Source organism: Lycium barbarum, chromosome 2 (assembly GCF_019175385.1).
Source record: "Lycium barbarum isolate Lr01 chromosome 2, ASM1917538v2, whole genome shotgun sequence".
NCBI lineage: Eukaryota > Viridiplantae > Streptophyta > Magnoliopsida > Solanales > Solanaceae > Lycium > Lycium barbarum.
In genome coordinates this window covers 8,290,663-8,345,620 of record NC_083338.1, presented here as the reverse complement: position 1 = coordinate 8,345,620, position 54,958 = coordinate 8,290,663, and the positions used below count along the sequence as shown (strand labels likewise).

Below are 54,958 nucleotides of genomic sequence, written 5' to 3'. Positions count from 1 at the left end.
AATAAGTGAATATTATAAATAGGTATATGCGAGTAATTTTCTTACCTCACCTGAATAGTCATGTAAAAGTCCCAAATCCTAATAATAGCTTAGCTCAATTAGCCAGGACCCCACTTACTACCAATTAGGTAGAATTAGGTTCCAATCCCAGGCACACCCTCAACCAAAAAAAAAATGATCACATTAATTTTTTTATTAATAATTCTACAGTAATGTAATAAAAGAAACTTTCAGCAGTAAATATTTATTCGCACCTTGGGTTAACAGCAAATAATATTAGCTCACCATGGTTATCATTTAATGACAGAAATCAACGTGCAAATATATATGATGCATCTATTAATTCGATGCAAACATCAAATATGAGTATTTTTTACTAATACCAAACAAGTGAATAGTATTAAGTTTGACAGTTAATATGTCTTAAACTGGCAATCTCATGTATCCTTCTCATACATCTATCCTAGATATACAGAGAGTATCATAAAAGATATTTTTTCATTAACTACTTGAAAAGTAAAAGAACAATGTCCTGATTAAGGAAGCAAAGTTCCAAACATAATATAAAAATTATATTTACAAGAACCTTCTTCAGATCAAAATAAATCTGTAGAGGGGAAAAAGACGATTTTTATTTCATATTCCTAATACCTAATTCAAGGAGGATCCAAAGGACTCACAAACAACTTCTGAATTCGCCTCTGATTATTCATCAGCTGACACTTCATAAAACTTGAACCACTTCTTTTTCTTGCAAAAGTTCATCAAAAAGTACCATCCAATACCTCCAATAGTCATCAATCCACTAATCAAGAACACGATCTTTGTTGCAATAACCATGATGAAAACCAAAAATCCACATGGAATCAAGCTCATAATCACTAATCCGGGCAAATTAATAGGCACTTTATATGGCCTAGTTAACTTAGGAAACTTGTACCTTAACCAAATAAATGATGCAAATTCCAAAAGCATGCCTAAACTATACAAGAAATTCGCGGAAGCAACAATGTCGGTGAAATCCAGGCAAGAAATCGCCAACATAATAGCAGTAGACACTAAAATCCCGATCCATGGTGTGTGAAACTTTTTAGACCTTTTCGCGAAACACTTAGGTAAGAAGCCTAATTCGGACATGCCCAAAACCTGAAAGGTCGCGCTACTCAATTGGGCTTCAAAAAGACCAATTGCTGATAAAACAGCACCGATTTCGATCCAGATTTTTAACCATTTTCCTGAAATCATCTCTGCAGCATTTGCCATAAACCCCGTGTCCCAATCATTTTGATTAAGTGAAATAGCGCCAGTTACTGCCAGAAGCGGAATAATATATCCCAAGCAAGTGAAAATCACAGCTGAAAAAAGTGCTAAAGGGAAGGTTTTTTTGGGATTCTCAACTTCACCTGCCATAGTACTAACATTGTCCCAAAAATTCAAATTCCAAAACAAGGTATTAAAGAACAAATTCCAATCTTTTTTCACGCCCTTTTGGCCTAAACTTAACCATCTATTTGGATGAATCTTTGGAATAGCTATAATTGACATTATAAGAAAAGGTGCTAGTGAAATAACCCCAAGTGCAACAGCTACATACCCCACAATTGTTAAACCAAAATAGTTAATAATTGATAGTAACAATGTTGATCCAAGAATTGCTAATTTTCTTGGTACCCCAGATGAGAAAATTGGGAAAATTTTCTCTAGGTAACCAACACAAAGAGGTGGAAAAGAGGCTACATTTATAACTCCACCAAGAAATTTCCAAGAGCCCATTAAAGAACCCCAAAAGGGCCCAAAAGCCCTTTCAGCCCAAATAACAAATCCACCATTACCAGGAAAAGTTGTTGAAAGTTCAGATGTGATTAGGGCCTCTGGTATACTCCAAACAAATGGGAAAATTAAAAAACCAAGAATTGCTAGTAATGGGCCTGCTGATTTTACTGCTGGTTCTTCACCATATGGGCCACCAGCAACTTCAAAGTATATTAGGAAAATTAATGGGATGAGGGTCAATTTTTTTTTCACCTTCGAGGCTCCGGCGGTCGTGGCGGTTATCGGCAGCTCTAGGTCGGTTTCCAAGGGTTCCGTGGAAGTCTGTCTGGTCGTGGTGACGGTTGGTGGTGATTGTTCTATATGGATCATCATTAGATTGACCGGTCAAAGGGACACTTCGATATAACTTTTTTGAATATTATCTTAGAAACACATGAAGGATCAAAAATATCAAAGAGTTATTTAGTATAAAAAAACAAAAGGCAATAAATCTCAACGGATGAGAAAAATAGGTAGTCGTAGCACCCCTACTTATAGTAGTGCAAACTATTCCAATAATTGTTGACTACGAACCCTATTTAGATATGAATTAATATCAAGTCCTAAGCAATTCAAAATAATGGAGTAGAAAATACGATTGAATCTTGATATTGTTTGAAGGGATAATAAATTATACTCTATAACTGAAAGAACCAAGACTAATAATGAAACAGAAGGAACAAAAGAAAGAAGACTAATTACAGATGAGATTTATAGAACGTCTAATTTATTCTACATGGATTCGATTTAGGAGTTTGGTTCAATATTAACTTGTTTACAATTTGGTTTCCTAGTTCAATTTAAGTTCTTTTAGTTTCTTCTGGCCCTATTTTGTTTTGGATTTAACTTAATATGAAGTGGATAAGTGTAAAATATAGTTATTGGATAAGTGCAAAAAGATTATTTAATAGTATGAGATTTATAAACTGTAATTTATTCTACATGGATTTGATTTAGTAGTTTGGTTCAGTCTCAACTCTATTAAAATTCGGTCTCCTAGTTTATTAATGTTTCTATTTAAGTTTTTTTAATTTATTCATTTCCTTTTTTTTTTTTTTTGGATTTAACTTAATCCGAACTGGATTAATTGTTTTGAAAGACCAAAAAAAAAAAAAAAACGTTTTTCCGCTGCCAGGGTTCGAACCTGGATTCCTTTAATATTCTGATTGATTTAACCAATGCTAGAGCAGATTCAATTGTTATAATGACTCAATGTGTAAATAATATCTCGATTCAATCCACCACTCACATTTGTATAGGATAACTACACTGTATGATGTCTCACTAATTATGTTACTCTATCTAAACTTATATGTATCAATATTACACATATACAGATAAAAAGTATTGTCAGTTTTATATATTTTCTAAACGTATTAATCTTTAAAATGGCTAAGGCCACATTTGTTTTTATTAAAATTAAGACTTCTGAATCTTAATACACGTCTGAATATTAAGATGTGTATTAAGATTTAAATATCTGAATCTAAATACATATTTGAATATTAAGATTTGAATACTAAATAATCAATTAAGATTGTCATTTTTTTGGTATCTAGATGTAATAAAATTTATCTTTGTCAAATATAAAATTCAATAAAATACAAAATTAATTTAATATTATATATCAACAAGTAATGCCTAGCGATGGTGGTTGTGGATGCCGATTGGGGATAGTGTTGGATAATGGTGGGGTGTGGTTAATAGCTAGCAGTGATGTTAGTTGGTAGTAGATGTTGATAGTGGTAGTTGGTGGTGGCGTAGTAATAACTAATGGTGGTGGTGGATAGTGACGATGGTAGACGATATATAACGTGGTGACTGATGGTGGTGATTGGTGGTTGTTGTGGTAATGGTGGTCGGTGATGATGATGTAAATGGTGGCTAGTGGTAGTGACAGTTGACTGTGGTGATTGATAGTAATGGTGGTTAAGTGACTGATGATGGTGTTTGCCAGTAGTAGGTGGTGGTACGTAGTTGATAGTGGTAGGCGGCAATGGCAGTAGTGGATAATGGTGGGCAATAGTAATAGAGGTGCATAGACGAAATTGATGAATCATTTTAATGACATTAAGACTTTGTTACAGATTTTAATCATTCAGATCTATTAAGTGGCTGAAACACAAAAAGAATAAACGTACTTAATGATTAAGATTTAGACCTAATAAATAAACTGACTTAATGACTGAGATCTGAACAATTAAAGTTAAGACCTTCAATAAGTGCAAACAAAATGAAATATATAAGTCATTCTTAGAAAGCACAAGACCTAAAATAAAAGCGCTGGTGTCTAATTAAGAGTGTCACTTATTCGGTTCAATTCTACCTGTTATTTCAAGATATCTATACCATACAATTTTTCGATTATTCAATCGTGTATGACTAGAATTCGTCTCAATCATCTCCATTTTTTTGGTATCGATACAGTTCAATTAATTAGGTATCGGTATGGTTCAATTAACATTTTTTACTACATTATATCTCAAATATTACGCAGTCGACTATTATTAGAATGTTTTCATTTGTTATGTAAAAAATAACAAATTTTAATATTATACAAAAAAGTATAATATTAAGATAGTATTTGAATCGTAATGTATGTGATATGTCTGATATCCTCCGATCCGTCCAATACCTAATAGTTATCACTATTTGTCAAAAAGTTGTTGCGCTGTGTCTTATTTTTATTGTTTTTTCCAAAAAGTAAAATAAAACTTAAATATAAAACTGTCCATCATAATAACGAAGAGTACTATATATTTATTTTAGTCGAGCTCTGGGAATGAATTAGCCTTTGGCATGGAACGTTTTATCCTCAAAAATGGAATATCCAACTTGAATTTGAATTAGAAAAAGTTACGACCACTAAATTATTAATTAAAACCACTAGCTATATACACAGAAAAATTATACACTAGTTCTGCAATAGAAAATAACTATATTATATGTGTATATACATTAAAATACAAAAAGTATATATTAGTCGACTATTATTTTGGTGGACGGTTATATAATGCAAAAATCTCTTTGAATTAATCGAATTTGTCTACTACTCCTTCCGCCCCAATTTATGTGACACTTTTCGAACTTGGAGAATCAAACAAGAATTTTTTACCGCAATTTTTTCATATGCATTTTTAGATGTTTAAAATGTTAATAATTGTGTCTTTTAAAATATTAGTTATTGTGTCTTATTGTACTTCTTATGTCGTTTTTAAATATACAAATTCGAATTAGATACCGAACACGAGATGAGAAATTAAAAGAAAAGTTCAAAATAAATATCCACCCACTAACAATAGCCAGCAAATATATATTTTTTGTATATGAATGTATATTATACATAAAATATACATTTATGAAACGCAATAGTGTATATTTTTTAATGTAATTAGCTAGTGAATATAATTATTTTTGGGGAAAAGACAACGGATCTTTGAATGATCTCCACACAAAAAATAGCAGTAGTAGCACCCCTATTGATTTAGGTGGTTCAGTATTAACTTGTTTATAATTTGGTTCCCTAGTTCAATTTAAGTTCTGTTAGTTTCTTCTAATCCTATTTTGTTCTGGAGTTAACTTAATATGAAATGGATAAGTGTAAAAGGAACAAAGGAAAGATGACAATTTACAAGTGAAATATAGTTGTTGGATAAGTGAAAAATTAATTAAGATGAGATTTATAACGTGTAATTTTAGTCTACATTGATTTGATTTAGGAGTTTGGTTCAATCTCAACTCTATTAAAATTCGGTTTCCTAGTTTATTAATGTTTTGGATTAATTTTTTTGAAAGACACAATAACAAACAAAAACAAAAAATTAACGCTAAAAGTGTTTTTCCGCTGCCAGGGTTCGAACCTGGATTTCCTTCAATAATTTGATTGATTTAGCCATTGCTACAGCGAATTCAGTTGTTATAACGGCTCAACGTTTAATATTAATAACTTGAATTCAATCCACCACTTACATTTAACTACACTTCCAAACAAGTCAGGGTCAGTCGTATGATATCTCACTAATCATGTTACCCTATTTAAACTAATCTCATGTCAATATTATACAAATTAGAAAAATTACAAGCTTTATATATTTCTAAACATATTATTTTTAAAATGGCTAAGACCTCATTTGTTTTCATTAAGATTAAGACGTCTTAATATTAAGATGTATATTATGATTGAAGTCCAGGATCGTAGATAACATGTCTTAACATATTTTACTTTTCTTTTTTTGTTATTCTTAAACCTGGATGAAATGTTTGTTTAAATCAAACGTTTAACTTAAAGGGAAAAAGAACAGGAATAATTCAAATTAATATAAGATCGTTACATGAGAATTTTTATATCTTCTTTTCTCAAAAAATAATAATCAAAGGTCTTATTTTGTAAATTCAATGTCTTTCGCGTCTGAGCGAAGTGCGGACAATTTCACTAATAAATTATACATAACAGAAAGAATCAACACTAATAAGGAAACAGAAGGAACAAAAGAAAGAATAATTAAGACAAGATTTATTTAAAGTCTAATTTATTCTACATGGATTTGAATTAGGAGTTTGGTTCAATCTCAACTCTATTAAAATTCTTATTAATGTTTCTGTTTAAGTTCTTTTAATTATTATTTTTTCTTATTATGTTTTGGATTTAACTTAATCCGAACTAGGTTAATTTTTTTGAAAGACAGAAAAAAGACGAGAAAAATATATTAACGCCAAAATTATTTTTCCGCTGCCAGGGTTCGAACCTGGATTTTCTTTCAATATTTGATTGATTTAGCCATTGCTACATCGGACCCTATTGTTATACCGACTCAATATCTTCAGTTCAGTCCACCACTTACATTAGTATATGATAACTACACTTCCAAACTAGTTAGGGTCGGTCGTATGATATCTCACTAATCATGTTACTCTATTTAAACTTACCTCGTGTCAATATTATACATATACAAATAATGTGTGTTAGGGTTTAGATGTCTGAATCTGAATACATGTCTGAATATTAAGATTGGATACTAAATAATTAATACTGTTGTTTTTTCAATACCTGGATGTAATAAACTTGTCTTTATTTAAATAAATATAGAATATTATAAAATACTAAATTAATTTAATATTATGTATAGCATATTTTTAAAAAGTATATGGTGATTGTTGGTGGTAATGGCTAGCGACGGTGGTTGTGGATACCAATTTGAGATAGTGTTGGCTAATTTGGGGAGGGGGTTGGGGGTGTTGTGGCTAGGAGCTAGTAGTGATGGTAGTTGGTAGTAGAGGTTAATGGTGGTAGTTGGTGGTGGTGGTTGATACTTGAGGTGGATGATAGTGATAAGTACTAATGGTGGTGGTGGATAGTGACGATGGTTGACGATATATAATGTAGTGGCTGATGATGTTGATTGTGGTGATTGATATTTGATAGTAATGGTGGTTAAGTGATTGAGGATGGTGGTTGAGTGGTAGGTGGTGGTACGCACCTGATAGTGGTGGGCGGCAATGGCGGTAGTAGATAATGGTGGGCAATAGTGGTAGAGCTGCATAAACGAAATTGGTGAAACAATTTAATGGCATTAAGACTTTATTAGAGATCTTAATCATTCAAATATATTCTGACCTATTGAGTGGTTGAAACATAAAAAAATAAACGCACTTAATGATTAAGATTCAGACCTAAAAAACAGATACTTAATGATCGAGATCTGAATGATTAAAATTAAGACTTTCATTAAGTGCAAACAAAATGAAACATATAAGTCATTCTTAGAAAGCAGAAGGCCTACAATAAAAGTGCTAGTGTCTAATTAAGGGTGTCAATTGTTCGGTTCGGTTCTACCAGTTATTTCAAGAAATCTAAGTCATAAAAAAAATTCGATTATTCAATTGTGTATGACCAGAATTATACATTTCAAAATTATCTTAATCATCTCGATTTCTCTTAGATATCGATACGATTCAATTAACTAGGTATCAATACAGTTCAATTAAAAAATTTTACTACCTCATATCTCAAATATTACACAGTCGACTGTTATTAGAATGTTATCATTTGTTACGTAAGAAATAACAAATTTTAATATAATACAAAAAAATATAAAATTAAGGTCGTATTTGAATCACAATGTATGTGGTGTGTCTTATATCCTCCTCCAATACTCCTAATAACTATCACTATTTATCCGGAAGTAGTTGCTCTATGTCTTCTTTATATTGCTTTTTCCGGACTTTCAAAAAAGTAAAATAAAACTTAAATATAAAATTGTCCATCATAATTACGAAGAGTGCTATATATTTTTTTATTCGAGCTCTGGGAATGAATTAGCCTTTGGCATGGAAGATTTTATTCTCAAAAATGAAATATCCAACTTGAATTTGAATTAGGGAAAGTTAAACCACTAGTCATATACACAAAAACATTATACACTAGTTATGCAGTATAAAATAAGTATATTATATGTGTATATATACATTAAAATACATAAAATATATATTAGTTAGCTAATATTTTGATGGACGGTTATATAATGTAAAAATCTATTTGAATTAATCGAATTTGTCTACTACTCCTTCCGTCCTAATTTATGTGATATTTTTCGAACTTGGAGAGTCAAACATGAATTGTTTTACGCAATTTTTTCATATGCTTTTTAGAGTTTTAAAATGCTCATTATTTTATTATACTTCTTACGTAGTTTTTAAATATATAAATTTGAAACAGATATCAAACACGAGATGAGAAACCAAAAGAAAAATTGATATAACCGCAATTTTTTTCATATGCCTTTTAGATGTTTTAAAATGTTAATTATTGTGTCTTAATGTACTTCTTACGTAGTTTTCAAATACATAATTCGAAGCAGAAATCGAACACTAGATGAGAAACCAAAAGAAAATTTGAGATAATCGCAATTTTTTCATATGCCTTTTAGATGTTTCAAAATGTTAATTAATGTGTCTTATTGTACTTCTTACAGAGTTTTCAAATATATAAATTTGAAGCAGATAACGAACACAAGATGAGAAACCAAGAGAAAAATAACATAAATAGAGGCCCTCCAAAATAATAGCCAGCAAACGTATATTTTTGTATATAAATATATATTATACATAATATATATTATACATAAAACATATATTTCTGATACTCAGTAATGTATATTTTTCTTATATATTTAGCTAGCAAAATATAATTATTTTTTACCGACCAGCCAAAGTCATAGATAGCCCCCTAAACTTTGTCACATTTTCCTCTGAGGTACCTAAACCGACGGTTGTACCTATTGGGTACCTAAACCCCTCTAAATTTGAACCCATTGGGTACCTTTTTCACAATAATCCGTAAAATTAAGAGAGTGTATTACACTCTCCATGACGTGGCAACTTTGTCCAATAAAAACGTGACACGTGACACTTTAGTTGAATAAATCAAAAATATATTTTAAAACTTTTTTTTAATTAACCCAAGCACCCCCCCCCCCCCCCCAAATGCACTTCTTCTTTCCCACCGAACCCCATTCCCCCCTCCACCGGCTGCCACCCTCCATTTCACCTTCTTCCCAACTAGTAACCATTTTCCCCATCCCATTTCCCACCATTATGAGGAGCAAGAACGGACTTTCACCTGAAAAAATTAATTTATGTCAGTCTTGCCGGAAAAAATGGAGCTTCGCCAGAATTTTTTTGAGACCTAAATCTGATACATATTCCTAATGAACAAAATACAAAGAAACTAAAAAAACAAAAACAAAAAAAAGATAGAAGAAGTCGAATCGAGAGAGATAACGGGAATGGAGGGGTGGGAAAATAGTTGGATGGAAGAATTGAGGAGGAAGACCGGTCCAGTTGTCCTCCTCCTTTTTTTAAGTTAATTTTTATGAACAGAATATAAAGAAACTAAAAAAAAAAAAAAAGACAGAAGTGGAGAAGACGCAGAGGGAAGGAGGGGAGGTGACTGAAGAGTGGCCAATGTTTTTTTTTTTTTCTTCTAAAATTTAATTAAAGTCAAAAGGTGAGTTTTTAATCAAAAAAGAAAAAGAAAATTAACATTTAAGAGTGGGTCACGCGCCCAAGGAAAGTGTGCTTCACTTTTTTTGCCACATAGCAAAAAGTACCTAATGGGTACAAATTCAAAAGAGTTTAGGTACCCAATAGGTACAACCCATTTAGGTGCCCCATAGAAAAATATAGTAAAGTTTAAGAGACTATCTATGACTTTTGCCTTAAATTAATTACAAACCAACTTTAAGAAAAGTTCCATTTTCTGAAGAGAAATTAGCTAAAAATGGAGTCTTTAACTATGAAAAAATTGATCTTTGCAACTCAATTTTCAGTTCCAATGAGGAATTCAATAAACCCAATTGGTATAAGAAGGATTTGCAGCTCTTCTTGGAAAATTCACTTCAAAAAATTAGACTTTAAAGGTACCCTTTTGGAAATAGTAAATTGGCTGTTTTATATTATACTTATACAAATAAAAAGTATTACAAGTTTTATATATTTTCTAAACGTATTAATCTTTGAAATGGATGAGGCCTCATTTTTTTCATTAAGATTAAGACGTCTGAATCTCAATACACGTCTGAATATTAAGATGTGTATTAAGATTTAGAGGTCTGAATCTGAATACACGTCTAAATATTAAGATTTGAATACTAAATAATTAATACTATCGTTATTCAATAGATGTAATAAAAAAATTATTTAAATAAATATAAAATTTAATAAAATAATATTTAATTTAATATTAAATATCAATAAAATATTTTTTAAAAATTTATCTGGTGGTTGGTAGTGGCAATGACTAGCGATTAAGGCTATGGATGCCGATTGGAGATAGTGTTGGCTAATGGTGGGGTGCGGCTAGGAGCAAGTAGTGATAGTGGTCGGAAGTAGAGGTTGGTGGTAGTTGGTGGTGACAGTCTATATTTGTGGTGAATGATAGTGATAACTAATGGTGGTGGTGGATAGTAACGTCGTTGGTGATATATTACGTGGTGACTCATGATAGTGATCGGTGGTTGTTGTGATAATGATGATTGGTGATAATGATGTAAATGGTGGCTAGTGATAGTGACAATTGATTGTTGTGATTGACAACAATAGTGGTCGTTGTTGAGGATGGTGGTTGTGGTTGGTTGGTGGTAGTAAGTAGTTGATAATGTTGAGCGGCAATGGCGGTAGATGATAATGGTGAACTATAGCGGTGGATGTGCATAGATGGAATTGGTGAATTACCATTTTGTGGAAATCTTTAGATAGACATCTTAATAGTATTAAGACTTAAACATAAATAAATTTAAATGATTCAATGATTAAAAGCTGAATGACCTTTGTTAAGTGCAAACAAATAAAACCTAACTCATTCTTGAAAGCACAGACCTGTAATAAAAATGTTAATCTCTAATTAAAGGTGTCATTTGTTCGGTTCAGTTATTCAAGAAATCTATATCATACGAATTTTTCGATTATTCAATTGTGTACGACTAGAATTATACTTTTCAGAATCCTCTCAATCATTTCGATTCTCTTAGATATTGCAACAGTTTAATTAATCTTTTTACCTTATATCTCAAATATCACGCAATCGACTTGAATCACAATGTACGTGATGTGTTTGATATCCTCCGTCCAATACTCCAAATACCTATCACTATTTATCCAAAATGTAGTTGCGTTAACACGTCTATTTTTATTGCTTTTCTCCTGACTTTCCAAAAATAAAAATAAAATATAAATATCCATCATATTCACGACGAGTATTATATATTTTTTGGTTCGATCTCTGAGAATGAACTATGAAGTAGCTTTTAATAAGAAGTATTTGTTTTCATCAATAGTGGAATATTCAATGCCAATCAAAATTAATCGAACCTCGAAGCAGGTAACAAACACGAAATGAGAAACCAAAATAGGGAAGAAATTGCATGTTTTGCCCTTCAAATGACCAGTCTGCTTAGCGGGTCATATGTTCTTTAAAGGCAAAAGTTATACAAGACATAATTTATGAAATATTATGATGCAAAAATATAAATTTATGTCTCGCAAAAAAAAAAATAGGAAAGAAACACAAATGCCCACTGTAGACAAATAATTGCCTGAAAATGACCCCTTACTTTCATGTCCCCAGAATTATTTACTCGGATAAGCAGCCATCACAGAAATTGAGATGGTATCATGAAAGATTGTTTCAGTCCTTCAATGAGACATTCTCTAATAAGAGTTTTGGGCAAGGGATATTCAGGTAAATATTTTCGGAAGATTAGGTAAGAACGAAATTAGTTTATGAGGGGCATGACTGGGCATAAGTGCCAATGACCCCAAAATAGGGCCAAACCTTAGTTTATTGGGCTTTTTCCATTGCTATTTCAAACACCATTTACATTGGACCTCAAAAGATATTTTAAGTTGTCCCATTTCCATACGTTTCTTTCACTTTAAATTAATTAAAAACCAACTTCAAGAAAAGTTCCACTTTTTGAAGAGAGATTAACCAAAAATGGAGTCTTTAACTATGAAAAATTTGATCTTTGCAACTCAATTTTCAATTCCAATGAGGAATTCAACAAACCCATTTCATATAAGAAGGATTTGCAGCTCTTCTTGGAAAATTCACTTCAAAAAATCAGACTTTCAAGGTACCCTTTTGAAAACAGTAAATTAGAAAGTTTTAAAGAACTTTTTTTTTTTTTGGTAACTTTCACGATTTATATAGTTTTGTAAATCTACTTGGTGATTTGTTCTTTGCAACTGCTTGTTACTTGCTGGTCCACTTTACTTGTCGTCCTTACTAAGCATAGACAGTTCAATAGTTGTCATTTTAGAAAACTAAAATATAATTAATGATTAGTTTTCACCTTTACCCTTTTTCAATAAATGTGAAGAGAGATTAATGTGGTGAAAAGACTGTAGTATTAAATAATAAATAAGAATAATTTAGTAAAATTATCTTTTTAGTTAATATTTTCTTAAGAGGCATAAAAGAAAAATATAATAAGTAAAATGGACCGGAGGGAATACTTTTAGTATGAGGTGTTATGAGCTAACTTGTAAAGAGTTGATTGATTTTAGGGAAAAGGACACTGTGTGTCCAATGGCCCAAAGTAATGCCACATTTGGTCAATGTTTGGGCCTAATACCCTTAGGAGTCCGGTCGGCCCAAAATAATGCCAAGGCTGGCCGGCCCAACCGCCTAGGCGCTAAAAAAAAAACTTTTTGTGGTGACTAAGTCGCCACTAAAGGGCTGCTACAGCATATATATATATGTTGGAATTATATATATACTTTATATACAAAAATTATACAGTTTATATACATATGCGGGAATTAATCATACATTTATTATACATAAATTATACGTTAATTATACATTTATTATACACATATTATACAATAATGATATGATATTTATTTTTAACATATACAATAGTGATACATATTATATACCACAATGATACGGTTTCTATAATACATTTTTTATATGTATGGTACACTTTCTATACAAGACTGATACTGTTTATATACACATGCTGGAATTATATATAAACTTTCTACACAAAAATGATACATATTATATACAAAAATGATATAATTTTATAATCTATATAGGGCAGTTGCATTGTGCTGATACACATTATATACACAACTAATACATATTATATACAAAAATGATACATAACTTAGTGATTCAAATTTAATACAGTTTCTATACATTACAGATAGGTACTGATACATATTTTATACACAAATGACACATATTATATATAAAAATCGCCTCAAACATTTTTGTGTTTGGGTTTATATTTGAGAATTGTCTTATTTAAGTTTTAGCTAATGGATGAGATTAGTTTAGTGGATATAATTTGAGTTTAGAAAAACTTTGGCCACCAGGTGGAATTAGTTTCACCCCACCGGCCCATTATGTCCTTTCCCCTTGATTTTACTGCCAACTTTTTGCCTCTTTGCTATGGAAAAAAAAAAAAGTACAGAGGAGTTTTGAGTTATTTTCACTTGGGTGTAGTGTGTGATTCAGTAGGCATTTGGACATAGATTTATTCATTTCCTATTTTGTTTTGGATTTTACTTAATCCGAACTGAATTAATTTTTTTGAAAGACAACACATAAAAAAAAAAAAAAATCAACACCAAAAGTATTTTTCGGCTGCCAGAGTTTGAACCTGGATTTCCTTCAATATTTTGATTGATTTAGCCATTGCTACAGCGGATTTAGTTGCTATAACGACTCAATGTTTAAATAATTAATATCTTCAATTCAATCCACCACTCACATTTGTACATGGTAACTACACAAGTTATGGTCGGTTGTATGATATCTCGCTAATCACGATACTCTATTTAAACTTATCTCGTGCCAATATTACACATATACAAATAAAAAGTATTACAAGTTTTATATATTTTTTAAACGTATTAATCATTAAAATTAAGACGAATGAATCAGAATACAAGTCTGAATATTAAGATGTGCATTATTATTGGAGTCCAAGATCCTAGATAACATTTTTTAACATATTTTGCTTTTCCTTTTTTGTTATTCCTAAACCTGGTTGAAATGTTTGTTTAAATCAAACGTTTAACTTAAAGGGAAAAAGATCAGGAATACTTCAAATTAATATAAGATCGTTCCATGAGAATTTTTAAATCTTCTTTTCTCAAAAAATAATAATCAAAGGTTTCAATTTGTAAATTCAATGTTTTTCGTGTCTTTTCGAAGTGTAGACAATTTCACTCGTAAATTATATCACAGAAAGAATGAACACTAATAAGGAAACAGAAGGAACAAAAGAAAGAAGATTAATTAAGACAAGATTTGTATAATGTCTAAATTATTCTACACTGATTTGATTTAGGAGTTTGGTCCAATCTCAACTCTATTAAAATTCGGTTTCCCAGTTTATTAATGTTTCTATTTTAAGTTCTTTAAATTTATTCTTTTCCTATTTTGTTTTGGATTTAACTTAATCAGAACCGGATTAGTTTTTTTGAAATACACAACCACAAAAAAAAAAAAAGAAAAAAAAAAGAAGGGTTAACACCAAAAGTGTTTTTCCGCTGCCAGGGTTCGAACCTGGATTTCCTTCAATATTTCGATTGATTTAGTCAGTGCTACAGCGGATTCAATTGTTATAATGACTCAATGTTTAATAATAATATGTTCAATTCAATCCACCACTCACATTATATATGATAATTACGGGTGTGTTCGGTATGGAGGAAAACATTTTCTGAAAAATGTTTTTCAATTTTCTCATGTTCGTTTTGTAAAACATTTTGGAAAACGTTTTCCTCAAAATTGGGGAAAATGTTTTCCCAAATAAAAGTAGGGAAAAACAATTTCAACAGTTCATTCCACCAATCACCCTACCACCACCAAACCCCAACCACTCCCAACCCCCACCCACCCCACCCCCTCCCCCGCTGCCAAAAATAATTTTTTTTTGAAAAAAAAGTTTTGACATTATTTTTTATTTTTTGCACCCCCCACGCAAAACCCGTACCCTACCCCCCTCCCCCCACCCCCCCAAAAATAATTTTTTTTTTTGAAAAAAAAAATTGACTTTTTTTTTCACTCCACCCCACCCTGCACCCTACCCCTCCCCCACGCCCGCACCCTTACCCCTACCCCCTGGCAATTGTTTTTTTGAAAAAAACAGTTTTGACTTTTTTTTGCACCCTACCCCCTAGCAATTTTTTTTTTTTTTATTTCCACTTCCCCCTCCCTAATCAAAGTAGGGGAAAACAAGTTCACGATTAACATTTCATCAACTAACCTATCACCACCCAACGCACCCCCCAAGCAATCACCAAACCGCCAATTAATTTTAAAAGCACTTTTGATCAACAATTAGTGTTAGGTCAAACTTTTAAAAAGTGCTTCTAAGCCTATTTTCTCAAAAGTACTTTTTTAAAAAGCACTTTTGGCCAAAAGCTATTTTTTTAGGTTGAAAGCACTTTTGGCCAAAAACTATTTTTTTTAGCTTATGAAAAACTGCTTCTGCTACTCCCCAGAAACACTTATTTTCTCTCAAAAGCTTGGCCAAATACCTCACTTTTTTTAAAATAAGCATTTGTTGAAAAAAAAAGTACTTTTGAGAAAAAATAAGCTTGGCCAAACAGGCTATTAGTCAACTATTATTTTGATGGACTGTTATATAATGGAAAAATTCCTTTGAATTAATTGAATTTTTTTTACTACTTCCGTCCCAATTTAGGTGGCACTTTTCGAACTTGGAGAGTCAAACAACAATTTTTTCATATGCCTTTTAAATGTTTTAGAATGTGAATTATTGTGTCTTATTTTACTTCTTACGTAATTTTCAAATATATAAATTCGAAGCAGATATCAAACACGAGATGAGAAACAAAAAAAAAAGGTTGACATAGCCGCAATTTTTTCATATGTCGTTTAGATGTTTTAAAATGTTCATTATTGTATCTTATTTATATCTTACATAGTTTTCAAATATATAAATTCAAAGCAGATACTTATCACGAGATGAGCAACCAAAAGAAAAATTGACATAAATAGCTGCCCACCAAAATAATAGTTAACAAATATTTATTTTTTGTATATAAAAATATATTATACATACAACATACATTTCTGATACTCAATAATATATATATATATATATATATATATATATATATATATATATATATATATATATATATATATATATTTAGCTAGTAAAATATACTTGTTTTTTACTGATCAGCCAAATGCGTACCTTTCCCAAACTTTTTTTTTTTGCGCGGATTGCCCTTCATTTGGGGTGGTATTTAATTTTTGCCCTTCAAATTGGTGGTCTTTAAGCTTTGCCTCTCGCCTAACACCCTGAGGTTGTGGGTTCGAACTCCAGCTCAGTAAAAAAAAAAATCGCAAGGCAGAATTTTCGCGAGGCAGAAGTTGCAAAGGTAGAATTTTGCAAATCTGCCATACAAATTCTGCCTATTTGGGCCTTAAGGCAGAATTTCTGCCCATGCAAATTCTACCTTGCACAGGCAAAAATTCTGCCTGAAAAGCAGAATTTAAAGACCATCATTTTGAGGGATAAAAATTAAAGACCACCTCCAGCGAAGGGCAGTCCTGCAAATTGCCATTTCCCAAACCAAAATAGGCCAAAAGCCCAAAACCTTGTTTATTGGGCCTCAAAGATATTTAAGTTGTCCCATTTCCATACGTTTCTTTTCACTTTAAATTAATTAAAAACCAACTTCAAGAAAAGTTCCATTTTTTCTAAAGAGAAATTAGCTAAAAATGGAGACTTTAACTATGAAAAATTTGATCTTTGCAACTCAATTTTCAGTTCCAATGAGGAATTCAAGAAACCCAATTCATATACGAAGGATTTGCAGCACTTCTTGGAAAATTCGCTTCAAAAAATCAGACTTTCAAGGTACCCTTTTTGGAAACAGAAAATTGGAATTTTTTTTACTTTTTTTTTTATTTATATTATAATTTTTGTAACTTCTAATGGTGATTTTTTTTTTTTGTAACTTTGTTTTGGTGATAATGTTACTGTGTGTGCTAATGTTTATGTGTGTATATTTGATGTTTCAACAAGTATAAACTTTACTTTTTGTCATAATTATTAGAGGAAGCTTTTTTTTTCCCTTTTTTTTCCCTTTTTAGTATGAGGTTATGAGCTAACTTGGAAAGAGATGATGTTTTTTAGCTTGGAGAAATTTTTGATTTGGGATTATGATGTTGAGGAAAGAGTGTGTAAATACCTATAGTGCTCGGACTCTTAAAAAATGTTGCAGCACCAGCGGCGGATCTAGGATTTTCACTCAGGGGTTCGAAGAAAATAACGAAAGCTAAATATAAAAAACTAGGTTGTCCCTGGGATCGAACCTAGGATGCTAGAGATAATTTTGAACACCCTCGACCGCTTGAGCTAACCTTTTGCATTTGTTCAGGGTGTTCAAAAGTCAATATATGTACATAAACACGAAAAATTTACCCTATATATATACTGTAATTTTTTGCCGAGGGTGAACACCCTCACTTCCATGTAAATCCGACCCTGGCAGCACCCATGTCGGATATTACTCCAAAATACACTACTTTTGGAGGATCCGACACGCACCCAACAACATTTTCGGAGAGTCCGAGCAACAAGTAAATACAAAGTTTGAAATGTTGATGTAGATATTAAGAGGATCTTGGACTGAGATGCAATGGATTAGAGTGTTGAGTTTAAGAAGATTCTTTGAGCATTGGAGGATCCATAGCTTAACTGTTAAGTGTTATCAAATTTGCATTAAGGGAGACTTAAGAGGTCTTGTGGCCATGAAGCATCTCAGCAGTTTATGAACATAAATGTGTAACTATAAAGTATAAACGGTTGTATGCCAAATATGGTAAGGAAAAAAGAAAAGAAAACATAATTGTGCTCCTCTTTATTTGCTCACAAAGCTCTAGATTCGTGGGCAATTTTTACTTATTTTTTCCTCAAACGGGACTAGAATTTCGGATGAAATGTTGTTAAACATGAACAAAGTTGTAGTATGTGAATCGTAAATACTAGCTTAGGAGACTTACGGGTTTCTCCATAGCGGAAACGGATTTGTAGTCGGAATCCCTCACAAAGCGGATGAATTCCCTTTGTCCACAACCCAGATATCCTCAAAAGATGTAAAACATTTTCTTTGTAAAGCTAACCCAACCGTTATGTTAATGTGGTCCATCTTTTTTGCATCCATAATAGTGTATTTATACATTATAGGTAGAGTTTAGGAGGAAGACAAGCTAATGGTTAACGAGCTAATTAGCACCCCTTATGGGTGGACCCGATCCTATAGCTATTTCCAACAGAAATAAAGTTAATAGAGTTGGGTTGAACTTGGTTGGTCAAAATTCCTTGCTTTTATTACCTCATAAGGTTCTTTGGAGGGATCATTTTCATCTTTAATACCTCGTAATCCAATGAAAACCAGGAGTCACTTTACCTTTGATTCCACAGTTGCATTTGCTTGAAACTGTAGATTAGGATTCATGGTTGAACTTTGATGCCATTTTTTTTAAAGTATGTTTATAACTGTCAGTTTTAACTTTTAAGTGGAACCTTCCCAAGGAAATAATTTACTTTCCTTTTCATATCCCATAAAGAGGGTGAAGTTCATCCATTTCGCATTACATTGAGGCTACTGATATCCATTGATTAGTGAATAGGGAAGAATAAGCGACCGTCATTTCGGAGATGTTGCTGTTCTTTTTCCTGAAAAACATTGAAATTGAATAAAGGTCTGGCATAAGGAATCACGGATAGCAGGATCGTCATAATTTTGCTTTAGTTATATCTGAACTGCATGAATTAGAGGAAGAGAGAAAAATATTTGTAGAGTTCTGACTCTGGATTTTGATAAAATTATAACATTTTTCTTTCCAGCACCGTATATTTCCCTCAGTTTTACCAGCTTCTTGATGATATCAGTAATCCATCAACTAGCAAATTAATGAGTACAAGGGAGATCTTGTTTAAACGTTTCCCATAAAGGTGGAGGTGTTAAAGAGGAGGAATGTTGGGTTGAAGACTTGATGTGTTAAACCTCTATGAATGCGCAATCACTGTTAACTTCTAAATCTATGAAGTTGTTGTCCAGCTTGTAGTGTCTTCTGCTCTGGTTATTCTTTGGCTTCGGTTGAATAGAGAATCAGAGTTCAACAAACTAAGTAGCCCGGACTCGGGTGCGGGTGTCCGACATGGATGCGGATCCGAGGGTCGGATCTGGCAAAATCTGAAGTTTTAAGATTCAGAAATACGGATCCAGGTATGGATACCGGCTAAGTTACTCGGACTCTCCTAAAATGCCATCGGGTGCGTGTCCGATCCTTCAAAAGTAGTGTATTTTTGGAGGATCCGACACGGGTGCGGCAACACTTTCGAAGAGTCCGAGTAACTTAGGATACCGGTGTTGGGATTCGGCTAAAAGAATTCAAAATTATAAAATAGAGCTATAAAGATATTCTAAATTCTGACAGATATTCTGTGGAAAACTTGCTATGTTGTAGAATTCGCTCTTTCATTCTTCAAGATGGGCATTAAAAACATAAATTATTTGTCAAAAAATCAACAGGCTAATAATTAATTTAGAAACTATCCCTCCTTTCTATGAGAAAGAAAAAAAATTATAAATAGCAAATATTGACCAAAAGAGAAGCTAAAAAGGATTGAAGATATGTCATTTCCCATGTATTAAATCTGTTTTATCCTTTATTTTGAGAAATCAAAATCTCAATTTTCCCCTCAAATTTGTCCGTGGAATCTGGTAAAAAAATGAAGAGTCCACGCAACTTGGCGAACAAACCACTGTCTAAACTCATATATGCTTACTAGGCGCAGACAGGGTGTTTCATTCGCTCATTTATGCTAGTGTTTTCTTTTCAGCTGCTCTCTTTAATCGTGCAAATTATTTTTCAGATTTTCGGGACTATGTAAAACCTTCCCGCCTATTACCAACCACTGACGTAAAATTCAGTGGAGATTGGTCGCTGGAAAACATGCTCAATCATTCAAAAGTGGATAAATCCAATTCGATTTACCAAGTCAAGCTGCAAACAAGTAGTGCATATGGGTCAGATTTTACCGACATAAACTCTGAAGTCCTGCTTTGTTTGATAGATGAAAATGGCAACTCAATCTTACAGAGGATATCGGCTGGTTCTGATCGTCTCCACTTCCAAAGAGGTTCCGTAGATGAGTTCATAGTTGAGGGACCTAAACTTGGAAAAATTGCGGCTGTTTGGATCAGCCCAGAATCAGGTCAGTATTTCCAGCTAAGTGATGTACATGTAAGCAATGTTTGTCAAAGTCGTGCTTAAGCCCTGAAGCGAGGCGCAAAACATGTTGAGCACTTTGCCTCGCTTAACGGGCGCTTCAGTGTCGTCATCAAAGCTCTAAGGCGTACTTTTCCTTGCCAATGAGCGTGATCCCAAAGAGGTGACACTAAACAATTGATATTTCACTTAATCATACTCTTTTTTTTTAGTTTCTTTGTCCATATATTTGTTATTCATGCTTATAATTATGAGTCTTGGACTACACATACATATTTGTACTTCTTTCTCCAGTTGCGCCTTTCTTCATTAAAGGCTGTGCTTTATTTGCGCTTTGCGCTTAAAGTCCCAACAGACCTAGAGCTTTATTGCGCTTTTCGCCTTTGATAACATTGCTGTTTAGAGAGTCAAAAGTATATTTCCTTTGCCATGATTTTTCAAATACTTTCTAAATATGTTGAATTGTTGACTATTGTGACTTATAGTACTTTTTTTCTAAATATGTAAATTCACTACGCCGAATTCACACAGTACATTTAGTTTGACCCTTGTACTTTGAATCAAGCCACATAAGCGAAACAGAGGGAGTAGTTGTTTTGATCTATGTTGCTCGGGCTCACCAAAACTGCTGCCACACCCTTGCCGTATCCTCCAAAATGTATTGGTTTTGGAGAATCAGACACGTGCCCGTCAACATTTCTAAAGAGCCTGAGCAACATTTGATCACTAGTTTGCATATGTAAAGCATCAAAAAGGAAATTAATAAACACGGACCCCAATGTTTCTAACTTTTGTTGTTAATTATAAGCAGGTCAGTGGAGACTTGGAGGTATAAGCATAACTGTTATTTCCCTACTAAGTTCTGCGTCAGTAGAAAACGAGAAGAATTTATCCGACTGCACAGCCATCCAATATGACTTTGATATCGAGGATGTCTTGCTCGGTGAGAAAAGCGATAGTTCCATGATGGAGTTTAGACCATGTTCAGTTACCGAGTCTTCCCAGGACAACATCGTATCACTAAGCGAAAAAACTTCGCCATCATCTTCCCTTAACACTCAGAACATATCGAACGAAGACACCATGAAGGAATACGCAGACTTGAAACTATCTTTATTGTTTTACGATGCAATCCTTACCATTGCTGGTTCGTCAATTGCATTCTTAGCTGGGGAAAAGTCTGCAATCGCCTTCTTAACAGGTGGTATCGGAGGATTTTTATATTTATTACTCGTGCAGAGATCTGTTGATGTTATACCATCTTCAGAATTAACTTCAAGTAACAGGACAGAGACACTTGATCGAACCGATAAAGGATTTAAGGGTTCGGTTTTAAACATAGTATTGGCTCTTGCAGTTACTACTGTTGCAGCAAAATATGCTCTCGGGGATGTTGCTAGAGTGCTGACACCGCAAGATCTCATGCTTGGAACGATCGGGTTTCTATTGTCCAAGGTATCCGTGATTTTGGCAGCTTTCCTACCGATAACAGGTTTAAGAGAAAACAAATGATACTATACTCATAATAGTCCTTGTATATTCATTTATAACTAGTATAGAGTTACAGATACATAGATGTATAGAATGGATAAACGTATATTGAACCGTGTGTCACTGGCCCTCCCGGATTTCTCGGTTATAAAAGAAATTGATAAACATTTACCTTAGTTATGATTGGTATCCGTGTACACAAACTCTATTCTAATCATAATACAGCTGTATATGCATCCTAGAACAACAAAGATATGTACTTTGTCAATATTTGGAAAATACTAATGAGCTTTGTTAGTGACCTCATTTTTGTTATTTGTCACTTCTTAAAATGATTTTCATGTTTGGATTTTTATCTCACTCTGAAATAGTACATGGTCCATTTTTGTATATTTCTTTTGTAGAATTCATAGACCATAATAAATCAAAAAGTACTTGTTCCTTGGATTCATTGGAGGAACCGCCCCGATAAAACAACGCAGCTTTTTGACTAATTTGGATTGGCGTCCCGCTAAGTCAATGCCTTTAGGCCACCAATGTTATTGAATTGCCCTTGTCAAACAACTATAGCTTCCTTCTTATTATCCGAGACGATCTAATCAACCTTATTCAAATCAACAAGAATGCAAGTTTGTTGAAACAAATTAATATCGTTGACTCCCACCTTGTTACCTACATCCTATGTATACCGACTCAATAAACACACGACACTTGTCTTTATAACACAAATTGTATATCATTTCACCACAGTTAATTAATTACTTAATACATATTTCAATCTCAAATTTTCACTAACCATAATAAATTAAGAATAATTTTGTGTATACGAAGTAAAAGTTCACCAATCACGATATTTTTTGTAAACATTTATACCAGCTTCTTCATTCCAATGACCCAAATAAAATCCATCATCCTGCACTTTCCAGATGCACAATGAAGCTCTAGTTGAGGAGAATTCGGGGGAAGACTATTGAGAACGTGCACCTCGTAACTTATTGAATTGAAAAATGCAACTATTACCTCCCCGAATTATAAATAACAAAAAGATGATCTTCACTAAGAAGTGAATCATCTTGAGAAATTAATAATTAAGGATGTATACTTCTGAATTATGAAATTATGTTGCTTCCTTCCAATTAATATTATTTTGATGGTATTTAAAACAAGGAAATTTTCATAATCTTAGTACCACAAGAAAACTGATAATTAGGAGGACTTTCAAGTAAGGTAATTGCAAGTTTGACTGTGACATCGTTATAAAATAGTTCCTTTTTAATGAACAATAGACATGTTACTAAATGTGTTCTCCGTAAGATAAGATGATAATAAAATCAACTTGCTAGATTAACATCCTTTTTGGTCAAACTTCTAAAATCAGTTTATTTTGAAAAGTGCTTTTCAAAAATTTATTTTTAGTGACAAGCACTTTGTATTTGGCTAATCAATTTAGGGCAATTTGTGTAGGAATTAAAGGAAGAAGATGATGAAATAATTTCTTGTATCTTTCACTGAATATTCAATGTTGTACAGTATTCCTATATATAGAAAGGAAAGGAATATTTACCTATACACTTGGCACTAAACTATTTGTCCACCTTCTAACAAACTTAATTGCTGTACAAGAAATAGAATATACACGTATTGCTGATGTAGTATATCTTGGATGGAATTGTTTTCTGTCACATGGGCCATTCCACATGTTTTCATTATGGCCCAAACACTTGTATTCAGAAAAGAAAGAAGCCCAATTACTGAAGCCCAATTATTTCACTTATTTGCTTTGTTGACTTTGCTTCTTTGTAACATCCGTCAAATCTTCTTTATCCAACACTTGAACTTTTGTCTTATCCAAATGCTCACCGGAACTGTGATGATCTGAAATAAGTTTTCCATCAACAATTTGCAGGATTACCCTTCGCTGGGGGTGGCCTTTAATTTTTATCCCTCAAAATGGTGGTCTTTAAATTTTGCCCTTCAAGCAGAATTTACATAGCACAGGCAGAATTTCTGCCCATGCAAATTCTGCCTTGAGATTTGTAAAATGCAAAGTCTGCCTTGCGAAATTCTGCCTAGCGAATTTTTTTATTTCTTTTTACTTGAGCTGGGATTCGAACCCGCAACCTCGAAGGGTTAGGCAAGGGGTAAAAATTAAAGATTACCAATTTGAAGGGCAAAAATTAAAGACCACCCCAAATGACCGACAATCCGCGCAAAAAAAAAAAATCAATTTAGAGCCTGTTTGAATGGGCTTATAACTTATGAGAATAAGCCAAAAGCCTTAAGTTAGGATTAACTTGTGACTTTTGGCTTATTTTTGTTATTTTGGCTTGAAAGAAGTGCTTAAAAGCATTTTTTTTTTATCGTTACCCAAAACCTATAAAAGTACTTAAAGCACCTAAAATAAGTCAATCCAAACAGGCAATTAAAAAACACTTTTGAGTAGCAATTAGTGTTTGGTCAAACATCTAGAAAGTGTTTTTAAGTGTATTTTCTCAAAAGTATTTTTCAAAAAAATACTTTGGAGAAAAACTCCTTTTTTTAGCTTCTGAAAAACAGTTTCTGCTATTTCTCAAAAACACTTATTTTCTCTTAAAAACACTTATTTTCTCTCAAAAGCTTAGCTAAACAGCTCACTTTCTTTAAATATAAGCACTTTTCGCCTACCAAAAGTTTGGCCAAACGGGCAATAAGTAAAACACCATTAATTAAACCAAACTGAACTATTTTAGATATATTATTCTTTATAACGATTAGAATCTTGAACCCATAAACTTCAAATTCTCTGCCGCCAAGAGGTAACAAGTTTTATTAATAAACCTATAAACTAAGAAATCTGTAAAGCAGAAGGGGATTATTCAAACCTTCGACAAAAACATTATATGGGTGAAAGAGTGCATACCTTTATTTTTCGCCTCATGCAGATTTTAAAAGTCACAGCATAATCAAGAGTCGAATCAGGGTAAAAGTGCGTCTGCCGGGAGTCGAACCCGGGTCTATTGCTTGGAAGGCAATTATCCTAACCGTTGGACTACAAACGCTTGGTTGTGCTTCAAATTTTCATTATTAATACTCATACTAATAAGTGAAATGTGCTTCTGAAGTGTGAGAAACAATGAAACTATGTCACGAGTAGAAGTCATAATAGCTCTAGATGGATAATTTGGTAAGACCCCATGCTTTAGTCTAATCCTCTAGTTACACTTGGTTGTGGGCGGTTGCAGGACAGCCGCCTATAGGTGGAAGGGTAGGATGAGTGGTACTGCTCAGATTGTGGCCAATCCTAATCGTGCGAGGGTCAAGCTTTGGGTGAATGAAATTCATCAATACCTCAAAAAAGGCGTTGAGATCATATAGCATGTCACATGAAAGTGTCACTCTCTCTGTAGTGTTGTCACACAGATGCCCGCCTAGAAGAACAAGTAGTATTGTAATACACGATAAGCACATTGTCTGACTACCAGCAAGGCTTATCGAAGTGATTTTCTGATCAACTGTTCATCTAGAGTGCAAAAAATGTAGTAGAATCACGTTGCGCACAATGCTGGTGAGCTTCCCTGCTCGCGAGGAAAGAAGAGCAACAAGGTTCAGTTACGTCTAATATTTTCTAAAATTACGACAACACTTCTTAAGCAGAGAGTGAAGGTATGCATGAGCGCTTAGCTACTTTTTTGGTTTCTCACCCGGTGTCTAATATCGGTACTGAGCTCAATTAAATTCGAATTCGCCCCGAGAAGTTCCACACTAGGGGTAAAGCGCTCCCTAATAAATGTGATTCCATAACCAGACCCGAAAACCTCTGATTAAGAATGAAAGAATATATTTATCACTCTACCACAACCGAGCCTAGCTAGTATAAAAACTAAGTAGTAAATCAATAAATTAGTAGTAAACATTATTAATCACGAGCTTATACACCCTAATATGGCCAACATGGAATTTGTTTTCAAACTAAGAATCATAATGTAATCATCATTTATTGGCCCATTATAGGCATCATTTTCCTCTCTCCTTGAGTTATACGTTATCTGACTTAGACATGTAATGCAATTTAACTTGGTATAGTATGTTCTCATCAAACTTGACATGAAAGGTCACATATTCTTATAACTAATTTTACTTGATGATATAAAAATTCTATACGCTATCGCATAATTTAAATTCATTGAAATTAAGTTGATTGATCATTTCATGAAGAGTATCCACACATTCGAGGAAAACACCAATGGAAAAAGTTCTCAATAAGTAGATAAAGACAAAACAATCTATTTATATATATTGATGTCGATCTCTTTCAAATTGATTCTATTTAATATACTCCAAAATCGCATTATTCCAACGTATATACTCTTCTTATTCATACAAAAAGTTCATTCTATTGTTTTTTCATTAATTTTGCCAGAAAGAACCAAAATCTAAAAGCTTCATTTTAGAGGTATCAAATGTAGACAAGATCCTCAATTCTACTTTTGCATGATGGACGATTCTTCCAACAAATTGTTTTAAAATTTTGTGGGTAAAAAGAAAAAATAGCATCTTTGGGAATAAGCATTGTGACTGTAATACCAACAATACTATGTATATCTAACTGAGAACTTATCTTTAAAAAAAAAATAAAAAAAATAGAACAATCAGAAATACTATAACTTTGCAGGCGTTTGAAGTGCATGGATGCATCATCGTAATTTTTACAAGGATTCCACTCTCCTTAATCAAAGTCTCGGGTTCAAAGTCCTTAGAATGAGAAAAATAATTCCGATGAGAAGCGTTTTCCCTTTAATGGTCTTACGCGGCACGCATTCGAATTCGTCGAGGTCCAAAAATGAGTGCCGAACACCGGATAAAAAAACAAAAGAAAAGTCATCATAATATTTTACTTAACTTACCGTAAGTTGCTTTTATTGGGATATAATTTTTACAAACGAAAAAGAAAGTCATCATAATGTTTTATTTAACTTACCATTACTTTTATTGGGATATAATTTTTACCCACTGACAGCGTAATGAACTTTTTTTTTACTATCAATGCAATTTAACTTGTTATAAAAAGATTATTTATCTTGATTTTTAGGTTAGTAATTCCAGTTATTATTGATAGTTATCTATAATTATAATAGAAATGACCTGAACTTTTATACTATATATAGAAGTTAAATCATTTTTTATTGAGTATAACATTTGATTTTATCAACTAGAAGTTCATCTCTAATTACTACAAACAAAAATATTCAGAGTTCCTGCTCATTAGATGAAACAGAAAAAGGAAAATATAAATTTGTCCAATATCTTTTGGGGAAAAAGGCGTTAATTTCTATGTACTAGCGGTAGACGCTAAAAATAATTGCACAATCAGGTTACTTAAAAGATAATTATAACCAATCATTCATAACAAGTGAGATTAGTAACTTAACAAATAAGACAGTTCACTGCCTATAACACTTTAGTGTACAAAAGATTTAGATTGTTAGTGTATATAAATTACAGAAAAATAAACACTATAATAAGCCTTACAAGAAAGGAAGTAGAATTTTTAAAACCAAAGCTTGGTGGTCCAGCTATTTTGTAAATCTCACTGCCAGAGGAAACCATATATAGGAGATTATTTGTGAAGCAAATTATACCCTAACATGCAATTTGTCGGGTAATGAGTGGCATGTCCCTATATAAGATACTTCACATAATAGACTTCCCACACTTTAAACAAATCAAAGGATTAATTATAGTCTGTTTGGCCAAGCTTATTTTTCTCCGAAAGTATTTTTTTTTTTCAATAAGTGCTTTTTTTTAAAAAAAAAAAAAGAAGAAGATGTGTTTGGCTAAGCTTTTCGGAGAAAATAAGTGCTTCTGGAGAGTAGCAGAAGCTGTTCTTCAGAAGCTAAAAGTAATAGATTTTGTCCAAAAGCACTTTTAAGAAAAATACACTTAGAATCACTTTTTAAAAGCTTGGCCAAACACTAATTGATGTTCAAAAGTGCTTTTAAAATTAATTGGTCAAACACAAATTATTTTTTGCCAAAAGTAAAAAAACACTTTTCAAAATAAGCTTATTTTAATAGCTTGGCCAAACAGGCTATTAGACTAAGAGAAAAAGAACAATAATCATGGCCTAAAAGAGGCTAATCTATATGGGAATTTTGAGAAATATATATGGAGTTCTGCAAGAGCATTATCTCATTTTAGTCCAAACACTTGAACTAAAAAAAAAAAAAAATTGCAGCCCAGTACACGAAACATATCGCATCAAGCAGGGTTGGGGAAGTGATGTGGGCCGCCTAGCCTGATGCAAGCTGATTCGACGGCTCGAAACCGTGACTTATAGGTCAGACAGAGGAAATTTTACTGTTGCTTTAAGTTTCCCCTTATAGCTAGTCCAAAGCATACCGAAACATAATATTAAAGAGTATAACCAATATATATTATCAATGCAAATGAATTTTCACGTTATTATCAGGTCACTCAAAAGATAACTACATTTAACCATTCGTAAAAAGGGGGATTAGTAACCTCAAAAATAAAGCAAAGTTACTTGCAACAAGAAATTATATTGTTTACATTGACTAATACTCCCTCCGAATCAAAAAAAGAGTTCACTTAGCCTTTTTTTCTTGGATAAAAAAAAGAGTCCACTTAGCAAATCAAGAAAGAATTAACCTTGTTTTTTCATATTTGCCCCTATTAAGTGTTATATGATCAAATCCCAATGCCTATTTAATTAGGGGTAGTTTAGTCAAATTACCTATTTTTATCTAGGAGTTAGTATTTTCTTAAGGGGTGTGCAAATGGCTAAGTGGACTCTTTTTTTTTATCCGGAGGGAGTAATATATATAAGTTAAATGGAATCAGCATTGAGAAAATGACAAAGGTCTAGCCACCTTTGTGTAAGATAAGCCAAAAATAAGCTGATAAATGGTATCTCGTCATTGTAATTGTCAAGTTGTAGAAACTTTAGTTGTTCTCAAGAACTCTACTTATTATTAAATTCTTAATGAACTAAGAGATTTTTATTAGTTCCTTGTGTATAAGTACTATCTCCATCCATTTTTTAGGCAGGGACTCTGATTTTCAACATCTTTTGTTTATATAAATAAAACAGAAGATGTGTCCAGCAACACTTTCTTGTTCAGGCAATTCTTGCCTTAGTGCAAGAAATGGAAAATTTTCATCTCAAAAATGCAGAGGAAAAGTTATAAGAGCTGAAGTTCTAACACTTTCTCCTAAGAAAAAGGGACAGCACAAGATTCATGAATTATTGTCATCACAAGGAATTGCTCACACTCATCTACGTGTTCGCGAAGTTGTTTGGAAACAAACACATGTTACAAATGATATTTGTAGAAATCCAAGCTTTGATCCTATGTTTCTTGATGAAGCTTATGAATCATGCAGGAAAATTTGTGCAGAATATGCTAAAACTTTCTACTTAGGTTCATTTCTTGATCCCTTCTTTTCAAGATTGACATGTTGCAAGTAGTATAATTTCAATTTTTGCTATAATTGCTAATATGCTAATATTAAAGTTTCTGTTTTCAAAGTTCTCATTTTGATGTTTATAAAATAATATTTTTCTAAGCCTTTCCATCAAGACTCGTGAGTACTCTTTCCCCTTTCCTCTTTAGCTTTTTTCCAGCTCCCTTCATTGTTTATTTCCTAGTTTAATATGACTAATGTTCAATATGATCATTCTGCAGGGACTAAACTGATGACTGCAGAGAGACAAAGAGCAATATGGGCTATCTATGGTAAGCTATATATAGTGACTGAATATTCTCGAACTTTTAAAAATTATCATGCAGTAATATTATAAAATGAAAGAAAGGTCACTCAAGATGGTTTGGTCATGACCTGTGTCGATCTGCAGACGTGTAGGTCCAGAGGTGTGAAACTATGGTAAGTGAAGGTGTTAAAAGGGTAAAAGGCAGACATAAAATCACATGGAAGGAAGTTGTTTTGAAAGACAGACAAATCCTTGGAATAAATGCAGACTTAGCTAGAGATAGGACACAATGGAATATTAAGATCCATATAGGTGATATCTGCTAGTTGTGAATACATTTTAGATTTATCATGGAACTTCTTATTTTTCACTTCCATTTTATTTGTTATAATGATGATATGAGTTGAGCTTAAATGAAGAAGTGACGATTCATATAGCCGATGTCAACTTGTTTGTTACTAAGGCATAGTTGTTGTTGGCGACTTGAAGCGTAGATTGCATGGATTTTGTATTTGATCTGTACTTTGCAAGTAGAACTGAAAATTGTTCTTCTTCTTTTTTTTTCTTTTTTTTTTTTCTAGTATGGTGCAGAAGGACAGATGAACTTGTTGATGGCCCTAATGCTGATTACATGAACAACTCAGTTCTTGATAGATGGGAAGAGAGATTAGAAGATATTTTCAACTATAAACCTTATGACATGCTTGATACTGCATTGGCTGATACAATTTGCAAGTTCCCTTTGGACATCAAGGTACCAAAATTTTCGATATACCCTTCGTCCTATCCAAAAAAAAAAAAAAAAACTAAACATTTTTTAGTATGTTGAAACGAATTTTCGTGTTTTATGATGTATAGCCGTTCAAGGACATGATAGACGGAATGAGAATGGACACGAAGAAAAGCCGGTATGCAAATTTCCAAGAGCTGTACATGTACTGCTACTGTGTGGCTGGAACAGTTGGCCTAATGAGTGTACCAATAATGGGAATTGCACCAGAATCTTCTGTTTCAGCTCAAACTGTATATAATGCAGCACTTCATTTGGGCATAGGGAATCAACTTACTAACATTCTCAGAGATGTTGGAGAAGAGTATGTTAACTTTTAGCCCAACATTCAATATATCGGCCAAGTTTTTTTTTCGGAACCAATTTTTCCTGTTATGTTATATTAGATGTTCTCTATAACAGAATTTCACTATAGCAGCCAAAATATATCTGGACAAATGATGTTGTTATAGAAAGATTTGACTGTACTATAATTCCAACTTCCCTTATTAGATTATCTAACCATTTGGCTACTGATTGTTCTGTTTTTAGTGCGTTGAGAGGAAGAGTTTATTTGCCACAAGATGAACTAGCACTGTTTGGAATACGCGATGAGGATGTGTTGGCGAGGAAAGTGACAGATCAATGGAGAGAATTCATGAAAGAGCAGATCAGAAGGGCAAGATTTTACTTCAATCTTGCTGAGGAGGGAGCTTCTCATCTTAACAAAGCTAGCCGTTGGCCAGTAAGTTCACTTTCAAAAAGTTCTCATGTCAATTCAATTTCATGTACAAACACAGACGGTTCGTTTTGAAAATAAAAGAAAGGGTTCACTAACCTTTTCGTCCTTGAGCGACCAGCCTACTAGGGACACCTTGTAGGCTATGTGCCTCGAAATCTTCAAAACGGCTGACAGGTGTGTGTTGGATCCTCCAAAAGTAGTGCATTTTTGGAGGATCCGACACAAGCACAGCAGCATTTTGGGAGAGTCCGAGCAACATAGCTTGTAGATGTTAGTGTATGAGACTGCTATCCACAAACTGACGCATGGTCTCGCCCTTTACTTGGAAATAGAGAGGGAAAAACATAGTCAGACCTGCGTGCAACGGCGATTTTCAATTATAGAATGTGTACTCTTACTAACTTTTAACATAGTCGGTTGTCCTCGTTCTCATCTTTGAATGCCCTATTGATTATGATCAGTTTTGCAAAAAATGTCAAGCCGACCAGGTCTGGTACCAGTTGTGACAATAGCAAAAGGACACAATTAACCTATTTTTTCTGGTTCATATATCATCCCATATACTCTTACTATATGCACATAACCTTCCTAGACTTGTGGACTAAGTGAAATTATCAGACTTTGCATCCAAATTTTTGTTCAGATTCTGTATATGTATTAAGAAATCAACTAATTTCTAGAAATATGACTATGCACTCAATTATTATTGTACATTAACTTGACATCGCTGCAGGAACTCGTAAACATCAAATCTTGAATTCGCCTCTATTTACACGACATTAATAAGTTTCTTGTATGTGTTGTGATTGTAGGTTTGGTCATCCTTAATATTGTACAGGAAGATTTTGGATGCAATAGAGGAGAATGATTATGATAACTTGACAAAGAGAGCTTATGTTGGAAGGGCTAAGAAGTTGGTCACTTTACCTCTTTCATATGCTAGAGCTCTATCTTTACCAAGTTTGGCCATTCAATAGACAACATACAAGAAAGTTGTCAAGTGTAAAATAGAATTACTGTACTAATATGCAGAAGGAAATGCTATTCTCTATATAACACGGGAAATTGGTTGATCAAATCTAGGCTGAGCTTCTAATGAAAAGCCAATTATATGGTTCAAAACTGCAAGAACGTTACTTTCTTCATTTCAGTTTTGAGATGATTTTAGACTATCGGTGAGACCCTTGGGACGGGGTTTTCCTCGATCGACTAGTGAACTAGATGAAGAAAGAGACTAAACAAAGCGGAGTACTTATTTAGAAGTGGACTCGGAATTTTTGATTGAAAAAATCCATACTGATTAGTTATATATCAAGGTGTATTTTCTTATGTCATTAGGAAAACAAAATTTGGAGATTCAAATCCAAGAATCATTTAGCATTTTAAGTCAATAGTTAAAACCAAGCTAATCTCGAAAAAATGAAGAGAAGTACAAGGACAAAACTCCTAGTTTGTCCTGATTTCTAAGTGTGATAAAATCAAGTTATACACACGTGCAACAAAAGAGTTCATTGTTATTGTGTTTTGGAAGCTTATTAGGAATAAGATTCACATAGACAAAACATGTGAACTTCAAAACATACCTTGTGCAATTATACACTTTCCTCACTAGGTATATCACATGCCAAACTTTTTTAGTCAAGGCTAGGTCATAGAAGGTAGATTACATTCGACAATCTTAACGTGAAACCGGATCTTAGCCGAGATACAATACTGTCAGCTAACCGATAATTGAATCACTTGTGACTTGATAGTTCAATTTTGCATTCGGACAACAATTGAACCATTAATAACTTTCACTAACTAAAATATATTTAGAGATACATATTTGAACCAAGATGCAGGCTTAATCCAACATTACCTTGAAATTTAAAGTTCTTCAGATTTTACACAAAGTTCTTATTTCTCAAGGGGATAGTGCAATGACGAGCCCGGGGCCTAAAGGGTATAAAAATACACGGCTTTTACCAAAAGGGAACGTTAAAAATTTATTATACCAAAACGGGTATATCGTGGGCTGATCCACGATATACCCCAAATTTTTTTTTTTTAAATTATCAGAAAACGAAAAAAAAAAAATCAAGTATAACGTGGACTGATCCACGTTATACAATATAAATTGTATAACGTGGATCAGTCCACGTTATACAAGTTATATTGTATATTTGGACTGATCCTTTTGCCCTAAACTATTTCCCTTTCGTTCCCTTCCCTAAAATCTTCCGCCGCTTCTTCATTCCCTTCATTGTCTTCCCTAAAATCTTCCATTCTCCTCCATTGCTTACAGAACCTCTATCTTCTTCTACTTTTCCTTCTCCTCTATTTTTTTTTAAACCCTGCAAAACAATCTAATTTGTGAAGTAGCTTCTTCAGCTTTATCTATTATTGCTATTTAAATTGAGGTATTTTTTCTAACTCATATAATATTGTATATTTATAATAGATATAGATCTGTTTGTCTTATATATCTTAATTGTTATTTTTTATTTGTGTTATTTAATACGTTTCTGTTATTTGTGTTATTTTAATTTGAACTCAAAATATGATTGTTAGAAGCATTATTATATAAAAGGTCCGATTTGTTTAGTAGCACTTTTGAAGAAATTTGTTGTTATGTTGCTGTTATTTTTGTGGATTGTTATATAAAAGATCTGAATAACTAAATAATATATTTTGTTAGGAATTGTTATGTTGTTGTTATTTCTGTTAGTGTTGTGGATGTTTGTAAAACGTGGACTGATCCACGTTATACAAAATATATTGTATAACGTGGAGCAATCCACGTTTTACAAGTTGAAACATTGTGGAACTGGATATTGCCAATAATAGACCGATGATGACATTTTCGGTACAGGAAAAAAGAATTGTGAAATGTGTCATAAACAATCGAATTTTTTTCCTCCCTTTTTGTGAATGTTGCTTTGTTTGATGTATTTATGCATTACCATAGTAATTTATGACTGCAGAACCTGTAATTTCTTCAATATATTTTGTTATGGATTTTTATACAATATATTTTGTTATGGATTGTTATACAATATATTTTGTTATGGATTGTTATACAATATATTTTGTTATGGATTTTTATATAATATATTTTTTTTAATAGTGAGTTACTCCAAATAACTTGATCTGGACTTCATTTTTTTTTTTTTTGTATAAGGTATGGAGTTTCCACGGGTACGCGTACATCCGGGGCCAGAAGTGTACGATGTGTTAACACTCCAGGAGAAGCATCGATCAGAGGCTGTGTGGGATGGTTCCTTGAGAGGACCGACCGGATGCTTGTTTCCTCGCCGCGCGGATACTGAATTTTGGAAGCATGTGAGGCGTCATCCTTTTCATCCTCGCATCCTTGACTACTTTGGCCTGTGTGGATTTAGGGGAGTAATAGAGGTAGGATGTGTATCATATGATTGGGCAGTCATCACTGCACTTATAGAGAGATGGCGTCCTGAGACGCACACCTTTCATCTGCGTACAGGTGAGGCGACCATCACATTACAAGATATCGAGGTCATGTTTGGCTTGGTTGTTGATGGTTATCCCTTGAATAATCTTAATGCTAGATATATCGATATTGGTGGGTGGCAACAATTGATCCATGAGCTTACTGGTTGGGCACCCGGTCTGGATTGTTTTAATGGTGTTAGTAGGTTAGAAGTACATAAATTAATTGAATATATTAGAGGCTTAGATGATATTACAGATCAGACCCCAGAAATTGATGTGCAACAGCGGGTTAGGTTGTACTTGCTATGGCTTTGTGGCGGCACGATATTTTCGGATAAGTCCGGTGACTTACTGAATTTAGATTATTTGCTTGACATGCGTGACCTTAGAGCAATGAATGAACAAGCTTGGGGAGCGGCTGCATTGTCATATTTGTATACTTGTTTATGCTGTGCTTCGTTGAGGAAAGCGAAGGATGTGTGTGGATTCATTTCCTTATTGCAGGTACGTGACCTTTAAAATTATATAATTTTATTTGGTTTTCCTATTTGATAGTTATAAGGTTTTTATGTATTTATTTTTATTTTTTAATATAGGTTTGGGCTTGGGAGCGCATTATACCGATGCAGCCACCATGCAGGGCTCTTCCGCCACACACGGCTCTTGCACGAAGGTGGACTCATCGTAAATCCCACGAAAATGAGGCACGTGATGTTTTACCCATATGTAGGGATGTATTGGACAACCTAATAGATGGCCAGGTATTTTATCATAATTATGGTTGTTAATGGCGTTTTGATAGAATAGTTATGCTTATGTGTAATTTATGTTCTTTCTATCGTAGTTTGTGTGGCAGCCTTATTCAGAGGCCATCATCAACAGACTCCCTGAGTGGTGTCTGCGTGGCCGAGATATTTGGATGGCGAAGGTTCCCCTTATTTGTGGGATCTATCGAGAGTGGCACATGGTAGACCGCGTTCTCAGACAGTTTGGTAGGAAGCAACATATTCCGGGTCCATGTGCAGAGATTGATCCTTTTCATTACAAACGTGACAAGCGGTATGCTATAAAAGTGGAGGATCAAGAATATTTTACCGAAACAGACTTTTTGTGGGGAAATCGTCGAGATAGTTTAATTCTGGCCGAGTATGAAACTCAAGATCCAGAGTCACTATCAGAGTATTTTTGTTGGTATCGACGTCACTCGCGCACTTTCATAGGAAATCGTGCGCATAAAGTGGATAGAGGATACCAACACATGGCAGGCAGGCATGAGGCACTGGTACGTACATTACATTCCATTAGATGTTTGATGTCTTTATATGTGTCTTAGACCACTATCAAATATCGATTTTTTTTTTAGGCTTTAGGACATCAAGAATCATACAGGTTGGCTCAGCAGACTATCCAAGATCCAACCAAGTCTAATGAAGTGAAGGAAATAGCAAAGATGTTTAGCCACATTAATACAGAGTCCATGGCTGCTGCCTCTCTGGGGACGATGTTGAGTTTCGCTCCATATTATACACCACCGGCAGAGTATGTTGAGCCGCCTACTATGCAAGTGCCTCGTCATCAACGTCCTAATGTACCAAGACCTGCGGCGCGTGGTAGAGGACGCCAATCAGGTAACAGACGGGGTCGAACTCCCGTGGATCACCAGTTGGTTGATGAGGAAGAGGTTCGTTTTGATCAAGATATGCCCAGCTCAACGATGCATGCAGATGATGATGCATATCACCCAATAATAGATTTTATGTCCAGCTCATCGACGTCAGCTCCCGAGGTTCAATCACCAGCGGTAATCAGAAATGAGGGGCCTTTTCAGGCATTCGCATCGTCTGGGCCTATTAGCCTGGCAGTTATGGCCCAACAGTTTAGTGGTCAGACAAGCAGCTCTTATGGGATGACTGAGGGGCATTTACCTGCATTCACTGGACAGAGCTCTTCAATTGGGAGGAGACTGAGTTTTACCGATGTGAGTATTCTAACCACTCAAATAGCTTGTATCTTGTTTAAAGTAATGGCTACTTTATGTGTCTATATTATTTATTTTGCATAGTCTCCCATGGCATTTGATGTTGGATCCTCACACATTCCTGTGCCGGATGTACAGACTTTAGAGCCACAGGTTAGCTTTTAATTCAAATTTTTTTGAGACTTGTGGTTGTTATGTGGTGTTTTGTCTTGGTTGCTTTGGTTGTTTGTGTTGGTATATGGTATTGGAGGAACTCCTTGTTACAGGGGAGATGCTGCCCGATTTTACGTAGACAATCAATTTTTTTTATGGCATTTACAGGATACAGGTGTGATACAAGAGGAGGTTCACCAACGTAGATCAAAACGAGAACGTCGTCAAACTCGGTGTGGCACGGGGGGGAAAAAGGGACACTGTAAAAATTAAATTTTTATTATATAGTGGCTAACTTCATGTTGGGAAAAATTACTATTTTTATTTGCCAATTTCTGTCTGTTTTTATTCAATTCTGGTTCACCTCGTTTCTGCATATTTAATGTGTGTAAAGTTTGCAACAAAATTGAATTGGAAAACGTTGGAGTGTAATTTTGTTGGCCAAATATGAATTGCAAATCGTTGGCTGACCAACGTTTTGCAATTCACGTTGGATTGCAAATCGTTGGCTGACCAACGTTTTGCAATTCATATTATTGCAAAACGTTGGATTGCAAATCGTTGGCTGACCAACGTTTTGCAACAATGTGAATTGTAAAACGTTGGCCAGCCAACGATTTGCAACAATATGAATTGTTAAACGTTGGCTGCCAACGTTTTTCCTCCAAAATCGCACAATACATGCGGTCGTCGAATCTGCCATGCAATCGTCAAATGAAGCGTGTTTTGCGTAAAATCAAATAGTAAAATCCGTGAATCATTAACGTTTTACAAAATATGAACATATTATTGATTGGTAATTGATTCGAGAAATTGTTTTTACGTCAAATCACGCATGCTGCTGTAAAAGTAAAAACGATCAATAATTTATAAATTTGTTTGTGTAAAATCATCGAATCTGCCATGTAATCGTCAAATCAAGCGTGTTTTGCATAAAATCGAATAGTAAAATCCGTGAATCATTAGTTTTATATAAAATCCGTGAATCATTAGTTTTTCCTCACTAAATTCTACACTTCTCTATTGTAGACTTCATTTTTTAAGAACTCTCAACTTCTCTTTTGCACTCTCCATTAATTTCTACTTCTGTATTCTGTTGAAAAACATATGGCGGAAAATTATGTAAGAGTTAATTTATATTGGGGTGGGGAAGTTGTGTACGAAGAAGGTTCAGTTAGATATAACCGTCGTCCGGAAGCCGTACAGCGCTTTCCAATTTCCCTCAAATACGATCGTCTACAACATGTTTTCATAAGCAAAATGGCCATATCTTATCCAAATCTTTCGGTGGTTATCACTGGACGATATCCAACATCAATTACAGCTAGGGGATTTCCCATTTACGAGGAAACGATGTTTTATGAAAACTTTCTCATTTACGTTCTATTCAATGTCTTTGTGCGTTTAACCATCACAAGAATACAACATATTATTTAGTTCTCATGTACTATTTTATAATATAACTTTCAGGATAACTATGTAAATTATTATACTGCAAATTCTAACTAACCTCTTTCATTGTTCATTCATGGAAAATAAAAAGAATACAACATGTTATTTTGTTCTGATGCACTATTTTTATAATATAACTTTATTTTTATTTTTCATTTTGTAATCGGCATGTTATTTGATTATTTTTTATTTTTTAATTTGTCCTTGGGGTTAATATAATATTTTTAAATTTTAATTTTATTTATTTATGTAGGTGTAACGATTTTGAAGAAAACCACGTGTTGACTCAACTCACACAAATTGTGAGCAATAACGACGTAGCTAATGATCACTCCGATAAGTCAGATAGTGATATCCCATTAGATCAAACAGAAACAGACGATGATCACTCATCTGATGGTGATGGTCATTCTGATGAAGACATTACTACTCCGAGTGATGGTAACGTTAGCTACCATTCTAATGCGATTCCATATTTGGACAACACAGAAGAAGGCCTGGATGATTTTGCCTTCATGAGAGATGACGGTCCAATTCGGTCTGCACTTTGGGATTGTAATAAACCTGAATTTATCAGATCAGGTTAGTATGGTGACAATGAATATTCTTTTTATTTATTGGACCATTTTTAAGGGGTTGATAATTTTTCTTGTACTATGCAATTAGGTATGTTATTTCAGAACAAGCAGGAAATGAAAGGCGCAGTGAGACTATATTGTCTCAAAGAAAAGAAAGAGTTCATTTGTGATCAATCCAAAGGTAAATTTTGGAGGGTTATTTGCAAGCGTCATATGTTGGGGTGTGAGTGGATGATCCGTTTTAGAGAAATTTCAAGTGGTATGTGGAAGGCAGGCAAAGCGGATCTCCACCACAGTTGTCTGACGGATGATTACAGAAAGGATCGTTCCAATTTGAACAGTCACCTAATTGCTACTACGTTGGTACCATACATTATGGTCGATCCATACATCAGTATTAAGTCAGTTCAGCAAAAAATAAAAGGATTGCATTTTTTTACTCCTAGTTATAGAAAAGCACAAAAGGGGCGTAAGAAAGCTATTGAAATGGTATTTGGTGATTTTGAAACCTCTTTCAAGACATTGCCCCGATACATGGCTGCCTTAAAATATTTCAATCTGGGGACCGTTGTTGAGTGGGAGCACCAATCAACTACAATGCAAGGTGAACACATCTTCAAGTTTCTGTTCTGGGCTTATAAACCAAGCATCGATGGATTCAAAAGTTGCAGGCCTGTCATCTCAATAGACGGTACTCATCTGTACGGTAAGTATGAGATGAAACTGCTAATTGTTGTTGGAATTGATGCAAACAATAACATTTTTCCACTTGCATATGCTATTGTTGCACGTGAGAGCTTTGAGTCTTGGACGTGGTTCCTTGTGTTGTTGTGGAGACATATTGTTCGTGAGAGACAAGGAATTGGACTTATTTCTGACCGTCATCAAGGAATCTTGCAATGTGTCCAAACACATGATTGGTTACAACCACCATCCACACACCATAGGTTTTGCGTTCGGCATTTGAAAAGCAACTTCAATAAAAAGTTCCTCAGTAGTGACCTTGAGAAGCTAATGTGGTTGGCGGCTACAGAGCACCAGAAGAAGAAGTATAAAATGAGGATGAAACAAATCAAAACAATGTCATCTCCAGCGTATTTGTGGTTAAAAGCTCTTCCGGAGGAAAAATGGACATTGCATAAGGACAACGGTCATAGGTGGGGGGCTATGACAACGAATGTCTCCGAATCTTATAACGGTTTATTGAAGAAAGCTCGTGGATTGCCAGTTACTGCCATGGTCCGTTATACGTTTAAAAATCTTGTTGATCGGTTTGTTGAGAGAAGCACCCTTGCTGATTTGTTGATTGCGGATAAAAAATTTTGGCCGCGCGCTGTTGAAAAGAAGTTTGATGAATACTGGGAGAGGTCCCTAAAGCATACTGACATGCAACAATACAATGCAACTGAAGGGGTCTTTGAGATTCTAACATTTGCACACGAAGGTAAGGGCGGAAATATACATAAAGTCTCTGCCGAAGGGAAAAAATGTTCGTGTGGAAAGTGGAGAAACTACCATATGCCATGTTCACATGCAATTAAATTTTGTGATATTCGCGGAATTCAACCAAAGACCTATGTTAGCAAATACTACAGTTGCAGGTTTTATAAGCAAACGTACAGTGAAAATTTTTCACCGTTGGGTGATGAGGCATATTGGCCACCTTCTTCCTTCAGTTTAATTGCAAACACTGAATACGAGCGAACTTCAGGAGCGCGGAGTACAACTAGAAGGAGGAATGAAATGGATATAGCTCCTGCTCGCATGGCTAGAAAGTGTAGTACGTGCAAGCAAACAGGTCATAACAAGAATCGCTGCCCCGATAGAAATCAGTAGTTGTTGTTGCTTGTTGGTTTTTATGTTTTTTCTTAACTTGCACAATTGTTGTTTGTTTATGTACTCTTTCAAGAATATATAACATGTCTTGTGCAGTTTAATAGTTAGTATGTAATTTAACATTTACCATTTAGTTAATGTGTGACGTTTATTTAACTTATATTTAATTTTTTATTTCTGTTCGCATATATAACACATTTAATTATTTGCATGTGTTAAAATATTTATTTGAGTTAATCATGCTTTAAAAATTTTAAAAATTAATAAATTTTTTTTATTGATAACATAACCGAATATGATTTAAATTCTAGACAACGTTATTTGGAAAACGAAAAAAAAAAAATATTTACAAGTATAACGTGGATCAGTCCACGTTATACTTGTAATTTTTTTTTATTTTTTTTTCATTTTCTGACAATTTAAAAAAAAAAAATTGGGGTATATCGTGGATCAGCCCACGATATACCCGTTTTGGTATAATAAATTTTTAACGTTCCCTTTTGGTAAAAATCATTTATTTTTATACCCTTTAGGCTCCGGGCTCGTGCAATGACCAAAAAATTACAATTCGTACTGAACTCGAATTCATACGTGTTTCTGCAAATCTTAGAATTATTTGACTGCAATTTGTATACTATTGGTCAGAAATGAGCTATATGGAGTAACATCGTCAGTGAAGATTCATATAGCCAACCCCAACTTGTTCTGCACCGAAGCGTAATGTTGTCGTTGTTTGCAACAAACCCCCATTTAATGATTAAGAAACTAGCAAGTAAAAGTTCAAAATACCAACCAACTTAAATACTTAGCAGAATCAAAAAAAGAGTGCAAACTGAGCAAGGTGAAAGTAAGATAATAAATTACTCAAGCACCCATTATAAGGTTAAAAAATAATGTCTTGCCTCTACAGAGCTCACACGAGAGTATCGTCCTTCTACACCGAACAAAAATAATCGAGGAACGAAATGATGGTCCTTTCTACCAGTAACAAAAAAGAAATACTATAAGAAGAAAGAGAAAAGTTAATCATTCTCGCTCTCTTCACTGCTTTCCGTGAAGTTTCAGAACTGTATGTAAGGAAGAACGCATCACCTGCCCGATTTACATGCTTCATGCAATTTGCAGTATCGCGAAACTATAGCAGTAATAACTATAGAGCTTCCAAGAAAGTCACAGCATATAAACCAGTTTAGCAAGACGTGCTGCAATAAAATCACCAAGTAAGTGCATCTTGATCATAAGAAGTAATCTGGCGTTCTTCGCGTTACATCTGGCTCGCCTCTCCTAGGAGCTGGTTCAAACTGCAAAATAGAAGAAATGAAAAAAAAAAATGTTATTTCAAACATCATGAACAATAGCAGTTTCCAAACTACCATTTGTAATTAGCAATACTCGACAGGTCATACAAAAAATAGGGCACAATGGAAGAAGAAGAAATCTATAGGCGATCGCGATACCAATTAGTTGGAATTAAGTTTTAGTCACGTTAGTACGTTTACCTTAGGTCCAATATTTTCAAGGAATCTTTTAGAGTTGCCAGAGATTTATACACCAATACTGAATATGAAAAATTTCTACCTACTACTAATTTATATTCTGATTTTTATTATTATTTTATACTATGTTGCCCCGACTCTTCAAATATTGTTGCCGCAACCATGTTGGATCTTCCAAAAGTGCATTACTTTTGGAGGATCCGACACGTACTTGGTGGCACTTTTGAAGAGTCTAAGCAACATAGGGGCACTTTTGAAGAGTCTAAGCAACATAGGTTTTACATAATATTGGTCTGAAATGAGCATAAATAGACCGACATGGACAGTGATAATTCATATAGTCGATCACGTTGTTTGGATTTGAGGTATAGTAGTTGTTATCTGCCATCTTGGAAGATAGCAATTTGTAGCAAAATGAGGTGTTGTGGGGAGGGGGTGGGGGGAGAGAGAAACCTGAATGAATGTATGGCCATTGCAATCGTCAACTTCCAATATGGATGCCATATTCCCACAGCGGTAGCAATAATTAGGGGCACTAAATATGGTAACCACCTTTTGATCCTGCAACAAGAAATTGGTTAAATCAGCCTCTCTTGGATCAAACGTACACATAAAGTGTAAAAAGATATATAGGACTAATTACATGAGCCCAATTGAATCCCTCCATAACAAGCTGGTGTGCTCTCGCAATTAGTTTTAAGCTGTTGGTGTGGTTAAACTGCTCGGATATATCCTGTTGAAATGCAAATAACACAATATCACAGCTTCATTAACTAATAAGAACACATAAGACCCAGTAAATCAAAAATATGAAGTGATAAGGAGTAGGCAAGTTACTTGGCCAAATGTATATCCAGCACCCCTGGGTGAAATACCCCATCCGCAACGATCATCAGGATCAGACCACAAAAGATCACACATGGCCCCCTCATGTGGAACTTCTTGGACGCGGTCAAAATTACGTATATTATCAAGAGTTTCAATAGATGGAGACAAACCACCATGGAGGCAAAAAATTTCCGACTCAACCTAGAAAGATTCCAGGAAAACCATCATTACAAATTTCAAAGTATAAAAAACTTCAAGGTATAAACAAGAAATGCACAGGAGGCATACTTTCCCTCCTGAAATAAGTCCCAAGTTTAAATAACAAGAAAAGATTGCAATAACGTCGACCATAGTGATGTTTGGCATGTTGGTAGCAGCGCTAGTCGGTTTTACATCAAGGTCAAAATAATCAGTAAGCTTTGTGGCATGTTGGTAGCAGCGCTAGTCGGTTTTACATCAAGGTCAAAATAATCAGTAAGCTTTGTTCTTCCCATCAGCCTCTTCGAATAGTTAATGACGTGTCAATTAGCAACATGTCTCCATCAAACATGGATTAATGAATCCAATGTCATAAACAAGTGACTAAATGTTATGTATTTAGCAACCAAATGCCTTCATATCTCAAACATTAGAGAGGGCCACAATTAGTATTAGCAAACTATGAAGGTGCTGTAATTTACAAATTTATAGTTTCCAAAATGTAATACCACTTCATCCCACAAAATTCAGGGATATTCAGACATATCAAACCTGTCATTTTTATAACATAAAGCAGCAACTTCGAATTTGGTAATACTAATAGTGCCCCTCTCTCGAGTTAAAAAATATATAAAAGCAAGTTATGGGATGTTTAGTGCAAAATGAATTGGTGTTCAACATCATGGCCATCCCAATACTTTTCCATGCAAGACTAGGTCTTTGCATTTCCATAGCCCAAGATTTAAGCAGCGTCAGCAGCAAAATTATTTTCTAAAAAGAGAGGACTGCGAAGAGACATGTATGTAATAAAATTACTCGCGCACAGTATCCGCAACATAGCTAAACAGAGGAAAGCACACTAACCAAAGCTGTTAGAGGAAAGTAGTCAAACAAATCTGTGAAAGTCTTCCACACATTGGCATTACCATATCTGTAAAGTCCAAACGCAGCCAATCAACACACATTTACAGGTATAATACTCAGATCCAGATGAACCTTACAATCACGTCAGAAGAAAAAAAGGAATATTACAGAACTACCGTCTGACCTAAGTTAAGAAAGACTAAACTGTTAAAAGATTCTAATAACTCATACTTTTAGCATGAAAAAAAGTAAAGGTAGATTTAGGAATTCAGAGAGACACCGAATTAAATGCATCCTTTTGAACTTACTATAAAGGAGTGCGTGAAGATTCTGTCAAAGTTGATAGCGTAATTCTATTTATTTATTTTCAATTTGGTGCCCAGGCCAGCCTGCGCACCTCGACTAATTTCACGGGGTACTTGCTACCTCACCAGCACAGGTACCGGATGACTTTGTCCGCCAAGGCTTGGACATATGGAAAGAAATCGCCTAGTGTTTTTGCCTTCCCTGAGATTTGAACCAGACCTCATGGTTTTCAACCCACTTCATTGACCACTAGGCCACACCCTTGGGTGCTTAGCGGAATTCTAATTTTATCCAAGTAATGGATGTTGATTTAGCACACTAGCTACAAGTTCCTTCCCAAATTTGCTGAACACACTTCCCTTTTGTGTTGTCCCAAATTACGTACCTCTTGAATAGGAAATCTCCTCTCTCCAAGAATTCTACCTAATAAAGCTACTCTTACTTTTTAATATTTTCCATATAGTACTCTAGTGTGAACACATACCGAACTTCGAATTTTACATTTTAAGTAACTGTTTCTGAAGTTTAAAAACCACCGCATGCTGAATACATCTTAAAATCACTACTAAACAATATAGCATGCAGGCATTATGTCTACTATCTGTACATGTTTAAATGGTTTTATCTGCCCATAAATGACTATAAGAATGTAGAGTTAAAGAATTTAGAGAGACATCAAGTCAAACAGTAAAAAAAAATGCTGCTGATAAAGAAAATAAGTATAATATGGGAGGACTCACTTTCGTAAACATTCATCATAAAACCCATAAACCTGAGTTATCTGCAAGATACAAACAGACAATCAGAGCTCAAAATCTAAACCTGAACCAAAACTCAATCCATAATAGAAGCAGAATGAACAAATATTTTTAATGCAACTCGCTGAGAAAAGCATCCATTTGATGCAAGATGTAAAGAATGAAATCTTATCATAATTATATATACCTGACGGCTCTCATGATTTCCCCTCAAAATTGTAATCCGTTGAGAATACCGAACTTTGAGAGCCACCAAAAGCTGGAAGCAAGTTAACAGTCAAATGATGCTATCACTTGGATGCTATTGAGCCAATTGAAGTTAGCTCCCACTAAAGCAATAAAGAGATCTACTTAATATTTGTAACGGTGTGCAATTTAGGTGTAAAGAACTTTCCTTTGGACTAGGTGATGAGTAAGCACGACACTACTTTGCCATAAACAACTGAGATATGCACAATAAAATCCTCCAACCTTGTCCCAAAGAAAAATAACATAAAATAAATCCTTCTAAATCCTTTTGGAGGTATAATACAAAAAAGAACCTCACCGTTACTGTTTCCACAGAATAGTATCCACGATCTACATAATCTCCCATAAATAGATAGTTAGTGTCAGGACACTGCAAGTAAAACAAAAGCAGGACATTTTAGAAAAGGAGATTCGACGCCTTCATTGAAGTAAAAGCGTAAAAGAGAAAAGTTATCAACAAATTCACCACAATAATATGTAAAACCCAATTTGAAACTAGCATTGTATAGCTCATTAGCCACAGATTTCACAAGCCCTAGGAGTTTGTTGAGCAAATGATCGACCATCTCATAAGATTTCTAAGGATTTCACATCACTAAACGTTGCCTTGCATATGGTTTTGTTTAGCCCTCGGCTTATGTGAAGGAGCTATATCAAAGACCTATACTCAGAGGGAGAAAGAAGTTGATTACGGCAACAAGCCTATACTTTTCTTTTCTTTGGGGTTAAACATTGTCTCCATTGATCATTTATGTGCAAAAAGTTACAATATTGAGTTTGGCATCCCAAACTTTGTACATGATCATTGAGATGAGACTATACTACTAGGCCTAACAAAAACCTTAATAAAGGCAAGTAATTCAAGGAGGATCATACTCAATTTGAGAAGGTTTTGCTTGTTTGATCCTAATGATGATAGGTTCAAATGTTCATTGCTACCAAGCAAGGAAGTGAAAATTAGAAGACAATTCTTCTTACCCAAACATGAACTGGCTAATCCCATAAAGAGAAACAAAATCCAGAAAGAGACAAAAAGGGAAAGTACCTTCCCACCAATACGAAAAAGCTCAGCAAGATCATGGAATTGGCCGTGAATATCACCACATATAGTCACAGGGCTTTTCACAGGCTGCAACAGGGAAATTTAAAACGATTCAATCCTGAAAGTCATGTTTAACACTTCTATATCTTTATAAGAGAATAATTTGTTTTTAAGCTGTGTCTCTGATACAATGAATCAATATGATCTTGTATCAAATAGTTTCATATAAAGCAGATTAGCTACTGTGTTATGTATATTAAGGTAAGCTGAAACCTTGGTTACATGCTTGTTGGCTAAAGCTTAAAAAATCTAGAGGAGATAACAAATGTTAAGATAATACTAGACCGCCTATATTTATAGAGAAAACTATCTAATATCAGACCACCCAGTTTACACCTCTCATTCTAATAATGTCAAATAAAAAAATCACACTTTTAGAATAAAGAAAACTAACACAAATATCTAACAAAATAGGCATATGAAATTGCTCCACTATCATCCATTTAGAGACAGATCAAGACCATATTTCTTACAGTTTGAAACTTGAAGGCAAAGTTATTAAGAAGCATAATTCAGCGAAGTAAAGTCTTAAGTCAGAAACAAAAAGAAGAATTTTAAGTCCAGACCAAAAAGAAGAAAAAAAAAGCAGAAAAGAAAAAGAGAAAAAGCGGTCATTAAAAGTATCTTACTTGCACGTTGCTTTCATCCATTAAGATCTCCTTTGCTTTCTCACATAATCCTCTTACCTAGTGACATTATAATAAAATAAGAATAAGAAACTTGCAGGTTAATAAATGTAACACCTTCATGACAAAGACGGTAAGAAAACTTGAAAGGACTATATGGAACAAGCCATTGAGAAAAGAAGCCAAGTTGGATTTTGAAGAATGTTCATCGGGCTATCCCAAATATACGTTTGAAAATCAAGCTTAGCAGAAGAGCCAAGTATTGCTACAAGCTTCTATTTAGATTACTGTCTTTTGGCACGATTAACCACCGGACACCTGAATCCATAAGTGTAGCAGAATTTACAATTCCCTTTTCCTGTAACGGAGCTCTTCTAAGAATTTAAACCACAACTTCAACAGAGGACCATTGAGACCCTTAATGACTCTGTAATAAGCTAAGAACCAAGCCTTTTATATCTATTTTTGGAAGGAGAAGAACCAAGCCTTTTATATCTATTACTAGGGCAAGATTACAAGATCCTGAGAAATAACATGAATTACTTGCTTATGGACTAAATAACAAGAAACACATTCAAGTTTTTAAGCTTAAAAACAGTTAGATTTCGCCAAGTTATCATTAAGACAATTCAGAAGAAAAAGTAACCCGATGACATGAACCATTGTATGTCAAAAATAAGTTTAAAGTTTTCAAGGTATACATAGCGAGACCTAACCAAGTTTTCCTCTTGATGTTTCGAAAAAAGAAAACAAATTGAGGCTCTTATTATGTATTAGTAATAAAAATATACTGTCTCAATAAAATTCACATTCTTAGAGCTATAGTTTGGCGGCAAACCATTATCAGAAGACTGAAATCAATCAACATACGGGAAGTTCAATTTTTTAAAGCTGAATTACAAACTTCACCAAGTTATCATTTTGCATCGCCACGGAGAAAAATACAGTTTTTTTCTCCAATAAAGAAGGAAAGAAGGATAATTCAGAAGGAAAAAATAAATGATAATTTACTGCCTTGATACAACTTACAGTTTAAAACTATAATATGTATGGAGAAAATTATCAACAGCATTCAAGTTTTACTTTTTAAGCTTAAAAATAATACTTTAAGTTTAAAAATAATACTAAGATTCAGCAAATTATTCATTTTGGATATGGAAATTATAACAAAGAAACCTAAAACAAGGAATAGGAAAATGAAACAATTTCAAATTTGAAAACCACCCATATCAATTCTGAAGAACAAAACGATCAGATTCAAGAAAAAAAAATCTACATCAGCCCACATAGACTGAGGAACCAAAAAGCAAAACCCAAGATTCAAAAAAAGGAAAAAACACCACATAAATTCTCAGATCGACTCACCATGTAACGAAATGAATCAAGAAAACACACAATAACAATCAAACCTATACCAAAAAATCTTCCAATATTCATCAGGCAATACAAAACCCACAAAATTGAAGAAAAAAACAGCAAAATATTCAAAATGGGTAAAAGTGAAATTTATTCACCTCTTGCTCAGATAAGGGCTTGCATTGCATAAGCTGAGCAATTTGCTCATCAAGATTCCCTTGAGAAGACACCACTAGATCCAAGCTCATTTTTTTTTCCTTGTGGGTTTGAAGCTTTCCTTTAATACAATCACAAAAATGCAATAAAGATTGGAGCGTTACCACAATTACAGCATAAAAATTCCAGACATCTAGATTTTTTTTGTAATAGTACCAGTTTCAAAAAAAACACATCAATGAGGAAAAGGAAAAATATGGGTTTGGAGCTTTCCTTCAGAACAATCACAAAAATGCAATAAAGATTGGAGCTTTACCACAATCACAGCATAAAAATCCTAGATTCTTTGTTTACACATCAATGAGGAGAAGGGAATATGTGGGTTTGAAGCTTTTCTTCAATACAATCACAAAAATGCAACAAAGATTGAAACTTTATCACAATTACAGCATAAAAATTCTAGATTCTTTGTTTAAACATCAATGAGGAGAAGGGAAAATGTGGGTTTGAGGCTTTCCTTCAATACAATCACAAAAATGCAATAAAGATTGGAACTTTACCACAATTACAGCATAAATTTATTCACACATCAATGAGGAAATGGAAAAATATGGGTTTGAAGCTTTTCTTCAATACAATCACAAAAATGCAATAAAGATTGGAACTTTACCTACATTTACTTGATTAAAAAAAAAATGGATTTTTACCACAATTACAGCATAGATTCTTTGTTTACACATCAATAAGGAGAAGGGAAAATATGGGTTTGAAGCTTTTATTTACAACAATCACAAAAATGTAATAAAGATTGGAACTTTACCACAATTATAGCATAAAAATCCTAGATTTTTTGTCTACACAAACAGAAGGGAAAATGGGGGTGGGTTTGAAGCTTTTCTTCACAATATGCAAAAAAAGATTGGAACTTGACCACAAAAATGCAATAAAGATTGGAATTTTACCACAAAAATGCAATGAAGATTAGAACTTTACCACAATTACAGCATTAAAATCCTAGAATTTTTGTCTACACAAACAGAAGGGAAAATGGGGGTGGATTTGAAGTTTTTCTTCATAATATGCAAAAAAGATTGGAACTTTACCACAAAAATGCAATAAAGATTGGAATTTTACCACAAAAATGCAATAAAGATTAGAACTTTACCACAAAAATGCAATAAAGATTAGAACTTTACCACAATTACAGCATTAAAATCCTAGAATTTTTGTCTACACAAACAGAAGGGAAAATGGGGGTGGATTTGAAGCTTTTCTTCACAAAAATGCAATAAAGATTGGAATTTTACCACAAAAATGCAATAAAGATTAGAAATTTACCACAATTACAGCATTAAAATCCTAGAATATTTGTTTACACATCAATGAGGAGGAAAAGGGAAAATGTGGGTTGATTTGATTTGATTTTCTTGTTTCTTGTTTTGGTGTTTTACGACATCGTTTTGTCAGCTCCACTCAAAGAGAGAGAGGGGGTAAGTGAGTGGTGGTGATGGAAACAAAGAAAGAAAGAAAGAAAAATGAAAAAGCCCTCTTTAGCTTTAATTTTTGTTCTTTTTCTTTTTTGAAGTTATTTTATTTATTTATTTCAGTTTTTTACTAGGTATCGATATTCAATTTAGGCTCGATTAATCTAAATTTATGTTATGTAAGACTTATTAGAAGGGAAACGCTTTTTATCATAACTAGTATTAGTACCCGCGCGATGCGCGCGTAGTCCATATTAAAAAAATTATTTATGTAAAATTAGTATCTTGTTTATTTGAGCATATTAAATGAATTGTAATTTTTTTTTTCCTATGCAATGTTTCCCAGAGCAAAAAATTATGAAATCAAAAATGATAAAACTTACATACTGTTCATATCGAATTAATACATGTATGATACATTTCATAAACATTCTTATATGACTAAATACTAATACATTCTCTCCTTAATTTATAACTTAATCATATTAAAAATTAGTATGATTTGGTGTAATTAAACACTAAGTGCACCATCAATCACCTCCTTAACACCTACACTCAGCTATACATAATGTTGGAATTCCGTCAATCATCGTAAAAAGCTATTTGACAATTGCTATTTTTTGTTGAAATAGGCTTTTGCTTTTAATACTTTATACGTAAATTCCATGCTCAATGGTGGGCTAACCCAAATTTTATCCCCCCACTTACATTTTTGTTCTACTGTGCCATTTATTAATTTTCACTTTTAGTATTTTACTTATAATTAAAATAATATAATAAGATAATATTTATTAATAGTGATTTTAATTATACAAAATTATAAAGAGAGAAGCCTTTTATTAGTTTGTTAAAAAAAAAAAAACTCTATGGAATAAGCAATTAAAATTTCCTTCTCTTTTGTTTTTAATAGATAGACGATTAAGGGTGTTTTTTTTTTTTTTTAGAATTAAAACTTATTATATGAAAATTTTAATTAATAACATTTTTACTTTTTTTTTATCGGATGTCCCCAAAGGGACTATTTACATTTTTACTCTATTGACCAGAATTCTTTCACCTTTTTGTATTTTTGCTTTACAATTTGTTTATTCAAATTTCTGCAATTTGGTATACCATGCGACTTTTTTGCATCATGATCCGAATTATAAGTCCTATGATTCTAATATATTTCCTGAATATGTATTTTATTCCGCTTTTGTTTTAATTACTTATATTGTTACATTTCTATATACTTTCTATTAGCTTACATTTCAACATTATCGCAGCTTACGTACAAAGAGTTAAAACGCTTCAACAGTTCTAGTGAGATGACCAATGAGACCCTGATGTTTTGGAAATTCAGCAAAAAGTTCACATAGAAAGGGGTAAAAATATATTATCATGTCAATGTGCTTTGAATTGAGAAGAAAAAGATATTTACAGATAATAATATAATAAACATCCACTAATAACCACAATGTAAATATGAAATAATTCAATAAGATGATAGTTTACTTACTGAAACGACGTGAAAAGTCGATTTGATAATTTTCTAAGCTTAATCACACTTTGTATAAAGAAGAATTTATATATATATATATATATGAGTAGTATTCTTTTTTATAAATAATGTATTAAAGTGTCAAAATACTTGATCAAAATTTCTAAACCTACTACTGGTAATCTTAGATATTATATTTTTATCAAGATGATTAATTATTATATTACCAAAAAAAAAAAAAGATAGTTGTTATAAATGGGTAAGTTTACAAAGAGAGTGTTGTTATAAGGATAGTTGTTGTTGTTATAGGTAAAAGTTATTTTAAAAAAAGGGATGAAACAATTATTATAGAGAGGTAAAATATAACCTAAAAAATTGATTTGGCTGAAAACTTGATGGTTATAGTGAGATCATATTATGTAAAGATGTTTAGGCAATAATGTATATTAAATTTAAGTAAAATAATAAATGTGTAGTGTAATAAGAGGCTTTATTACATATCCATAGTTTCATTCTACACAAACATGTAAAGCTCAATGAGAATAAATTTGATAAGCATGAATATTCAAAAAATTTATTCGACCCTCTTTTAAGTTCTTTCCATGCATTTCCGTATATAGATTTTAATCAACTGCACAAAGAACAATAAGTTTGCTTTAATTTAGATTTGAAAAATTCTCTCCTAACACAATAAATCATCAATTTCAAATCCAAATAAATCTTAGAATTCACATGTGGATCCCACAAAATGCTTAATCTTATACGTGTTCAAGAAGTAAAATATATAAAAACCCAAAAAAAAAAGTAAAATATAAATTATTGCCTAAATGTCAAACTCGTCTTGAAATTTGCTATAAATAAAATAAAATAAATAAAAATAGCAAGCTAAGAAAAGAAAGATACCCTTCAAAAAAATTTACTTGCAGATGCAACATAACAGGGTAGAATGACTTATGAAAGATTTTGAGCATTTCCGTTAAAAATTAAGCCTAGAATGACATGGAGATAATTTTTATCGTTACTCCAAGACTCCCCTTCCATGAATAGAGTTAATGATCAATAACAAAAAGAGAGAACAAAGCCTAAATAAATCAAAATGTCATAGCCTAAATAAATCAAAAGGTCATAATAGTATGAGCATTAGTTTCAATATAATAATAATGTTAAAATAGCAACGACATTAGCAATTAGAAAGGAAGAACTCAATTAATTATATTCTCAATAAGAAAGTGATTTTTTTATATGTATAGTCGAATGTATTCATTTTCTATCCAAAAATAAACGAACAAATGAACAAAATCAGAAAATTACACTAAAGAATACTACTTACTTGAGTTTAGGCCTCACGTAGTAGGCAAAGAAAATAATTTTGTGGCATCATCTTATGTAATACGACCATAAAAAATAGTTTAGTGGCATGATCTTGTGTAATACGGCCATCACAACCTGCATATAGAAAATGGAAGCATTAAAACTGATAAAGCTTTTGTAAAATGGAAAGTATGAAGAAATAAAGTAAATTCACGAATAGAACTAATGATTAATAACAAAACAAAAAAAAAAAAAAGAGAACAAAGCTTAATATTATGATCACCGGAGGGATATTTGAAAGGGATGAGATCAATTCAAAAAAACATTATACTAAAAGGATCCTTATCCTTATCGTTGCCATTCCTTATGCTTTTCGACCTTTTCCTTACATTTTCTTCACTTTTTTTTTCTTTTATCTTTTATTTTTTCGTTTGTTACCCAAAAATAAATAAATTATACAGAGGTTAATACATATATAACTTTTATTAACAACATAAAAACAGTATTTTTAGTTACATTTATTGAAATTGCCTACGTGAGAAAATTTCTTATATTTTTAATGATGTTATAATTTAATAGATGTGGTATTTGATTAACGGATCATTCTTTTTAAAGATATCTTTGAGTTTGAATACTTCTAGATAATTACATATTGCTAAGGATAAACCGATAAAGTTTGAAACATTTTGATTGTTTAGTTTTAATTTAAATTTAAAGTGATATTTGGTTAGTAAGATTTCTCATGTTCAGTTACACTAACTGATATGAACTCTAATTTATCTTCAATTCAAATTTTTAAAAAAAGTATCCTTTAATTAAAATTAATGTTATTAAACAATTTAATAATTTAATAAAAATCATCCTAAAATTACAAAGTGGCTTGTTATTAGCTTGTACTTGGCATCTTATGCTAGACTACTTTTATATATTTTACTATTATTATTATTATTATTATTAAATACTTAATATTATTTATTCATTTATTATTAGATTTATTTATTTATTATTAGATGATGATTTGACAAAAGATAATGGTAAAAAGAAAAAGAGATAAACATCCGAATTTTTGAATTTGATTAGAGAAACACTCCTATTGAAAATAGATTTTTTTTTTTCTTTTATTCAAGCTCAAAATTTTAGCCTTTCATCCAAATTATTTATCTTTCATTCAAATTTCAAAAAATTTATTACAATTCTCATTAACTTTGTCCTAAAATTGTCAAGTGGCTTGTTATTAGCTTGCCACTTGGCTTAACCACATTGCTTATACCTCTCTTATTTTATATACTAGTATTCGTACCCGCGGGATGCGCGAACAATATTAAATTTTTTATTCCTAATCATATCACGATTTGATATGTCTTGTTTGAGAATATTGAATCATAATGCCTTAAAAAAGTTCAATGATTATATTAGTTCTCAATAAAACGTATGCAACACCCCACACACACACTACCAATAACCAAACCTACATGAAACTAAAGACAATAAATTATATAATTATCAAATCATTTTTATGCTTTATATATTTCATTATTACATTGTTCACTATTTAAAATTATTAATATGAGTTTGTATTAGCTTATCAATTGGCTTAATATACTTACCAGTGTTCTCTTTATTAATATAATTTTTCTTACTCGTCAATTTTAATTTTTGAATTTTTATTCTATTGTTTACAACTATTCAATTTTTCAAATTTATAAATAATATTTTGTGTATTGTTTAATTATTTTATTATATTCTTAAAATCAATTTAAAAAGATAAATAACCTCATCTATATCTACAACCCCCCCCCCCCCCCCCCCCCACACACACCCAACACTCCAAACTCTCGTTGTACATTTTTTTCCTAAGTATTTTCATTAATTTTCTCCATTTAACATTTTTACCTAGAATCTATAAGAAGCGCCACGTTTTTGCATTAATTAATGTTTTTAAGAACATCACTCATTTATTACTATAGTTGATA

The 54,958-nt window shown here is 33.2% G+C and overlaps 5 protein-coding genes and 1 non-coding gene across 8 annotated transcripts; 3 read left to right on the top strand and 3 right to left on the bottom strand.

Moving 5' to 3' along the window:
• Positions 1–489: 489 nt before the first annotated feature.
• LOC132628309 (probable polyamine transporter At3g13620) lies at positions 490–2,142 on the bottom strand. Its single transcript, XM_060344107.1, has one exon. The coding sequence runs from the start codon at positions 2,140–2,142 to the stop codon at positions 706–708; it is 1,437 nt and encodes a 478-aa protein (XP_060200090.1). The 3' UTR covers positions 490–705.
• Positions 2,143–12,287: 10,145 nt separating this feature from the next.
• On the top strand, positions 12,288–22,416 carry LOC132626054 (uncharacterized). Its single transcript, XM_060340778.1, has 4 exons — positions 12,288–12,443; positions 17,136–17,225; positions 20,253–20,594; positions 21,420–22,416. The coding sequence occupies exons 1-4, from the start codon at positions 12,305–12,307 to the stop codon at positions 22,118–22,120; spliced, it is 1,272 nt and encodes a 423-aa protein (XP_060196761.1). The 5' UTR covers positions 12,288–12,304; the 3' UTR covers positions 22,121–22,416.
• Positions 22,417–25,065: 2,649 nt separating this feature from the next.
• TRNAG-UCC (transfer RNA glycine (anticodon UCC)) lies at positions 25,066–25,137 on the bottom strand. Its single transcript has one exon. It is a non-coding gene; the product is annotated as a tRNA-Gly (tRNA).
• A 3,886-nt stretch (positions 25,138–29,023) lies between these two features.
• LOC132629291 (phytoene synthase 2, chloroplastic-like) lies at positions 29,024–32,449 on the top strand. The gene is made up of 6 exons (XM_060344990.1): positions 29,024–29,520; positions 29,785–29,835; positions 30,392–30,564; positions 30,669–30,904; positions 31,132–31,324; positions 32,134–32,449. The coding sequence occupies exons 1-6, from the start codon at positions 29,193–29,195 to the stop codon at positions 32,296–32,298; spliced, it is 1,146 nt and encodes a 381-aa protein (XP_060200973.1). The 5' UTR covers positions 29,024–29,192; the 3' UTR covers positions 32,299–32,449.
• Positions 32,450–34,272: 1,823 nt separating this feature from the next.
• LOC132629290 (serine/threonine-protein phosphatase 7 long form homolog) lies at positions 34,273–37,196 on the top strand. The gene is made up of 5 exons (XM_060344989.1): positions 34,273–35,278; positions 35,371–35,535; positions 35,619–36,752; positions 36,837–36,905; positions 37,074–37,196. The coding sequence occupies exons 1-3, from the start codon at positions 34,487–34,489 to the stop codon at positions 36,105–36,107; spliced, it is 1,446 nt and encodes a 481-aa protein (XP_060200972.1). The 5' UTR covers positions 34,273–34,486; the 3' UTR covers positions 36,108–36,752; positions 36,837–36,905; positions 37,074–37,196.
• Positions 37,197–41,608: 4,412 nt separating this feature from the next.
• LOC132626053 (serine/threonine-protein phosphatase PP2A catalytic subunit-like) lies at positions 41,609–50,234 on the bottom strand. 3 transcript variants are annotated; one of them, XM_060340774.1, is made up of 12 exons: positions 50,049–50,234; positions 48,713–48,831; positions 47,202–47,258; positions 46,516–46,599; positions 45,769–45,840; positions 45,409–45,480; positions 45,204–45,244; positions 44,158–44,224; positions 43,105–43,296; positions 42,911–43,000; positions 42,721–42,828; positions 41,609–42,072 (listed from the first exon to the last, which is right to left on the bottom strand). In XM_060340774.1, exons 2-12 carry the CDS (start codon positions 48,800–48,802, stop codon positions 42,007–42,009), a joined length of 939 nt encoding a protein of 312 aa, XP_060196757.1. In that variant the 5' UTR covers positions 48,803–48,831; positions 50,049–50,234; the 3' UTR covers positions 41,609–42,006. The 3 variants fall into 3 exon arrangements, with proteins under 3 accessions (XP_060196757.1, XP_060196758.1, XP_060196759.1); XM_060340775.1 differs by lacking the exon at positions 50,049–50,234 and adding an exon at positions 49,704–49,750; XM_060340776.1 differs by lacking the exon at positions 50,049–50,234 and adding an exon at positions 48,875–48,882.
• Positions 50,235–54,958: the final 4,724 nt, after the last annotated feature.

Coding starts and splice junctions, on each gene's coding strand:
- LOC132628309 (XM_060344107.1), bottom strand. CDS start 2,142: ATGATCCATATAGAACAATCACCACCAACCGTCACCACGACCAGACAG.
- LOC132626054 (XM_060340778.1), top strand. CDS start 12,305: ATGGAGTCTTTAACTATGAAAAATTTGATCTTTGCAACTCAATTTTCA. Junction 12,444..17,135: donor CAAAAAATCAGACTTTCAAG/GTACCCTTTTGA, acceptor CTCAATTTTCAG/TTCCAATGAGGAATTCAAGA. Junction 20,595..21,419: donor TTGGATCAGCCCAGAATCAG/GTCAGTATTTCC, acceptor AATTATAAGCAG/GTCAGTGGAGACTTGGAGGT.
- LOC132629291 (XM_060344990.1), top strand. CDS start 29,193: ATGTGTCCAGCAACACTTTCTTGTTCAGGCAATTCTTGCCTTAGTGCA. Junction 29,521..29,784: donor TGCTAAAACTTTCTACTTAG/GTTCATTTCTTG, acceptor ATCATTCTGCAG/GGACTAAACTGATGACTGCA. Junction 30,565..30,668: donor AGTTCCCTTTGGACATCAAG/GTACCAAAATTT, acceptor TATGATGTATAG/CCGTTCAAGGACATGATAGA.
- LOC132629290 (XM_060344989.1), top strand. CDS start 34,487: ATGGAGTTTCCACGGGTACGCGTACATCCGGGGCCAGAAGTGTACGAT. Junction 35,279..35,370: donor GATTCATTTCCTTATTGCAG/GTACGTGACCTT, acceptor TTTTTAATATAG/GTTTGGGCTTGGGAGCGCAT. Junction 35,536..35,618: donor ACAACCTAATAGATGGCCAG/GTATTTTATCAT, acceptor TTTCTATCGTAG/TTTGTGTGGCAGCCTTATTC.
- LOC132626053 (XM_060340774.1), bottom strand. CDS start 48,802: ATGAGCTTGGATCTAGTGGTGTCTTCTCAAGGGAATCTTGATGAGCAA. Junction 45,245..45,408: donor GAAATCATGAGAGCCGTCAG/GTATATATAATT, acceptor TGTATCTTGCAG/ATAACTCAGGTTTATGGGTT. Junction 43,297..44,157: donor ACTTTCCTCTAACAGCTTTG/GTTAGTGTGCTT, acceptor GAATCTTTCTAG/GTTGAGTCGGAAATTTTTTG.